The sequence below is a fragment of the Vicia villosa genome, linkage group LG7 (assembly GCF_029867415.1).
Source record: "Vicia villosa cultivar HV-30 ecotype Madison, WI linkage group LG7, Vvil1.0, whole genome shotgun sequence".
NCBI classification, from domain to species: Eukaryota; Viridiplantae; Streptophyta; class Magnoliopsida; order Fabales; family Fabaceae; genus Vicia; species Vicia villosa.
In genome coordinates, this window is record NC_081186.1 from 56,749,839 (window position 1) to 56,821,927 (window position 72,089).

A 72,089-nucleotide genomic window follows, 5' to 3' on the forward strand; every position below is an offset into this window, starting at 1 on the left:
TTAATTTATTTCAATTACTTTATTCAAATTATTTTATTCAAATTACTTTTTAATATTTAATTTTATATTTTGATTTGGTCTTAACAATATGCAAATCATATTTACACTTATTAATATATAAACTAGCCTATGATTTAAAATATTTTGACTTTTAGTAATTATAAGTATAATATATTTATTTTGGGAAAGATAATATATTTATTTTTAACGATGACAATTTGTTTTTATATTTAAAAAATTAGATCATTTAATATATGTTACCAAATCAAATAAATATAATCAGATACATTATATTTATTTATTATTTATAACATTGTACAATCCATGTGAATACACTGGTAGATGATTCCTCATGGTAGATTTATAACGATGGTGAATGATTCATGCGAACGTCTTGTGCTTGAAGGAATTTTTGGTTGTTGGTAATATATTTTTTAGCTTCTTCAAAAAAAATGATTCATGCGAACGCACAGGTAAATGACTGCTTAATTATTTTATTTATTTTTTCTACAGTATATATTTCTAAGTAGATTAAATTAATATTTATATGAAAATTATAATTTCAAATATTTTTTCTTTTTAATTTGCGTATCTTTTATATATATTTATTAACCATCGTTATATATTTATTTATTATTTATAAATTAAATTCATTGTCATAATCATTATGATTATTTTTAAAACATATCATTAAATATTTAATTAATATATGATCAAAAAATCATATAATATCAATAGAATCCATAAATTTACAATTAAGAAAAATTTAAAAATTATAGGCATGTCCGACGGGCCGAACCTATTTTTCTAACGGGCCGACAAAATATTGACTTAAATTGAACAAATATTATATATCATATGTTGTAACGGGCCGACAAAATATAGGTTTTTAATCCATATATTAATTTTTTTGAATTTTTTAAAATATTTAACTCAATTTGTTTATAATTAAAAATCAAAATTTTTTAAATAACTAACTTATAAAATAAAATACAAGAATATGAAATCAAAGTGAAATTTTTTTAAACACTTTAAAATTAATGTTATGTTTCTATGACATTTAGAATTTCAAATATTATATTTTTTTAACCATCAAAGCACTATATTTATTTAATATTTCTGACAATATTGTGCGACCTGTACGAACACACGTGTAGATGACTAATTAATTATTTTATTTATTTTTAAACTAAACTATACATTTTTTTACGGGTCGAGATTACTTAATTTATATATCTTTTATATACTTTCTTAACCATCACTATACTATATTTATTTATTATTTATAATGATATTGCGCGATCCGTATAAATGCATGGGTAGATGACTACAATGATTTCATTTATTTTTTCTACTAAAGTATATATTTCTAACTAAATTAAATTAATATTTATATAACAATTATAATTTCAAATTTTTTTTCTTTTTAATTTGTGTATCTTTTGTATATATTTATTAACTATCTTTATATATTTATTTATTATTTATATCGACTTTGCGTGACCCGTGCGAACGCACGGGTCTTTTACTAGTGTATATATATATATATATATATATATATATATATATATATATATATATATATATATATATATATATATATATATTAATTTTCATGTTTTTCAACTACTACACTGCCTATAATAAATAAGGGTATTTTAGTAAATGATACTAATTTTTTTCATTAAAACCAACACATTTAATCATTTTTTTAAGAACCGCACAAAACTCAAATAATACATTTATTATGAGACAGAGGGATTATATTTTTTTTTTGACAAGCAGAGGGATTATATTTTAATATTCTATTAATCTTTCTTTCACTCGCAAATACTTACTTTAAATGCAATAACTTTTTGTCTTAAAATGTAACCTCGAAATTCCCTTAAGTTTATATTGCACCACTTATCGCGAAAAAAAACTCATCATGACCACAAATTTAACAATTTTCTCTTTGAACTCTTTTCCACGTTTGTCTAAATAGTTTTTATTTTTTCCTAAATATGAAACAACTTTCAACCATATAAGAAGAATTTGATAAATTACATCAAAACCGCAATGCAAACACACATAAACTAGAGTGAATATATTGGCGGAGTTAGAAATTTTAGGGAGCCCGACAAAAATTTTATACCATGTTTTTACTAATTTTACATCTTGTTTCTACTAATTTTGTCTTTTATTTTGTCTAAAAAATTTGCCCTTGATTTTGTCCAAAAATTTCATACCATATTTTTAGAAAATTTCTTTACCCACCTCCCTATGGGTGGTCACCTCCTGCGAAAAACCAAAACTACCCCTGCTTCGGAAGTTCATTTCCGAAAGCGTGTTTTTTTAAAAAAATTGACTTACTTCGGAAGTTCATTTCCGAAACAATTATTTCGGAAGTTCACTTCCGAAATACTGCGATTTCTGCAGATTTATCAAAACACTCCCCCTCCCCCAATCATTTACCCTAAATCAAAACAAAAAGTGGCAGAGGCGAAAATTTGTGCAAACGGAATTCCAAAGCTGCATCAAGGCTCCAATCACACTGCTAAACAACATTCAAAAGCCCTCAATCCTAACACTTTGTAAGTTTTGAAATTTTTAGATCTATTATTCAAATGCATGTTATTTAGGGTTTTAATTACATAAATGATATATGGCTAGGTTGTTAGTAGTATTTAGGTTGTTTAGAAGCATTTTGATTTGGTTTGAAGGTTGATTTAGGGGTCTGGGATGGAAGTTGCAGAAAATTGCATCGCAGGGGTGTTTCGGAAGTTCATTTCCGAAAATACCTCCCTCCCAGTTTTCGGAAATGAACTTCCGAATTGTATCAGAAGTTCAAATTTTTTTGTTTTTTATTTTGTCTCGCATATTAATCGATTTCAACTGTTTACAGGAACATGTCAGACAACCAACAAGCACGCAGGACTGCGTCTTCTAAAGAGGGCGCTAAGGGAAGAAAGAGTTCTTCAAAGAAGGAGGTGAAGGAGGTGAAGGAGGTGAAGGAGAAGAAGAAGCTTTTGACTGGTTCTGCTTCTCGTCCCCTGGGAGTCCATGGCTCGGACGCGCAGGCTCAGCCTTCAGGCGTGATCAACGCTGATGGTTCTGATAATGAGTGGGATGAAGATTGGTATAATTATCTTCATTCGGAGGAGTTCGCTCGTCGGGAAGAATAACGTGTTTTTTTTGTTTGATGTGTATTTTGTAACGCTCGTCGGGCAGAATAACATGTTTTTGTTTTGTTTTGTTCTGATTTCGGATTGTATCGCACAGTGTATTTGTATTGGATTTATCATGTTAGTTTTTGGAAGTGGTAACCGGGGTCGGAACATATGACGGATGAGGTGGATGTCTGGAGGAAGTAGAACTGGAGACACGTCCACCACGAGACAAAGTAGTCAATCAATGTAAGCTATAGTTTATGATTATCATCTGGGGAGGTCATTTCTAAAAAATCAAGATTAAAAATAATTAGATTTTTTTTCCAATTTTTTGTAATGACGTCCCCTGATGATAATGATAAATTATAGCTTACATTGATTGGCTCCTTTGTCTCGCGGTGGACGTACCTCCGGGTCTTCTTCCTCCGGACATCCACCTACTCCGTCATATGTTTCGGCTCCGGTTACACCTCCTCCGTCATTTGTTACTTTCAGTTGTACGTATTTTTATTAAAATAATAAATAAACCTTTTGAAATTTGGAAGCCTTTTTTTCTCCCCACCACTCTCTCATCCCCACCTACCCGTGTTTAGCAATATGTAACTTTAATTTTATATAATATTATCGTTGTAATTTTCACCCGATTAAATAAAGCGAATTGTTCATTTTCTTCTGTCCAGACCTATTTTCGGAAGTGCATTTCCGAATTCCTCCAAGGGGGGTGCGCTCGGAGATGAACTTCCGAAACACCACATTTTCTGAAAAGTGACTTTATTTCGGAGATGCATCTCCGAAATCAATATTTTATATTAAAAAAAACACGTTTTCGGAAGTTCATTTCCGAAAACACCTTTTTTCCAAAAAAAAGTACCGTTTCGGAAATGAACTTCCGAAACAAGGGGTATTGTGGTAAATTCACCGGAGGTGGCCAAGAAGGTTGGGAGGTGGGTGAAGAAATTCTCTATTTTTATTAATTTTGTCTAAAAATTACTAATTTTGTCTCTGATGTTGTCTAAAATTCAACTATTAAGTGGGGAGTATACAATGAAATGAGGAGTTGAGCCCGGATGCGTGTCCGGGCTCGCGGACTGTAGATCAGCCCATGAGTGAGTATAATAAAAGAATTTGAAGAGATATTCTGACCATAAAAAATTCCAAATAATAAAAAAAGTGTGTCATCTATTGTGTACTAATGTGCATTCGAATAACTCAAAAGCCAACCAAATGTCTAGGTCGATAACCTAAATCTTACTCCCTCTGTCTCATAATAAGTGTGTTATTTAAATTTTACACGATTCTTAAGAAAATGATTAGATGTGTTGATTTTAATAATAAAATCAATATCATTTACTAAAGTATTCTTATTTGTTGAAAAACGTAAAAGTTAATATATATATATATATATATATATATATATATATATATATATATATATATATATATATATATATATATATATATATATATATATAAAAGGATATAGTAGTGGAAAATAATAATAAATGTTACATTTTTTTAATTAAGAGAAAATATATTAAAAAGGAGGAAAAACAAGAACACAAGGGGGGACCAAACCGAAACCCTTTAGGCAAGAAGTCTAAGCTTAGGAGTGTCATCCTTGTCAAGCAAGAATTCTCTAATAATATCCGGATAAACATGAGAAAACCAAGAAAAATTCTTAAGTCTAAAGCCTAAACTAGCCATGAAATCTGCACAAAAATTGGCTTCTCTATATATGTGTGTGATCATGAAATCCATATTAAGCGTGTAAGCACGACACTTGAGCCAACGAGACTTGATATTCCACGGCACCAAATTAGAGTTAGAGAACGCATTCACAACCGTAATACAATCAGATTCTAGCCAAAGCTTATTCCACCCAAACTCCGAAGCCTTCTCAATAGCTACCATGACGGCACTAAATTCCGCAAAATCCGCTTTCCCATCTCCCAAGAAAGCACCAAAGCTGCCACAATGATCACCCTTGTAATCTTTGAAAATACCCCCGCAAGAACTAATCGATGGACAACCTGTGGCCGCTCCATCAATATTCCCTTTAATCCATCCCAAAGGAGGCGGCGACCATAAAACATCCATGGAACGAATAGAGCGAGACGGATTAATATCAATGCCAAAACCCTTTAGAAGAGTGAAATTGGCCATGGAAGAATTAGAAGATTTCTTGGTGTTATTTCCCACAAGCTTGGCAAGAGCACTGATATGAACAGTGCAGGATCTCCAATGAGTAGATATATCTTCAAACCTGGAAAGATTTCTTGCCTTCCAAACTTGCACAAAAACATTTACAATACAAGCCGTAATGACGTCCGCTGCTTGAGGAGAACAGCAGCCAGTAGTCGCAGCATAACAGTCAGAGATGGAAAAGAAGATATATGGAATGTTCAGCATACCTTTCAGCCAAGACCAAATCTGACGGACAAAGCGGCACTCAAAAAAAATGTGTTGAGAGGTTTCTTGATGCGCAAAGCAGAGATTGCAAACTGATGGAAAAGAGAAACCACGCAACTTCAGATTCTCGTCAGTGGGAATCTTATTGTTAATCAATCTCCAAACCATCATAGAATTCGAAGGAGGAATAATAGGATTCCAATAGAAAATCTTCCAATGCGCCACCGCCGAGGACGGAGAAACAAATCTGTATGCCTCTTTGATACTCAAAATCCCATTATCTGTTCCTGTCCAAATCAAATCGTCCTCTGCCTCCACCAGAGGAAGAGATATCGCGGAAATTTTAGGCAGCAGACTCGGGAAAGCTGTTGTGACATTGTTATGAAACTTCCAGCTTGAATTTTCCACATGGTCACACAGTTTCGAGGTAAGCTTACCGTGGAATTGAGAAGGAATCTTAAAAAAGTTCACCAAAGAATCCCCGAGCCAATTGTCAAGCCAAAAGTAAACACTCTTGCCGTTTCCAATAACCCATTGCATATTGTCCTTAACAGTTTCAACAGTTTCCTTGATACTACTCCAAATAGAAGATTTTTTGGAATATTTCATGTAACAGTTAGCCCTTCGAACCCTGGCCGCTAACACTCTGGCCCAGTCTTAATATTCTAACAAAATGTTTATTTTGAGACATAGAAAAAATGCAAATGAGACACTTATTATGAGACGGATGGAGTATTATATTATCTTCCTAACAGGGAGCCTTAGGATAACAAATGTTCTCTCCCCATTTGTAAGGAACCTTGTATTCAAACTTTACATTTTTCAAACAAGATTGAACTTTTGTTATTTTTTAAGGAAGCTATTTCAAATATGACGTTTTTTATTTTACATGACACAAAACCAAAAATAAATATATCTATTTACATGTTTTTCATCTTCTTAAATCCCCAATAATTATAACTAGACTTTCTTTTTATAGGAATAAAGAAGAATAACGTTAACAATAAATATAAATAAATTAAATTTGATTATAATAGTATTTAAACTATATTTATTTTAAATTGTACTAAAAATTATAATTATTCTGTAGTAAATTATACAAGCAAAAGGTTAATAAAATAAAATATTTTAAAATTTTGGACTAATATATTTTTCTACAAACTACTTAGTTAGAGAGTGTAAAAACATTATAGGATAAAAAAACTGTTTTAGTTTATTGACATTTTTACACTGCGGTCTATTATTATAGCACTATAAATATATTAAAATTAAAAAAAATTAAAAGGTAGTAAATCTATTATGTCGACTTATTTAAATAAATAAATAAATAAATATATTTATTATTATTATTACATTTATTTTGTATTTAGTATTAAAATATAAAATAAACTTAGTTATGCTAAAAAATTATGAAAATAATTTTAAAAAACATAAATACCTAATGAACAATGTTTCTACAAACTACTTAGTGAGAGAGTGTAAAAACATTATAGGATAGAAAAACTGTTCTAATTGTATTGACATTTCTACACTGCGGTCTATTATTATTTATAGCACTATAAATATATTAAAATTAAAATAAATTAAAAGGTAATAAATCTATTAAATCGACTTATTTAAATAAATAAATATATTTATTATTATTATTATTATATTTATTTTGTACTTAGAATTAAAATATAGAAATAAACTTAGTTATGCTAAAAAAGTTATGAAAATAAGTTTAAAAAACCTAATAAACTATGTTACTATAAATTATAAAAATAAATTAAAAAAATTTAATAAACATGTTATACGAATGAAAGTATAATGGAAATATTTATAAAATGTAATACAATACATAAAAAAATTAAAACTACTAATTGCTCTAAATTTCTAACCAATACATTTGACTTTTGACATTGTTTTTGTTTATTTCTTTTGTTATTAATTAGAATAGTATTAACAGTTGTATTAATATTTTAATTTTAAATAACTTATTTAAAATATTAAAGATATACAAAGAAACTTATATTGATTTTTAAAAAAAAACTCTATTTTTAATATTCTTTAGTATAATCTCCTTAAATGAAAAGTTTTTTTTTAAAGAAAAAAATAATAGATATTCAAAGATAAAGGTTGAGAATGAATTAAACAACAAAAGACTCAAGAAAAAGAAGGAAAAAAAAAAAAGAAGAGAACAATAATACTAGAGCAACAACAAAATTGCAGTGGGAGAACAATCATCCCACAAAAAAAATCTAAAAATAAAAATCACTCAAGAAAGCACCACTTATTAAAATAAAAAACAGCAAACTTTACCAAAGCTCACACCAATCCATCATACATACTATCAAGAGAGGAGAAAAATACTTAACAAAATTTAAACCACTGAACATCTCTAAAATAGATTCAAACTCATGATCTATTATCGATCTCGACATATGATAAAATTTTGAAGCTAATCAAAGGAGTTTGAGCTTAATAAATATTTATTTAAAACCAATTCAAACAAAATGGTGATTTATCTGGAGGATAGATCTCTTTGAATGGGAGATGGAATTATTGCAACAGTTAATCGAAGAAATAGTTCAGACTCTTTCAGAACTGGGCGAAGGGACGACGCTGTTTGGCTCGTCGATCCTTCTGAGAACTATTCTGTTAAATTAGCCTACTCCACCCTATCAGATGCTAGTAACTCGGGAGACCAATCGCTTCATACCAAAGTGTGGAACAAGTTCGTTCCTCTTAAAGTGGCGGTGTTTATTTGGCAAATCACCCAGAATCGAATCCCGTCAAAAGAAAATCTATGTAAGAGAGGGATATTAAGTTCAGACAATTCATTTTGTGAAGGAGGATGTGGATCGGTAGAATCCACAAACCACATTTCTTCAATTGTCATTCCGTAACCAAAGTCTGGGCCGATATCGCTAGATGGTTAGGGGTGATTACTATATTTCATAACTCTACTGCTGTGAATTTTAATGCCTTTCCAGGAGTATTGCAGCGAAATAAAGGACAGGCTCGCGGAATTTCCACAATTTGGTTCGCCTGCATATGGAGCATTTAAAAAGCTAGAAACGCGAAGATCTTTCAAAACAAAGATATCTCTTTCTCGGTGATTGTCGAAGAAACTAACTCCTCTCATGGAACTGGCTGAGAGTTAATTCAAGAGCATTCACCTACTCCATTTATCAGTGGCTATCTTCTCCGATTGTATGCCTCAAAGCATTGAAATGACGGTGGAATTAACTTTGGTCTGTCCTTTATTGGTCTGGCGCTTAAATATCTTTCATGGGGCAGAATGTAGGCTTTCTTCTCCATAGAGTTCATGATCGTGATAACAATGGGCTTTGTGGAGGTGTTTCTTTTTATCTACTATGGTGTATTAGGGGGATTCTTAGTTTTAGATTGCTGTTCTTGACAAGCACTATTGGCTAGTGAGTATGGAGTATCTTCATGTATGTCTGTTAGAGTTGCTGTGTTAGAATTGGTGCAGTTAATTTATCAATCTGTATTGCCACTCTTTGAATTCTAGCATGTCTTGTGCTAGCTTGTTTAATAATAAAATTTTTGCCTTCTCAATAAAAAAAAATGGTAATGATTTTTTTTTATGGATTTTTCTAGAATTTATTCTATGATAACTATATAAAACTTTTTAGAAATAAATAAGTAAGAAAGGTAAGAAACTACGTAGGAGAATTAAGTATACAAAAACATTGTCCAAAAAACCTATAAAATCGACAACATACACAAGTCTTTTTCATTCTATTTGATTGGATGGTAATTAAAAAAAAAAAAACTCTTAAGTAATTTTTAATTCTTTAAATAAAAAGTACATTAGGTTTTTTTTTCTAATTATTGATTTTTCTTATAATAGGGTGTTTTTAGTTTTTTTTTTTTTTAAATTGAGTTATTTAAAAGTAAAAACTCCTACTATCATTGCTAACATTTTCCATTTATTATTAATTGAAAAAGAAACGAATCTTATTATAGGTGAAGATGATTGCATGGTCATACAATGAGTGGATGTCAAGCTCACGTCAGTCGCCAGTTCAATCTTTTTTCCGTACCATTTTTGTTTCTAAATCTCTTGAGTTGAGACCTCTTGAATAGAAGAAAAAAAAATATTTAAATAGAAAAAAAAATGAAGAGAAATCATTGATAATCATTCAAACAAGTTCCTTTACTTGACTTTTTTTTGCAAGTGGGTGCAAAGAAGCTACTAATACACTTTTTGATGATTTTATTGAATCTCATTTCCATGAATTTGTACCATCATTAGCGTTCGTAATACATTGGTCAAAATGTGTATCATGGAGTATCACCTTAATCATTGTTTCCTCTAACACGCATTCTCATGAAATTATAGCAATTGTTAATTGTATTTTTTTTTATAGATTTAATTATTAAGCAACTCTCTCAATTTTAAAATGAGTGTCGTTGTAAAGAAAAAAAATTGTTTCAAAATAAATGTTATTATCACTTTTCAATATAGAATTGATTATCATCAATTGTGTTTTTTACCTTATTTATAAATAAAGATTTTTTTTCGATTCATTTAATAATGAATATATATGACCAATTATTTTATATATATATATATATATATATATATATATATATATATATATATATATATATATATATATATATATATATATATATATATATATATATATATATATATTTCCAATCAATGCCATATATATAAGAAGATATTTTTTTCCCTCGCATCAATAATCAATGTCATATATATGTACATGTATTGTACACAAGATTTTTATTAAAATATTGTACACTTTCTCTTTTAATTTTTAATAAAAAATTCTCATTGTTTTTAAAAAAGATTTTCATCAAGATATTTTTTTTAAATTAAGAGATTCATATATTTACATGTATTGTACAAAATATTTTCAAGATATTTTTTTAGATTTTAAAAAAATTTCTCATTGTTTTTTTCAATTTTATTTAAATTAAATATTATTCTATTAATTAAAATTTAAGAAATAAAAATTGAAAATATGTATAAACAATAAATACAAAATAATTTAATTCAAAATAAAATTAATATATTTTTAAATAAAATGTGAAATAATATCCAAATCCATATAATTGATTAGATATATTATTTCATACACTTTATATAAAAAATAAATATGTTTTAATCAATTATATATATCTAATCAATTATATATATATATATTAACAAAATATTTTTTTCTCACATGAGTCATCAATTTCATGTATATTTATATCTATTTATGCATCTTAAATAAAATATTTTGATACTTCGTAGTCTTGCTTTATATAATTTTAACGTGCGAGAAGAAAATCGTTATCAAATATCTTGTTATTGTTTCTTTTTCACAAGTCTATTCATCAAGTAAGTTTTCTTTTTCTTATATTTGAATTGTCATTGACTACTTTTAGTTATAAGTTTTATGTTCTTATTAGAACATTTAAATATATAGTTTGTTTATATTATTATATTATTTTTTAGTTTTTGTTTTTTGTTATGTTCTTATTAGATCATTGAAAATAGTTGTAGTTTAGTTTTTTATTTTTGCAAATATATATATTTTTTAATTGAGATGAAAAAAATTGTATATTTACAGAGATCAAATGTGTATTTAAACTTTATTTGAATATTTTTTTATGGACAGAGTAAATTTTTTATATGATGGAAGAGACTATTTTGGATGATGAACTTTAATCAAATACTAACTTTTGTGAAGAGCCACAAATTAATATTGTTGCAGAAGAGAATATTGAGCCTTATGTAGGAATGAAATTTGATTCATTGGAAAAAGCTACAAATTGTTACAAATTATTTTCTAAAGCAAAAGGATTTGGAATTTGTACTCGATCAAGTAAGCCAAATTATTGCATTTTAGTATGTGTTAGAGAGGGTAAACTACCAGTGAAAAGTACGAATGATGATAACGTGGAAGTGAAGAAAAAATATTCAACCATGAGCATGGGATGTCAAGCATCACCTACTATATCAAAACAAAATAATAACCACATGTGGACTGTAAAATCACAGGACAATAATCACAATCATGTCATGGCTAGTCCCAAAGGTGTATCTTATTTGAGGTGTCATAAAAATATGAACAGTGCTGCAAAAAATCTTATTGAGAAGTTTAGTGAAGAAGGTTTTCCTACTGGAAAGGTTGCTTCAATGTTTAATGAAAGTGATTTAGCTTTTTCTAATAGAGACGGTTGGAATCACATGAGAAGTTATAAACTGAGACTGTTTAGCTTCAAATTAATACTGCTGATAGTGGACTTCATTTCTGGTTTGGTATGCCCCTAGAGTAGGTTTGTTTGTCACCAAACTGGGTCAACAATTATTGATGTCATTTATCTTTCTGTTTGGCATAAATTTGTGTATATACCTTGCTGATGTTTCTTGACAGATCACATGTCTCGACATCTCTCAATACATCTGGATCTATTGCACCAGAATTTCAAAAACGTTTCGTTTTAGTCCTTTTAGTCTAATTTGCGACGAATTTAGCGGCCGATTTTTGAGTTTTTCCGTCGCTAATTAGACCAAAAAGACTAAAACGGAATATTTTAAAGAGTTAAGGGACCAATATAAACATTTTTTAAGTTAATGGACTAAAATGAATCTTGGGATAAACTTACGGGAAAAAAAATATTTTGCCTTTTTGTTTTTACTATAAACACCATAATCTTTTTTACATATTTTTAAAAATGGTCAATAAGTTTAATAATATTAACATTTATCATATTTACTATTCCTTTACACAATAAGCCCAGTCAAAAATAAGAGAAAAACAAATTATTAATAAAGGAAGCATGTACATAGTATATCAATGGTTATAATGAAATTAGGTTTTCCATGTTTTGGAATATAGAAAGACCAAGTACGATTAGGGATGTGCAAAATATCTGATTATGATGTCCAAATCCATAACCAAATATAAACCACTTTTAAATATTCGGATATAATTGAATGGTTATTAACCGGTTTAGTTATTAATGGTTTAGTTATCCATTCATATATTCCGGACATAATTAAATGGTTATTAACCGGTTAAAATATTTTGGATTCGGTTATAATCCGGTTATTATCCAAATCCAAATATTTTAATTCTCAAAATATATTTGTTTTTTTTGAAGAAAAAAAAATTTCACATAAGCATTTATATTTTGAAAATTAGTCCTATTGAAAAGAAAAAAAAATGTAATGTAGAACTAAAAGTAATTGGAAGATACAAAGACAATGAAAATTGAAGGAAAAAAATGTAATATAGGACTAAAAGTAAAAATAAAATAAATGAAAGTAATTATGAAAATAGTTAAGATAAAAATTGAAATTAGAGTATGGAAAAATAGTTTAATTAGTCTTTATTAGTATTAGAATGCAATTATGGTGATAATTGATTTTTTATTTTAATTAATAAAATAAAATTAGTTAATATCTAATTATTACATATTAAATTACATTACACCTTTTCTACAAGCTCTTTGTCAGATACTATCTTTTGTGTTGACATTGCTTGAGATCACTTGAGGTTTTAGATAATTTCCACTTTGTTTGTCTTCTTCGGATAGTCAAGTTCATCAAAAACCATTATACTTAGGTTTGCATCTTTAATCCTTTAAGCGTTTTGCTTGACTTGTTATTAACTATCCTTAGTTGTCATCATCATCAAAAGTTGATGTTTTGATTAAAGGTCTATTACCTGTAAAACAAACCTCCACAAGAGAGACAAAGAAGTATACCACCGAGAATCTTATGGTGACTTCATCGTCTAGATCTTACACCACCGTCTTCTTTCAATCGAGATTGCAGTTGTGATTCGTGACTTTGGAATCAAAAGAATCTTATCTTGAAAATTCGTGAAAATAAGACATTGATTCCCACTAACGATGTCATTATTCCGTAGTGGAACAGTAAATAGGTGGAGATTGAATGAAATAAAGTTCTTATGCGACGGGGTGAGATTTCGGTACAGTTGAGCAGGGATGTACTTACAAGGTTAACACTACAACACACAAGTCAGTGAATGAATGAGAAAGTAGTTTGAGGGTGTGAAAGAGAGAATATCTGAAATGATACATATTCGTCTAGTTACATCTAACGACGATGTGCAACCATCAGGGGACGAGGATTGAGTGTGAATGTCATGATTTCTGGTACTCTTAATCCTTAGCATCTTGGTATAGCCTATTATGGTTGGACTTTTATGTCTTTGAGCTTATTGTCGGATTGGAACAAAATTATTTTTTTTTTGTAAAAGAAAAAAAGATATTATTATTAGCTTAATCTATAAGCATAAGTTATGCTACAGAAAGAGAATAACAATATTAAAAATGGAACAAACACACCATTTCAAAAGCATAGGCAATATAAGATGAAAAATGCCTCACATTCCCCCATACAAAGAACACCAGAACTAAATCTAGACCACCACAACTCAAGCCACGGGCTTGAAGACACCAAAATATTACCATAATAAAATTTAAGCAAGAAAAGTTCAAAAGTAAAAGCTCTATATTACACCAGCCACAACCCTAACTACAATTCTAATTGAGCTATAGTCATTTAAAGCACTCTACCCTGAAATTCTAGCAGCGGCTAAATCATAATGGCTAGGCTCCAAATCAGACAAATGCATACTAACCAACAACTCAGAATGATATAAAACCATCCTGATCAAAATACAACAGTTAAACAATGATTAAAAAATCCACCACTTCATAAATAACCAACTCTTAGGCGAACTCGAATCATTCCAAGAAATTAGGCAGAGAATCTGAAGAAAAAAAGCCTAGTTGAGAATCAGCCTTGGATTCTAAAACCATTATGATACGTTACACTTCATCGAGTTGTGTTTGATGCTCAACCTATTCCAAGATTGTCTCTGGACATTTTCAATCAATAGATCCACAGAGGTAATCTTTTTTTTTAAGATAGTGTTGTTTCTTGCTTTCCATATGCTCCAAATGGTTGAACCATATCACTCAGGCTCTGATAGCAAGGATTTTACTACTCTTCATAAGGCCTTCGAATTTCTCTAAATGCTCACATCTATCATTTGGTAGGAAAACTGATACGTAGAGCCACCTATTAATGTAACCCTAAATACCTACAAAAGGTGGACACTCAAAAAAGAGATGAGATACGAATACGTCCACTTCACACCCTTCAACATTGTGAGTATTGTCCTGTGAAATGGCTCCTCTTCTAATTTGATAGTCTTGGGTTGGAATTATCTTGTGTAATAATGTCCAAACTAGGCATGATACTTTTGAAGGAACTACATTGTGCCACACCGCAGACAAAGTTTTGCGACTCTCTAGTCTATTATTCGCACTCAGTTGTTGATAGCTCTCCTTAACTGAATACGAATATGTTTTTTCTCTAACTCCTATATCTATGTGATAAATATCTCGCCACCACAACGAGCTATTCCTATCGCAAATTATGTTAATCCCCTCGGAACTGCCATATCTATCCAACCACATTTTAAACCAAAGGCCAAATCTCTCTTTTCTTATTTTCCAAATCCCCTTACCTAGTAAGGAATTGTTAAACACGCGTAAGTTCTTTATATCCACCCTCCCTCTTTTATAGGTCTACAAACTTTATCTCATTTGATCCAATTTATCTTTCTTACATCCTCGTTACCTCCCTACAAGAAACTTTTAAATAAAGATTATAGTCTAGAGATAATACCTGACGGAGCTTTGAAGAAGGATAAGAAATAAACGGGGATTGCAGACAAGAAAAAATTTAACACTACCACCCTTCCTCCAAACAATAGATGTTTATGCTTCTAATTTGACAATCTTGATCTCACAATGTCCATCGTCGGTTGCGAAGTTTTCTTTCTTATTGGTTTAGCTCCAATAGGAATCTCAAGATAATTTAATGGGATTGATCCTACCTTACACTTTAGATTTTTGGATGCATCTTGGAGCCAGCATTTACAAATGTTACCCCCAAAGAGACAACTTTTCTAGAAGTTGACTTTCAGGCCCGACATCATCTCAAACTAGATCATATTTGCTTTTATGCTCTTAATATTGGCCCACTTCTTTTCTCCAATGATTATTGTATCTGTGTATTGAAGGAGTGAGAAAATGTTCCTTCCTTTCTCGAATCTGTACCCATTAAATTTTCTTGTCTCCACTTCTTTTTTCATTAGCATGTTGAAGCATTCAGTAACTAGTAAAAAGATAAAAAGGGATAAAGTGTCCCCTTGCCTCAATCCTCCACCAACCTTAAACTATTTTATGGGGCTTCCATTCACCAATATTGAGATCGTTGAATTTTTTAGGCATTCTAAGATCCATCCCCGCCATTTTTCTTGAAATCCCATCTACTACATCACCTCCTCTAAAAATTTCCACTCCACTGAATCGTAAGCCTTTTCGAATTCCACCTTGAACAAAATCACTTCCTTTTTCATCCGCTTTGTTTCATCACGACCTCATTCGCAATTAGTATACCGTCTAAAATTTGTCTCCCCGATATGAACGTCGATTGAGTTTGATATATGATCAAACCCACTACTCTTCTTAGTCAATTTGCTAACACCTTAGTAATTACCTCATAAATGCACTCAATCAATGATATTGGTTGGTAGTCTTCCAACTTTGTTGGGTTCTTCTTCTTCGGAGTTAATACGATATAAGACGTGTTTGCCCCCTAACCATCCTTCCATGCCAATAAAATTCTTCCATAACTCTTATGAAATCACCTTTGATATTAGTCCAAAATTCCTTCATAAACCCTAGATTTACTCCGTCAAGGCTGAGACTTTTTGAGTTGTCACAGTCCCACACAGCTTGGTAGATTTCTTCCTCCGAAAATTCTTTGACCATCTCATTTTCTCCGCTTCTAATATTTGTTAAAAGTCGAAATTTGTATTGATCAATCTACCTTTTGCTGTAAAATGTTGTTGGAAGTGCTTAAATATGACCTTACTTGTCCCTTCCACTTCCTCCACCCTTCTTCCGTTTACTTTGAGGTACAAAATTTTGCTATCCCTTCTCCTCTTATTGACGCATCCATGAAAGTATTTGGTGTTTGCGTCTCCTTCCTTTAACTATTTGATTATAGCCTTTTGTCATTGGATACTACAACTTAGGTTTGAAAACCTGGATAACTCAGCTACTTTAAATCTTTTGTCGATTATTTCCTTATTTGACAATCCGATAAATTCTTCTTTGATTTCGATTCTATTAAGGTCTTATTTGATTTACTTGGATAGGGTGGTAAGGCCTAGGGCTGGACAAAAGAAGTCGATCCGAGAAAATCCGACCGGTCCGAAGCTAAATATACTGTTCGGGTCGGGCCGCTTCGGGTTGCCGGGTCAATCGGGTGATTGCTTCGGCTTTTAATGGGCTATTTCGGTTCGGTTCGGTTGGAAATATTAGGCCCATCGGTGACCGAATCCGACCGAGCCCAATTATTACTTTACTATTTATTAACATTACTAGGGTTTTGAGTTCATTTTCCTTCTTCTTCGACATTCCGCCGCCCCCCTCCTCTCATCTGTTCAACTTCAACCTTTTAGAAAAATAGTACTTCCACCACAATATTCAACCTTTGATGTCTTCATCATCGCCACATTCATATCTCCTGCTCAATCTCTTCTCCTAATGTTACCCTTACTCACATATTAGTTTTCAAACCCAAACCCTAACCCCCAAATTCATAAAAGATCGCAATGAAACACTTGAAGAACATCTTCCTACTATTTGTCTAGAAGGTATAATATGTTGTGATTTATTAATTTCATAGATACTATTTTGTTACCGTTTGATTTGTTTCACTAACTTATGTTATGCTTTTTTATAGCTACGTCTTTTATTGAGGTGATTTATGTGTTGAATCAGAGCCTTCTTACTATAGGGGTGGTTAGTTTATTGTTCTTACTATAGAATGGTTTCTTTTAGATGTTTACAGTTAACTCTATTGTGAAGTTGAATGGAATGTCTTCTATTTCTTGTTTAGATTTATAGATCTGTGTAATCAATTGAAAATATAGTCAACTTAATGGTTTCTTGTTGTGAAAATACTGTGAACTACAACACTTTAGTAGATTGAAGTGGGGTTGAACAAAAATGAGTTTTGAAAATTTTATTCTAATTGTTTATTTTGAATTTTGATTCAGTTCCACTTTAAAATCATTTCTCTTGTTTCATAAACTCTGATTGGATTTATTACTTGTTTTGCTAATAATGTTATATTCAATATTTTCAGCTATAGGAGGGACATCACTGAATGAAGCAAGCTCTATATCTCATCAGATTCTCAAATTGGTATGATATGTTGTTATTTTTGTTGACAAACTTAGTGAATGAATCAAGCAATAATAATTCAAAGGTTAATGGTTTTAGCTTGTGTATTGACTTAATATGCAGTTGGTATGATATGCAGGTTAATATGCAATCTCACCTAATATAAACATGATGTAAAGGTGATGAGGGGTTAATATTGACTTAATATGCAATTTCTAATATCATTAAATTGTCTGACAATTTGATTTTTTTATTATTTCATCAGAGGGTATTCTTGGAAGGAAATCCTTACCTCCTAGGAATTACCATGATTGTTTCTCTTCAGTCAGTATTTGACTTTCTGGCTTTTAAGAGTGGTAAGTTATTTTGCTTATTTCCTGCCTAGGACAAGTCAATCTCCTTGTTGTGGTTGACTCAACTTGACTTGAATGTAGGTGAACATGGTGGCTAAATATAGATGCAAGTGAGAAACTGTGAGTTTGTTGTAGATTTGAAACTTGCTTCTTTGGCCATGGTGAATCTGTTGAAGATAAAAAATGGTGAGTATTCTTGTTGCTATGTTGCCATGATGCATTTTGGCTGTGTTGTAGATAATAAGTAGTTTTTATATCTAATCATGTGGTTTTTTTATGCTTCTAAGATGTGCTTGGAAAACATTCTGCTGCATAATTGTAAAGAACACTGCACTAATTGTAGAGCACTCATAATTGGTGAATGGCTTAGTAGTTATTTTACTTTGCTACAAATGTTATTCGTTATTAGTTTTAGTTCTAATTAGATTTCACTTTCATTTTGAGAGTTCTTTTGGTTGAGTGTTGCATGAAGATAAAAAGTAACTTCATTAGAGTTTGTGTGTTTATGAGTTTTCTAACTTCTATCTTGTTGGAGTCTAAGTTTTGTTAACTTGCAAACTTAAATATTTGGTGAAAGGTCAAAGTGAATTAACACCTTGAATGACAATTTTAATTTCAACAATAATATCACCTGCTTTTGCTATGACAGCTTGTAGTTAATTGCAATTGTCTTTCTATGTTGCAGCTTATTGGTTTTGTTAGTGTCTTTGGAGTTAGTTGAGTCTGGAAGTGGTGTTATCATATTAAAATTTAAGTTGTTAGAATTTATGATATTTTTTCATTCAAATGTCAAGCATCTTCAATACATTATCTTTCTTGTATGTGTATACATAAATTGTAGGAATGAAATAGCAAATGGAGAAAAAGTGTATGGAACTTGTTGAAGATATTATGAAGGTGCGTATCGAGGAAGACATTGAGAGCTTTTTCAGTGTTATATTTTATATTACCTTCATATTGAGCATGGCTGTTTTGTTTCAGGTGTGAAATAAAGAAGGCTGTTTTGTTTCAGGTGTGAAATAAAGATCCATGTTTAATCATGTCATTAATTTTTTAAAAGTCATTAATTTTTTTAAAGTTGGGTAATAGTATTGATTTTCTTTTAATTTCACTAAAGACTGACTTCAATGTCTTGTTTAAAGATGTTGCTGCAATGAAAAAATGGAGTAAATTTTAGAGAAAGAGCATTGTTAAGTTTTTTTTTTTTAAATTTTCTGATAAATTTTCTTCTCTAAGTTCTTTTAGTTCTTAGTTTTTTTTGTGTGCAGGTAGGAAGTTATTATTGGAGTTGGCTTATTTTTTTTGTCTAATAAACTACTGGTGTTAAGAGTTCATAATATGTATTGATTTTGATTTTGTATATTTTATTAAATTTGTAATTTATGTAGGGAAAGATTTAGTTTCCAATTTCATAGTAAATTTGTAATATTAAATTTGGTATTAGAAGAATAAATTTGTAATTTTGGATGATACAGTATCCAAATATTTTAAAATTATTCTATGTTTATTTATCCTTAGAAGGATGAATTAAAATGGCTCAAAGTAGTCCATTTGAACAAATAAGTAATTTTTATTTAAATATTCAATTGTTTTTTAAATAAAAATTAGTTTGTTTTTTATTTTTAAAATAAAAATCATATTTGAGTGGTGTAGTTATTAGTTTTAATAAGAATTTTAAAAGCAGAAAAAAATTGAGATGAAGTAATTATTTGGGCTGAATTTCATATTGGCCCAATTGCAAACTAATTCCGAAATAAACCGGTCTAGTTATCCGAACCCGGTTTAGTCCGAACCCGAATAAACCGATAGGAAATTTGGTCGGAATTGGGCTTATAATAGTCACCCGAGGGTTGGGCCGGATTGAGGTTTTGGGCCCGAACCCGAACCGGCCCGAACCAATGTCCACCCCTAGTAAGGCCTTACTAAAACATTCTATGGCCATCAAATAGTGACTAAAAAAGATGGAACAGTTAAAACAGATTTTTTTTTTTTGAATAACCATATTTTTAAAAAAAATTCCAAAAATAACTAGGTTTTCAAAAAAATTACACAAATGTCACTTTTCAGCAAAATATTACACGTTGTCGCCAGGGGGGTGGCGACAACAATGGGCTAGAGGTGTACTCGCCAGGCCCACTGGCGCCTATGTGTATTTTTTAGGTGTTGTCGCCACCCCCCCGGCGACAACACCCCCCCTTATTTTTTTTTTCTTTTTTTTTTTTGTAATTTTTTTTCTTTAACATAATTTCTCTTAAATTTTTTTCAGTATTTTTTTTTAATAACTACAATTTTTTAATATTATTTTTTAGTATTTTTTTTAGTATTTTTTTTAGTATTTTTTTTTTGAAAACAATTTTTCAATAATTTTTTTATATTGTTTTTTTTATCTATCTTGTTAAAATTATTTTTGGAAGTTGGTGGTGGATTCATTATTTTGAAAGTTGGACATTCGTTAAAATAATTATATATTAAAATACAATAACGATACATTGACGATACAAATACATTAAAATTAAAGACATTTCAAAATACATTAACGATACAAATACATTATAATTAAAAACATTACAAAATACATTCACGATACAAATAAAAATCTTATTGCGCGCCACGTGGACCATGGTACGATCCACATTGAGGTTGCCGAATGGGTCGTGTAGACGGGTCACGAGTTGGTAATGCCCCCTATTTCCGCGACGACACCCCCCTCTATTTGGTTCGTCTTGTGCCATAGTCGACGGTCCCTGAATGAAACCTGGGTCTTCAACATCTTGACCTATAGAATTCCCTCCATAGGATAGGCGGGTGCCCGCGGCGCTGTCGAAGTTGTGTCTAGGCGGGTTAAAATTTCTCCTAGTGGGTGCGGCCTGGAAGTTTTGGAAGTTGGTGGTGGATCCGGTTTGGTTAAAATACAATGGTCGTGGCGGTGTGTTGAGGTCAAATTGTTGGTTGGGGTACTGTGATGTGTGTTGGTCGAATGTGGTGTATTGCGGGTATTCTTCTTCTATGCCCATGTCGGGGGTCATTGGTGGTGATCTTGAAGAGCCCCCCGCATGGAATTCCTGGAAATGTGATCTAGAAGAGCTCCCTGCACGGAATTCTTGATTTTGTGGTTGAGTTTGGGATGGAAAAAACTGGTGGAGTTGTTGGGAATGTTGTTGGTAAAAAGGTGTTTGTGGTTGCATTGGTTGTTGGTGGTAACTTTGTTGTTGTTGTTGTTGGTGTTGTTGTGGGTAATGTTGTTGTTGGTAATTTGGTGGTGGTTGTTGTTGTTGTTGGTAATTTGGTGGCGGTGGTTGTTGTTGTTGTTGGTGGTAATTTGGTGGTGGTTGTTGTTGTCCTCCAAAATATGGAGGTTGTGCTCGCGGGTCAGCTAAATAGAAAGGGGCAGACACAATCATTTCAGGATTTGTGACGGATCTGTACCAGTTTACATAGTCAACAGTTGGCTTCATTTCTCCCGGCGCCACAGGAAATTCTAGAACCGTTTTTGATCGACGAGCCCATATTTTACGCTGATCTATGGCAAAGGACTTGTAATTTTTTACGTACCACTGTTCGCTAACCTTCGCAAGATGCCAACGTCCCAAACAGTCAGGCTCAGGTGGGTCAGGGATACCTTGATGCATGTCGAATTGGAGCTTCACACGGTCACTCGGGTGCATCTCCACAGTGGTGAACCGTATGATGGGTGATTTTGCTGTCCAAATAGCCGCCTCGTCAAGGTCGGGTACGTGGTCCAATTCCAAGTAAGGACGCCAAATAAACTGCAAAGCAAATAATATTAATTTCAAAATATAGAAGATAGTTATTTTTAAAAATATATTTAGAAAATGGACATTTTGCGTGGTATTACCTCTTGGGGTCCTAGTCGATCTAATATTTGGCGGTAGAAAATGATTTTGGATACAGGCGTTTTGGACCAATCCATTCCGAGTGCATTGAACCTAAACACATTAAAAGATATAAATCAATATAGTTACAAATAATAATAGAATAAAAAGCAATAATTAAAGTAAGATCCAACAGTTACCTTGAAGCGTAAGGGAAGGCGTAACTGTTTGGATTTGCAGGGGCCAATACCGGCATCCTCCACCATGCCCATGCTTGTAGCAAGAATGCACATCCACTAAATGTACAACTATCCTTTTATGCACATTTGCACAAGGAACTATATAGGTATGCCAACACAGCCGAACCCCAACTATATGTCTTTATTGCATCAATGTCCCCAAGTAAACACAAGTACATAAAATTAACACTATTTCCCGTGCCTTCGGGAAATAGAAACTTACCAAACAACAACAAAATATACATCCTAGTTTTCTGCATTATAGTTTCTTCGTCAGAAAACTGATCCAATTGAAGCCCATCATAAGCTAGGTGAAGGCCAGCAAGCTTTATACCTTGGCCCCTACCCCTTTGTTGCCCCTCACCCTCTATTAAATCCACACCCAACAATTCGACGCATAGGGCGTTTGGTTGTTGGACATTTCCATACACTGCCTTTCCATTTGTTTTGAGACCCAACAACATGTACACGTCCTCTAGAGTGACGGTACATTCACCCATTGGAAGGTGAAAAGTATGAGTCTCAGGCCTCCAACGCTCACACAATGCTAATATTAACTTCATATCAACTGAGGTATGTGTTAAGTTCATTACCTCACCAAATCCCGCACGTTTAACGTAGTCCTCAATCAAAGGGTCAGGAGCATTCATCTTACCAGCACGGGTCCTAAATCTCGTGACATCCTATAAAAAAAACATTACCCATAAGTATTTGAAATTAGTAAATTTAAGTAAAAAAAATTAAGTGTTTACTCAAACTTACATAAGTGGCAATGTTTGCAATGGTGCCTCGATGCTCTTGACCCATAGTTAGGAGAGACATGTTTGTTGATGATGAAACACAAAGTTGCTCTGATGATAAGTTGCTCTGATGAAAGTATAAGAGGTGATGAAGAAAATGAACAAGTTTGGGAACATATTTATAGCCAAAATGCATAGGTTATTACGAGATTCCCTGCAGTGTCTTGTCCCGTCAAGTCTGTGGTGGGGACGAGATTCCTTGCAGTGTCTTGTCCCGTCATGTCTGTGGTGGGGACGAGATTCCCTGCAGTGTCTTGTCCCGTCAAGTCTGTGGTGGGGACGAGATTCCCTGCAGTGTCTTGTCCCGTCATGTCTGTGGTGGGGACGAGATTCCCTGCATTGTCTTGTCCCGTCATGTCTGTGGTGGGGACGAGATTCCCTGCAGTGTCTTGCCTTGTCATGTCTGTGGTGGGGGGACTAGATTGCTATAGAGGCATGCATTCTTGTCATGCTAAATTATGTTAAACCATTGCATGCACCGATTTATCATATACTTTTATTTTTTATTTAGATGTTTTTATTTTTATTTTAATTCATTTAACACATATACTTATTTGAATCTTGTGCAGAATTATTGCTTCATTTCTTGCATGCATTAGCCTTGTGTAAGAGGTGGGGACGAGAATCTTTTATGTCATGCATTAGTCATGTCATATTTGAATCTTGTGCAGAATTATTGCTTCATTTCTTGCATGCATTAGCCTTGTGTAAGAGGTGGGGACGAGAATCTTTTGTGACATGCATTAGTCTGGTCTTGTCATGTTTATGTTAGATTTTGAGAATTTTATATTATAATAGATTTTAATTCATTATCATAATTTGTGACATGCATTATCATAATTTTTAATTCATTTAAAACATACAATTATAATAGATTTTGAGACTTTTATATTAAACTAGCGCAGATATATATATTATGGAAAACATTAATTCATTCATTAATTAAAAAGGTACATTGACAATAACCAACACAGAAACTAAAACATCTAAGAAAATAACACATAACAACTTGTAGTACACGCTCGATCATTGCAACAAACACAACAACACTTAATCTAAACTACTCGAGTATCATTGCAAGAACAAGTGGATTTTCAACGCCTCGGTTAACCTCTCCACTGTGTGTCCAAAACATTAGATCCACGTCCACATCGTCTTTCACACGGTCCCAATAATACATGTAGGTGCCTTCTGGATTATTATCCGTCAACGTAATGTATGGACAACGGTAATCTATCTGTTTAACTTTTCTGGTCGGACCATCTAGTTGACGAAACCCAGTGTTGATGGCTCTAACAATTCTCTGGAAATTCCAATGGGGGTTAAGGCAGACACGCATGTGACTACCTTCCTCAAAAAAAACGACAGCCCAAACTGAGTTCATTTTTAGTGTTTGCAGTAAGAATGAAGAAAGAGTTGGTACTTCAACTCCACACACACACACCTTTATTTATAGTGGGTGAAATACCGCGGAAAATAATTTTGCTAATTATTAATAACTTAAATACTAATTGGAAACTTTGTAATGTTAAAAAAACATTTCATTAATATATGCTCAGAGCATTTAATTGGACGGTACAGAAGTAGCTGAAATGATAAAGAAACTGCAACATCTAGGATATTACAACGGTTAGGACAATGTCTTCTCTGTCCTCCATCATTCGAGTGCATTGAATGTCGTCCTCCATTGTCTCCCACCAACGCTGTCTTTCAAGAAAAGCACCTCCCCTTGTTCTAAGTCTCTTGATAGATCTGATTTGTTCGCCTTGACTCCACTCTCCCTCCAAAAACCTGAGAAGGGTTCTCTTAAGCTGGTCCATGGATTGAATGTTCCAAAACATTACCTGCATGGGAGGTTTGACGGCAGAGAAAATAACGTATCCGTTCCTTCGAACAATGGGAGGTTGATAGTCCAAACGCCTTACAGGTGGTGGAGGCTCAGTAGTCCGGTGCGTGCTATCTGGCCTTATTCGAGATCTCATTTTTTCGTGTGTGTACTGATGCACACAAGAAACCCTAATTTATAGAGGGACAATTAGGGTTTCATTTACAAGGGAAAAACATAAACAATAATTTTGAAGAATAAAAATTAGGGCCCCACATGGTCCCCATCTGTTTTCTGTCCTTCGCATGCGTCCGAAACGAGTTCCTGTACCCTAGCATGCGCCTGTAATGATTCCTGAAGCGATTCCTGATAGATTCCTGCAACGATTCCCCCTATCTTCATGCATGCAGCCCTATCTTTTGTGGCATGCATTAGTCATGTCAAAGTTACTATCTTGTGCAGAATTATTGCTTCATTTCTTGCATGCATTACCCTTGTGTAAGAGGTGGGGACGAGATTCTCTTGTGGCATGCATTAGTCATGTCAAAGTTACTATCTTGTGCAGAATTATTGCTTCATTTCTTGCATGCATTACCCTTGTGTAAGATTTCTTGCATGATATATAGGAACTACTTCACATACTATTTTTTACAACCATCACAACTCTCCCAAACATTTCTTCCTTTTACAACACAACACAATTCTCACATTTCTTCTTTCACAAACACATATCAAAATTATGGCATCCACCTCGCAGTTCAAAGTTCGTGTTCATATGAATGGTGAGACATACCACTGCGACACAAACGGTTTTCTATTTAGAAACACAAACTCAACACGTTTTGCTCTAAATAGACAATCAGATTTCTCTTATCTAAAAAGGAAAATCGAATCCAAAATAAGAGAACAAGTGTCTCAGATATTTTACCGACAACCCCTTCTTCAACCTAACAACTCAGTCATATTTTGTCAATCACAGATAACAACTGACTTAGAGGTTCAAAACATGTTCCTCACCCATGAGCATTTTGGTTATGATTATCTGGAACTGTACATAGTGGTTGAACAAAATGCTCCTTCGCAAAATATTCAGTCACAAGTTATTGATCCTGTTGTTGATGACGAACAACAACCCGAGCATGTCATTGACGAAGAAACTGATATAGAAGATGTTGTTGATGAGTTGGTGAATCATGAATCCGAAGATGAAGGTGACGAAGAAGTTCCAGTACCGGATCGAGTACCGGATACACATGCATATTCACCTCCGGCACATTTCACAACGCTTAATTTAGGAGAGGACGAGCCATCGTCCGATATGTTCTACAATCCATATATGAGGTCAAGCGAGGAGTTAAAAGAGGGTGACACGTTTCGTTCGAAGGATGATTGTCTGTTGGCTATAAAAAATTGGCACTTAGCAAATTGTGTTGATTTTAAAGCCGATCGATCAAATCCAGAGAGAGTCACTATTGCATGCAAAAACCCGGAATGTGGATACATGCTGAAGGCATCATTCAGAAAGAAGTTTAACGCGTGGGTGATACGTTCGATATCTCAAGCCCACACCTGCGTCACCACTAACATGGCGCAAGATCATCGAAAACTCAGTCATGACATGATATGTCATACCATCATTCCTCTGGTCGAAACTGACCCATCCCTGAAGGTGAAGACAATTATTTCTCATTGCGTTTCTGTGTTCAAATACAGACCTTCGTACAGAAAGGCTTGGTTGGCGAAACAGAAAGCAATTGAAAGAGTCTACGGCAACTGAGAGGAATCGTACCAACAACTTCCTCGCTACCTGGCTGCACTGCAATTGTATTCACCTGGGACTGTTAGTATATTGGAGACACTGCCGGCACAGTCCCAGGACGGAACCCCTCTCGAAGATAATGGAATCTTCCATAGACTATTCTGGGCGTTTCGACCATGCATCGTCGGTTTTGGTTTTTGCAAGCCGATTATTCAAATTGATGGAACGTGGCTTTATGGGAAATACAAGGGAACTTTGTTGATGGCGGTCGCGCAGGATGGAAATAGCAACATTTTTCCAATAGCCTTTGCTTTGGTAGAAGGGGAAACAGCTGATGCTTGGGGTTTCTTTCTGAAGAATCTCCGAGCTAGAGTCGCTCCACAACCTAATCTTTGTTTGATTTCTGACAGGCACGCTTCTATTGACAGCGCATACAACAATCCGGCAAATGGTTGGCACAACCCTCCGTCTAAGCATGTCTACTGTATTAGGCATATAGCACAGAATTTTATGAGAGAGATCAAGGATAAATTTTTGAAGAACCACTTGGTGAACGCGGGGTATGCCTTAAACCAACCTGGATTTCAATACTACCGCCGAGAAATAGCGTTGACAAATCCAGATGCAGGGAGGTGGATTGACAGCATTGATAGAGCAAGATGGACTAGGTCATACGACGATGGGGCTAGGTGGGGCCACATGACTACAAATCTTGTGGAATCAATGAACGGGGTTTTCAAAGGCATACGAAACCTACCTGTAACTGCCATTGTTAGTGCTACGTATTTTCGGATGGCAACTTTGTTCGCCACACGAGGTAAGAGGTGGAATTCAGTGTTACAAACACAACAGGTATATAGCGATGTCTGCATGAAATATATACAACAGGAATCTGCCAAGGGTAACACTCATCGAGTGACCGAGTTCGACCGTCATGGCCACACCTTCAGTGTCAAAGAAACAATTGACCATAACCAGGGGCTTCCACGACAAGAGTATCGCGTCAATATCCCAGGTCGTTGGTGCGACTGTGGCCAATTTCAAGCATATCGCATGCCTTGCTCCCATGTCCTTGCGGCATGTTCACATACTCACTTTGATGCATTATCTTTGGTATCAGAAATTTATAAAGTATCAACGTTGCTCAACGTATACGACAACTACTTTCCGGTGGTAGCAATGGAGGCATATTGGCCTGTGTACGAGGGGGAAACAGTTTGGCATAACGATTTAATGCGTCGGAATAAAAGCGGTCGACCAAACAGCAGGCGTATTAGAACCGAGATGGACGTAACTGAAAAAATGCAGAGGAAGTGTAGTATATGTCGTGAGGTAAGACATAATAGGACCAAATGTCCCAATCGTGGATCTAGTTCCACAACATAGTTATTAGTTTCGATGATGTTTGTAATTTACTTTTTCAATGAAATGAACTTTTTTTTATAAATTTTATGGGTTACAACACAAAAAAAATTACCAAATAAATAATGGATTCATGATACATATTGAAAGGAATTACCAAATATTACCATGGAAAAAATATTTGGAACCAATAAAATTTACAAACATTTAAGAGAAAATAGTACCGAAAACATTAATATTGAAAGTAATTAAAGCAAAAGGGGTCCACCATCTTGGACTGGGTCTGCATGCATCCTGACTGGGTCACTATGCACATCTGGTCTTTTCATAAACACTGTAAAACTCAGTCCTGAACATAACTAAAGAATGCAGACTTTTTTCATTGGCTCTCTTAATTGAGTTGAATTCTTAAATAAAAAATTAATTCTTGCACTACTCTATCTGTATTCCCAACTACATTTTGTCCTCTAACATTCAAAGCAAGCAAAATAAAAACGAAAAATAAATACAACCTCTCTGCATTCTCAATCCCCATTCAAAACGAAACCCTCCCTCACTCTTTCTATCGCCGGCCATTCAGATATGTCTCTACATTTTTGTATTCACTTCCTACTGGTATGTTTTTTTCCACTGCAATTTGTTATTGTTTTCTTCTTATTGCTTCTATTTTTTTAATCATTTTCTGCTGCTTCATATTATTTCCAATGATTTTATCCCTTAATTGTATTTTTTTTACTTGCAAACTAGGAGTTTGAAAATAACTTTTCAGCCCAACGTGAATATAGTTTGAAAATACATATTTGAGAATTAGATTAATATTTTTGGAGATCTTAATTTAAGTAGAAATGATTGAGGTTAGTCGGTCACTACAAATTATCAAGAAAAAAATTAAAATTAAAATTAAATATCAAATATCAATCTTCAAATATCAACAAAATATTACCATGGAAAAAATATTTGGAACCAATAAAATTTACAAACATTTAAGAGAAAATAGTACCGAAAACATTAATATTGAAAGTAAAAAATTACCGAAAATATAATACCATGGAAAAAAAATTATTTAAAAAATCCATGTTGAAATAATATTTGAAAAATATAACATAAAAAAAATTTAGAATAAATTATGTTAAAGAAAAAAAATTTCAAAAAAAAAAAAGAAAAAAAAATAAGGGGGGGTGTTGTCGCCAGGGGGGGTGGCGACAACACCTAAAAAATACACGTAGGCGTCAGGCCCACTGGCGAACACTCTTCTGGCCCATTGTTGTCGCCACCCCCCCTGGCGACAACGTGTATTTTTTTGCTGAAAAGTGACATTTGTGTAATTTTTTTGAAAATCTAGTTATTTTTGGATTTTTTTTTAAAAATATGGTTATTCAAAAAAAAATTCGTTAAAACACATTTGATACACATTATTATCATGGGACCCAAGATAAAAATAATTTTCTTCTCCAACATCTGTTTCTTGGATGGGGTAGTAAGGCCTACTCAATCAATTGCACGAATATTTTTATTTGTTTATTGCGTCACATTCATTGATAATATATGTCACTTCTAGTCTGGATTATATTTTGAAATAAATATATTCAAATGCATTGACTAGACTATAACGGTGGAAGCATCTTTGCTTTTCTGAGTCCCAAAACCACATAATGGAATCACTTAAACGTTTTTTTTAATGGAATCACTTGAGTTGTTTATGGCCACACCTTCACACCTTCTCCATCTATGGTTCTAATCCTTACTAGTTTATTATTTTGAAGAGATTGGAGTTAGTTCTTTATTAAAACACACATTTACATAATAGAAAAAAAATTAAAAATAAACAAATATTTTGATATTTTAATCAAAGACGTTTTGAGTTTGAATTCAATCTTAAACACACAACAATTTGAAGGAGAATTTTGTCGTCTATTGTAGTCCTCATCGATTTCATCGATTTGAAAGATTAGAGAAATTTTTTTACCGTCTATTATGATTCTCTCCGACTTAAGAAATTAATCTCTATTAAAAAATTTTTACTGCATATTATAATTATGGGTCATGCTAACGAGTGCCCCAGGGCACTCTTTAAGCATTCTAAATAAAGAAAATATTCTTTCAAAAGTTCACCATTTCAATTTTCGATGCATTAATTACGCATATTTCCAAGAAAAACTTACTTTTTAAAGCTATTAAAGAGTGCCCCTGGGGCACTTGTTAGCATTTCCCTATAATTATTGTGACTCAAAAGAACTAATCTCGTGCACTCAAAGAAATAATCTCAAACATAATACATTAATTACTGACTTTAAAAAACACAAAACTTACTGATAATTCTTCAATATATACTAATTTTTTTCACTTTTCTAAATTTGTACTACTCTCTATGTTTTAACTTCATTTCTCTCTTCTTTGTTTCCAATAAAAACAATGAAAATGGCATATTATCAATCATCCTTTCCCCTAGGAAGGAAACACCCATCATTTCCCTCAACAATCTTTTTCAACCTTAGAAACCTATGAGAATTTCTAACATATTCCCTCTCTTCCAATATTCTCTTTCCACTTTTTTCCTTCTCTTTCTATTTCCTCTCTAAAATAAAATATAAAAAAATTAAAAAAATCACATTCCACCCTCTCTCTCTCCCCTATTTAAATATCTCCCTCCTTTCCTTTTCCATTCCCTTCCCACACACAAAATGAACCCTTTTCCTTCTTCCACAAACTCAGTCAACAGTTTCTACACATTCTTAAGCAGAGGAATTGATGATTTAGAAAGAGCTTTTCTTTCAAACAACTTAATGTCAATTCAATTCCTTCAAAGGGTACTCTCTATACTTAGATCCTTTCACTCCCAACTAGTCCTTTTGGTTCAAAAACTTCATCTCCCTGTTGGTGATAAATGGCTTGATGAATACATGGATGAAAGCTCCAAACTTTGGGAAACATGTCACCTCCTCAAGTCTGGTGTTTCTAGCTTTGAAAATTACTACTCAACTGGCATTAATATCACTTCGATTTTCGACTCTCACTCGCATCTCTCTCCACAACTCCGCCGTCAGGTTAATTAACTAATATACTAACATTTGACTATAACAATCCAAACTCACGTCCTCTCCAGTAATATCAGTCTAGCTTGATTTTGATCGTTGTTCATCTGAGACTTTTGATAATTACAACGATCAAAATTAGACTAGACTGAACTGGAGAGAGAGGATATAACAGCTAGAATTGTATGGAACATTTTGAAAAACTCACACGTTAAAGTTTCATTCTTTTTTTATTTGCTCTGCACCCTTTTGGAAACTATTTAAAGTTTTGAAGTTTCTTTTAATTTTCAGGCTTTAAGGGGAATATCAGGGTGTAGAACAGAAGCTATGGGAATGGAAGAAGAAAACCGTGCATTGATGGAAACAAGAGTCCAACTACTTTCTCTATGTTTCGACGAACGAGTATCGGTTGAATCAAAGCTAAACGGTTTCAACGGTTTCAGGGGAGTTTTATACGCAATGAGAAACATTAGTTCAATGCTGCTCACAATCCTGTTACACGGTCTGGTGTACCATTGTCCCGAGACATTGAGCACAGTCACAGGGTTCGACGGTCGGTTGTTTCTTGGGTCGGGGCTAATGATATCTGCTGCGAGGTTGCAGCAGAGAGTGGCAGCGGAGATGAGCGAGGTTGTGCCAGGGATGTTGTTGTATGAGTTTAGAAGGACGAGGGCGGCGGTGGAGGAGCTGAGAGGAGAATTGGAGATGATCGCGTCGTCGCAGGTTGTTCAATGGGAAATGGAAGATGGTTTGAGGGAGAGAGTGGAGAGTGTTAGAATGTGTTTTGGTGTGCTTAAATCTGGTGCTGATAATATTGTTTGTCAACTTGATGATTTCTTTGATGAAATTGTGGATGGTAGGAAGAAGCTTTTGGATTTTTGTAGTCATAGGTAATTTAAGTACTACTAAGGTTTGAAATTATAATCGCGGTATTATTTATGGTATGCGATTACGCAATCATCCACTAAAAAAAATACAATCGAGTGATGGTGATGTAATATTTAGCTTATTATTTGACAAAATTGAACGTAACAACAGTTAAATCTCAGTGGATCATAGCAGTTGATTCGATCTATGATCGCATAGCAGTTGAATTGTCTGCAGTCTAATTTTCCCGCATTCACGAAGTTATAATATTTAATACCGATCGATTGAGATCAAACTATCATAAATCCGTGACAAGGTGAATGTGTGTTTTCTCTAACTGCATTGAGTCGCACTCCCTAAAAAAGAGTACAATTATGAATTCATTTTCTTTGATAGTGACTAGTTTTGGTCATTGAAAGAGTGCTCTCTTATTTAATTATGGCTAATGATTAATCCTTCTACTTCTGAAACAATAGAAAACGAAAGTTTAGTACTATAGGGAACATAGGAACACTCTTTAAGATTCCTAAACCACTTTAACCTCAAAAGAAAACTTCTTTTACTCTTGGAAAAGCTTTTGTCTGTTCTAGTTTGGTTCATATGGAAAGCAATGGAATGATGATGAAAAGTATAACAAAATCAAAAGTTTATTTTACTTTTTTTTATTACTATTTCAAAAGTTTTCAGTGGTCACTTTCTCATCTCTCGTTTGTAAACGTATCTCATGCTTTTTACCTTGCGGAAATTCATGCCTTGCCTCCTTACAAGGGTTCATATGAGTGCTGCTTTCAAACCCAACAACAAAATAATCCTAAAGGAACAATACATACAGAAAAAACCAAAATCTAACATGCTGGATGCCACACATTGTGTTCTAGGGAGCCACCCTATAGTAAAAGCAATGACTGCATGAGGTGAAAAAGCATTTACCACTAAAAAGTATCATGCTAAGTCTACAACTAATGACGACGGCTTGTTGTAGGTAAAATTGAAATGAGCAACGAGAGAAAACAATATTCAAGTAAAAATCAAAACAAAATCGAATACAATATATGAAGCATTGACACTGAACACAACACAGGTCGACGTTGTTAATAATATGAGGAAACACAATAATCCAATGTAACCACCATATGCTTTAATGTCAAGCAGCAAGACACTTTCAATGTGAGGTATCACGGCTACATAGGTTACAATGGTAAGCTGAGTTGTGTATACGCAATAGATGTATGAAGGGCAGGTAAGCCAAGTTATATATACGTGATAGATGTATGAAGGGCCGACGGGGTTTCAAGAATCAAATATTGAACCCTGGCATTTCAAATTGGGCAGGCAAGTATCTCAACTCGATTTGTAAGCATAATATCCTTATTCCAAGAACATTGAGAAAATATTTGTATGATTTCCTATGTTCTCTCGGTATAATGCATGTTATCTGAGCTTCCATCAAAAGGAAATATGCTATTTTCTCAAAATCGTCTTATGAACAGCCTCGCTGCTGTCACGGCATTAGTTCCTGAATACAGATACAGATGATAAGGGGGCTTGAGTATATAATTAATGTGTTCAAAATCAGAAGACTCAATCGCAATTTGTAAAATAGATACAATTTATAAACAACAATGCAATAGGTTTGGATTACAAAAACTAATGCTATTAAGAATACTTTATATTATATGCTCACACACATGAAAATATTTCATGTAGGCAGTGCACAAGACAGCGATTCAATCTGACTGTTGCAGATTTTAGACAAGGCCTAACTAAGAATGTGGAAGTTAATACATTAAAAGAAAGAAGCAGTTTAGAGAAACTCCTATAGTTTCAATTGATTGACTGAGTTTGGAGATTTATAACAAAGATTTTCTGCAAGAGAATAATCATAAACTCAATATGTTCTTAAATCACATAATTTGATTTATACCAGAATTTCAGATGTATATAAAAGACAAGGTTGTCAATAGTGGCAATTCGCGGGCAGTAATCAATTCTAAAAAGCGTAATCAATTCTACTCGAGAACAACCAAACATATCAAAATCAATTATTCACGTAAAGAATCAATTCTGCGCGCTTCAAAAGTGAAACCAAACCTATGCTTAGTTTACTTCATATAAATAACTGAATTACAAGACGATTACTCAGTAGAATAAATGATATATAGAATTAAATTTTCAGTCACAAAATAAATTTGACAAAAATTGAAGAAGTAAAGAACAAAGAAGACCTTAACCGAAATTAGAATCAAGAAGCTGGAACGCGCGTTTGCAGAAAAGCAATTGGAGTTGGTTATTTATGGGTAAGAGTAGAAACAACAGAAGCAGCGACAGCAGCGTCTGAAGCAGGAACAGCGGAAAGAGCGGAACATTGTGCGTGGTGGAGGAACGGTGTTTGGTGCCGAAGCTGAAGTTTCCATGAGGATGACGGTGACCAATGAAATGCTGTTGACTGCGGCAACAAAAGAGTGTCAGTATTTTCTTTCTTTTGATTATTTGGTGATTAATTATTTTTTGGAATGAATTCCATATTTTATTTTTAAAGTGATAAATTTATTTTTTTTCTTCTATAATTAATTAAGAGAATATCTCAATGCATCCCTTGATACTCTTAACTATCGGGTGAAATTTCAATTATATTTTTTGATTCCGTAGATACACTTTCGGAAGTATCTTTTTATTTAAAAAATATGGTTTTTTCCGTAGGTAGATCTACAGAAGCGTTAAAAAACATAGTATCTACAGAACGTGTTAAAAATAGAGTGTTTCGTAGATGTATCTACGGAACCTTCTGTTATATTTTAAATCAGTGTTATTTCCCTCCAAAACTCCAATATTTTTAACAAAAATATAACATCAAATTATAGTACATCAAAGTAGTATAACTTAAAGACAATGGAATATAGTACAACAAAATAATGCATCGTATATATCATCTAAATAGTGCCAAATACATAATTAAAATAAAGTGCAAAAATATAATCAAAATACAGACATCAATAAAACCATAAGCATCACTACTGTGTATGCCGGACAACATCCTCCTCCTCCAACCTGCCTCTGGCCCCGCCTCCGCGTCCAACACATCGTCTGCTTGCTACTCTGCCTCTACCGTCAAGTGCCCCACCGGTCCTGGCACGATGTCGATGGTACAAAAATGCCCCATCTGGCACCCTAATGATACCATACAGTATATGCATATGATTAGACCCCTCAGAAAAGAAACCATCGGCAATGCCTGCCTGCGCCATGTCAAGTATCTCACGACAGCGAGGAAGAACATCGTTATTGTGGTCCAACTGAGACTGATGAGTCTGCAAGATCTCCTAGGGGGTTGGCCTAGGCGGTGATCCTGCTGCAGTGGGGATCATGTAAAGGTGTGACACAGTGAAGTACCAAGTGATGTACCCGTCGGCGCAGCTCCAATCTCTCTCTAAGCCTCGTCAGGAACCATGTGATGCTCAAAGTCTGCAAAGACCTCATCTATCCGCTGACGGTTAATGACGATATGAAGGAGATGAAAGAGTGGCGGGATATCGTTTGACAGTAGCTGAACTACCGCATGACGCGCTCCGGAAGATAACAAACATCGATGGTTGAACTGGCAGCCAACCATCCAGAATATAGTGCAACGTCATCCCACGCAACTGTCTCACGGTGAGTAGCATAGCGGTTGTATCGAATGTCCTCTGCAGCCATACAATCAAAAGAGTGCTTGTAAGGATCCGACACCTGGTTCCCACTAAAGAGGATGTAGACTCTAGCACACGGCATGGCCTTAGTGTAGCCAGGAACCTCTCCCCAGCCAATTATCATGGGAAAGTGTTGTAATATCCAACCTTAAAATGAAAATAAAAAACATGGGGATTAAACATTATCACGAATATAGAACGAACAACTTTGAGAAAAAGTAGAAGGAAATAACATTGTTACCACTAAGAGTGAACAACTGCATGTCGCAGTCTTTGCCTTCCACAGACATCCCTCTCCGAATCTATAGTAGTTGTTCGCAAGTGTAGCCGCTCCCCAGTTGTACTCATGGAAATGTGTGATATCCGATAAGTACCTCATGTAAACGACATAAGTGTACGAGGAGCTGGTGTCCACAAACAGTTGAGTCCCTAACAAAAATAGGAAATAGCATCTCAGCACTCACTGCCTGTGTATGTCCTCCTCTACTGGGTCACTAGTAGCCTGCTGTGCCGCAAGGGGCTCAGCCTCGTACTATTGTGTCAAGAAAGAAAACCTCGCATACACGCTGCGGGTCCTCTCCACCTCCTCAAGCGCGTCCTCAGGACCAGCCCCGAGCTCAACAATCAGAGCCTCCCTCGCTTCCTTCTTCGTTAGTCTATCGTGACCAAGAAAGGTTCCCTTAATAGGTATATGCAGGAGGCATGCGACGTCGTCAAGCGTGATGGTAATCTCACCATGTGGCAGATGGAATGATGACGTCTCTGGGTGCCACCTCTCTGCAAATGCCATCAGCATCCCATTATGTATCGTGTGATACCCAATCTCACACAGGTCTTTCAACCAGTTGCGAGGACATCCTAGAACTATGGCTCGGTAGGCTACACTGTAACGCCCCGATTATTTAATTAGTTATTTAATTAAATATTATTATTTCATTTTTGGAAATTATCGGTTGAAAAGTATATTTTGGTGAATAAGTAGATATGTCGGCAAATGGATTATAATATTGACGAAATATTATTAAAAGTGATATATTGGTCATTTTGAGTTATTAGACTTATTGGGCCTAAATTGGTTTGTGTGGAATAATAAGAGGGAGTGTTAACTAAGCCCAATTTGAAATGATAAAATTAGGGTTTTAGAGATATGAAGAGTGTGTTATCATTTGAAGAGAATGAGGCAAATCTTGGAAAGGAGGAATAAGCTTAAATATTTCCATCCATCCATGATGCCAAATAGGAAGTGTGAATCGGAGACCCATCAAGTTGCTCCAAGTGGAATAAGGTAATCTTCCTATAATGGGGCTTATGAATAATTGTATGTGGGAAATTAGATGTGTAGATTTATTGCTATTACTTGTGTTAATCGTTGCTGGAAATAGAGAATATACCATGAATAATATGTAGTTGGAATACTGCTTCTTTAATTGTTGTTATTGTGGTTGTTCGAGTGAAGGAAATTAGAGATGTAGGTTATAGTTTTCTGATGTATTAAATTGTTACCGGAAAATTGAAAACATGAGTCTGCCGTTGCTGTTTGTGTTGATGAACCTTATGCTAATGCTGTACGAAATAAGGAAATAAGGAAATGAGGGTCTGTGCGAGCCATGACGGACGGCTGATAGGCGGGGACGGTCGGCATCCTTGCCTTTGACGGTCGGCATAGCTTGAGTGTGAAGGGGCTGCCGATCGGCAGCTTGTCCCTAGCTTGTTTTCTTCTTTCCTTTGAGACCTTTGAAGGCGGGTGCCTCATGTAATGGAGGTGGGCGCCCCATGTAGCCATGATGTTGGGGTTGGACGCCTCCCTTGTATGCTTAGGCTACTGTTCCACTTGTTTTTTTTTTTGTTTTATGGCAATTGGTATGTAGCGTAGCTCCCTTGCCCTATTTCATTAAATTTTGTTTTGTTACTTGTAGTGTTTTGGACATGTGCTACAGTATAAGGGTAATTGGTAAAGCAACTATATAACTTAGCATTAATAAATAGAAAACAGTATTATTGAATGTTGTAGGAATGGTAAAATATGGTAGTAGCAGAAGTAGAAAATATGATGCAGTAGCAGTCATTAATTAACAGGAAATTTTCAGATTATCCGATGAGTGTGTAACCGGAAATTAATTGAATTGCGTTCGAATTAACCCGGTTTGAATTGTGCTTTTAGTGACTTGAGAGTATAACCCGAAAATTTGTAAAGTCGTGAATATTAAGGATTTAAGCGGAAATTAGATAACCGGTAGTGACGCAGGATAGATCTGATTAATTAGAGAATATTAGGTGAATAATTTTGAATGAACGATAGTGATTTAGTGAGTTAAATAAAAGACTAATTTATAAAGAATGATGAGACTAATGTGAATTGACTTAATGTGTTGATTTGTTGTGATATACCAAAGCATGATGACGATGTGATGATTTTGTTAATATGTGTATATGTTTGTCGTGATATACCGAACCATGATGATATCGTGATGATTTTGTTAATATGTGAAGTTATATATTGGCGATGATGTGTCGAGAAATGATGATATCGTGATGATTTTGTTTCTATGTGAAGATGAAACATTAATTGTGACGTCGAATTACCCCAAATAATTGGTAATTAAAAGTGATATAGGCGTATATCTCGTGACGATGTGTGATTGTGATGAGTATGTTGTGTATGTCAATTAGCAGGATAAATCATTGGGAGAAGCAGTGAAGTGTGGGAGAGATAGTAGGAGGAAGAAGAAGATGAATGTGGCTATTGTAAATGGTTGTTTTTTGAGACAGAGAGCCATTTTAGAACTTTGAATTATTATAGACATTATGATAGTGTCACTAAAAATATGGTTTTCTTTTTGAGAGGCTAATAAGAGTTATGAGATGTTTTGATTATTTATAGTTAAAAATGACAAGTAAAAATTGTTTACTAATTCTTACACTTAATTCTTGCAATAAATATGTGAAGATTAAAGTGAGTAAAAAAGGAAATGGAGTGAGGTATAATGTAAATGATATGGTACAACTTAAAGTAGTTCATCATTGTAGGACAATTTTGGAAGAATTCGTTATAGTGGTGTGAACTCAAGAAAAATGAGGTAAAAACCAAAATTTTGATTTTAGTATATGTTATTCTATTTCTATGAGTTTGATTTAAATAGTAAACTTTGGTTTATTTTTAGTAACACATGAAATTACTCATTGAATTTTTATGATCAAAACTTTGAGACGAAAAGAGTTACAGAGATCGTAGCAAGAAGGTAGCAAGACCGTAGCTAATCATTCGCAGGTGGAAAGATGAAGAAGAGTGTGAGGAAGATGATACGTGGAACGATCTTGGTGGCTGGTCAAACGTTCCAATCTCTCTCCTCACGCGTGGCGTTCCATAACTTGTTGGTCAACACTGATTGCCCCTCTCTCTCGCTCTCATTGGCTCACGCTTGAAAGTGTGGGGCCCGAGTCTGATCCATTAATCATGTGTTTTCATATTTAATCTTTTGATCCCATTGTACTAATGACAACAAACGAGCAGCAGTAGTGGCAAGGGGGAGAAATTGATAAAGTGTAGGTCCTGGTTTTGAGTCTGGCCCAGGACATCTATTTTTTACTTTGCTTTGTTTTTCGATCTGATGCAAGCGCTAACACACCTATAGGATGCACCCTCAGTTGGCCACCGTCAGATCTCTCCAGCGCCAAACCTGACGTTCCCAGGGATGCTATTCCACCGTGGACCCTCAAGAGTCTCCCACATGTGATCCAACGCCCAACCAATGTTCATTCTTCTGGTTTTCCTTTTTTCCTTTAGCTTCTTTCTTGTTTTTTTTTTTAGTTTATTATTTTATTTTTAACTAATTAACCTAGCAAATTTTTGATTAACCACTAATACACCATTAGTTAAAACTAACCAATTAGAATGTAGGATTTCACTAAGTTTTTTTAATTAATTTAATTTAGTAATTTAATTAGGATTAGTATTTTAACTTAATAATTATAAATTAATTAATTAATTAGATAATTAATTTAGATTTAAGTTAAAATTAGGATTAGTTTAATAATTAAATTAATTTAGGTTTTTATTTAATGTTTTTAAACCTATTTTCGTATCGCGACCTTCTTTTCTCATCCTATACTCTGTGATTGGCGCGTGATTTATTTATTTAGTTTTGTTATTTATTTAAATTCTAGAGAATATGTATAGGTTTGCAAAAGGTTTTTTTTGATGTAATAGTAATTAGGACTTTTAATTTCCGCCTTTACTTTCCGCATCCCTAGTTTTTGGTTTTGTACCCCTTTAATCCCGAAGCCCTGTAATAGCGTAGGATTTACTTTCCGCCTTTACTTTCTGCACACTATAAACTGTTGATAACTGCTTAGATGTATGGCTAATAGGATTGCATAGAAAGATTAAAAATCAACCGTTAGATCACTAACATCAAAGATAATTTATCTAAACATAACACACGTGATTGCTTCTCACACACACACACCTTTAGGATAATCCCTCTTATGTTGCCTTTCGAATAATAGTTAAGTCCCTTCGAGCGTAGGGATACCTTAGCCTGTTGCCTTCGATTCAAATCATCATAGTCCCTCCGATAAAAGATCATACTCCCTTCGAGTTGTCTACGATAAAAATGATCTCGTCCCTCGATGTTGCCTCGATAAATGATGATCATCCCTTTGATTGCTAAGGTATCCTTACTTGCCTACAAATGACTATTAACATCCTTTTCTAAAGACTTCCTGCTCCTCTTATGGTATGGATAGACTTATGGAAAACGATGATCCTCGATGACCCGATACATCCAATGAAAGGACTACCTACCCTCCTTATGGTATGGATAGCCCTTTCAAACAAAATACTTAAAGAACAAGAAAGACAAACTTAGGGTAGGTGGCTCTTAACTGCTTGCTCACATTCAAATCAAACTTTCAAATGCTTTTCACACCTCTTTTCAAAACGATTTCCAAAAGGCTACACTTATTTACAAGTTAAAGTCCTTATTCAAAATATTTTCTAAACACACTACACTTTTTAAACAAACAAACAAGTGAGCTAAGCAATTAAGAGCCCATGGATAACCATGGATACAAAGGATGCTTACACCTTCCCTTTGTATAACCTACCCCCCAAACTCAAAATCTTTAAAAAGGTCTTTCCGGTTCTTTTTGCCTTTCCAATTGGATAAAATAAAAGTCGATGGTGACTCTTGCTATCCGCATATTTTAAAAAAGTCAGTTCTCCCACCGTATTACAATATCCTCATATTATTCACAAGGTCATTAATTCACTATTCACATACTTTCGTCATATAACAAGTCACAAACATACAATCACCATATAGTCACAAACGTCACACTATGAATCAGATAAAATGTATGGGACATGACTCATGTATATGCATGCGGTACCAATCGGAGCTTCAGCCTCCGTCACCAATTGCCCAATTCAGAGGCACAAGGCATAAGCCTTCGTCACTAATTAGTCAATCCAGGCCGTCACAATATATATGCAAATGTGTGCGACTCAATGAACCAAAAATCACACAACATCATCATCATCATTTACTTCACAAAATATTTGTCACAAGGCACACGCCCATATCACAATTATTACCTATTATTAAAGGTAATAGCACTTCACACATAATTAAACAACTTCATATAATTACGGAACAATTCCGACAATTCATCAAATTAACGATCAATACCATTAGAAAAAGAATCACAAAGATATTCACAACAATCACAATTACGGTCAAATTCTCAAGATACCGTAATTTACCGATAAACCGAATAGTTAATCTAAGTTCAAGTTTATTCCAATCAAATAGGCTTATTAAAAATTAATTCAACTATTAATTTAATCGACCGATTAATATCACAATTTCGACAAAATAAAACCACCACGTTAATATACTAATTAAACTTAACTACCTCGCCAATTTTCATCAAATTCTGGACAACTAATTATACCGCTTAATTCAGCTATTTCGATCAAACGGGACTGTTTTGCATTTTATTATAACTGCTATTGTTTGTTTCTGTTTTCTATTAATTACCACTAGGTTACATAATTATTAAATGTCACTTATACTATCCCAATCATAAGGATACACAAGTTAACAAAAGAGACAAATGAGGGAGGCAGGGATGGCCATGATTATGATTTTGATTTAATAAAAAAAACTGATAACAAGATATAAGGGGTGGCGCCCCCAATTTAATCTCTCTCACATTTTTTTTTGCTTTTAACCACACTAACTTGATGTACCAAACACACATAAAGGACAAATGTATTTTCTTCACTAATGTAACATAGATTAATTAAAGAAAATCTAATTGTAAACCTGAATGAAACTTAGAACTTAGTTAGTGTGTTGCACATTCTACTGTGATTTGAAAAGAAATGTGTACCAATAAAATTGAAATAAGAAACAGGACTCTCATCTCTCTCTACGATGACACTCTTCCAACCACAACACGTTCCCATTTTTCCTTATACAACCTATTTCCAAAAATAACATTTTCAATCAAAACAATAGAAATAAAATGAACAACCAGTCATAAACCAACGTTCAAGCATGGTAAAAGGCTTTAAGTATGTTACTGTATGAGTAGGTCTCTAGCCGAAAGCAAAACAAGACAGAGCAAAATACAGAAGGCAGCATTTCATAGATTTTCAATTTCCAGCAACAATTTAACACAGCAAATGTAATAACCTAATTCCTTAATCCCCAACATACAAGGTTTCATAAGCCCCATTATAGGAAGAGAACCCCACCCTTACCTTGTTTGGATTGAAGAAAACTCTACAAATCCTAACACTTGGGTTGAAATCTCTCTAAGTTTGTTTCTTCTCTTCAAGACCTAGCCTCCACTCTTCCCAAATGGTTTCTATTTTCTGGTTTCTCTACACTTCCTTAAACCCCTTTCTGGTTTCTTTTTTTATTATAACATTGGGCTTAATAAATAACACCACATTTCTATTCTTCACTTAATCAAAATAGGCCCAATTTAATTTCTACACTAAAAGTAAAAATAATACTTACACTTATATTCCATTGAAATAAAAAAAAATCCGATCATTTAATATACCGATTTATTACTCAATACTTCATATTTCCGGTCTAATCCTAATTACTCGGAAAATTCCCAAAAACGCTAAATATTAGCTCATTAATATTTCTAATACTAAAAATATTAAAATTTCTGATTAAATATCGATCCGCTATCCCGAACTAATTCCGACTAAATCGCCCCAAAACGCGAAAAATTTCAATAAACATCACAAATATCTAAATCAAGCAAATAATTATTTTTCCGAGCGTTACAGTTAACCTCTCCTACATAAGCCTTCACGAATCTAGCACTCTCTTCCTCTTTAGGCAAAAAATGCAAATGAATGTCGGGTTTGACCATTCTTCTTGAAGCCACTTTCGCGTTCGAAGCCACTTTCGCGTACGAATGCCCCGGCCGCCTTCCATGAAATCCTCCACTGTCGATCCTTTTCTCTGGAAACTTATTAACATCCTCACACCCTCCTCTATCCCCACCTCCACCATCCACCTTGAAAGGTTGGACAACTCCCCTCTTAAACTTGGGTAGATTCGCGAAAATCTTTTTCCCATCCAAATAAATGTTGTCCATCTTAGTTGCCAGCAATCTCTCATCCTTCACATTGTAAAAACGAGCAAAGCCATACTTCTGTCAATAATTCTTGGCTTGATACTTTTCTCATTATTATTTCTCGTATATATAAAGGTTACAGGGCTATATCGGTAATTACACTAAATAATTACATTTAAACTAATTCCTATTCACATCCCCCCTCAAATTGATGCTGCTTGTCAATGAGCATCAATTTGCTAACAAGAAACTGATGACGTGGACGCGGAACAGCCTTGGTAAGAATATCTGCAATCTGCAACTGAGTACTGACATGAGGAAGTGATATTATTTTGTCATCATAAGCGTCACGGATTGAGTAACAATCAACTTCAATATGTTTGGTGCGTTCATGAAAAACAGGATTCGCAACAATTTGGATGGCACTTGTATTGTCAGCATAAAGTGAAGTTGGCTCTATTTGAGGAAATCCAAGTTCAGCCAAAAGACCACGAAGCCAAATTATTTCAGAACAAGCAGCAGACATGGCACGATACTCAGATTCAGTAGAAGATTTAGAGACTCTCGCTTGTTTCTTACTTTTCCATGAGATTAATGAAGAGCCAAGAAACATGCACCAACCAGTGACAGATCGTCGAGTATCAGGGCACCCTGCCCAATCGGCATCACTATAAGCACTCAATTTAGGAGGAACTCCAGTAGGAAAGAATAAACCACGATGAGAGCTTCCCCTCAAGTAACGAATTATACGACGAACTGCTGCCAAGTGAAGGTGGCGAGGAGAGTGCATGAATTGACTTACTTGTTGAACAGCAAATGATATGTCAGGGCGAGTAATAGTCAAGTAATTAAGGCTACCCACGAGTTGACTATACAATAAGGGATCATGCAACAGATCACCATCATCACGATGATATTTAACATTAACCTCAAGAGGAGTATCCACTGGATTAGCCGATTGCAGACCAGCCATAGAAATTATATCTGTGGCATACTTGTGTTGATGGAGGAATATGCCCTTGGATGTAGAATGAACCTCAAGACCAAGAAAATAATGCAAATTACCAAGATCTTTCATATGAAACGCTGCTTGTAACTGCTGTTTAAGGCTTTGAATGGAAGCATGATCAGAACCAGTAATAATCATATCATCAACATACAGAAGAAGTAGGACAATTCCAGTAGATGTTCTATGAATAAATAGAGAAGAATCGTACTGACTCTGAGTAAAGGAAAACCCAAGTAGAGTGGAGCGAAATTTTTCATACCATGCTCTAGGCGCTTGTTTCAAACCATATAAGGAGCGTTTGAGCTTGCACACACCCTTAGATGACGGAAATAAACCTTGAGGAGGAGTCATATAAATATCTTCCGTCAGGTCACCATGAAGAAAAGCATTTTTCACATCTAATTGATGAAGAGCCCACCCGTTAGAAGCAGCAATAGAGAGTACCGTACGAACAAATGTCATTTTGGCAACCGGTGCAAATGTCTCATCACAATCAATTCCATATTCCTGCTTGTTTCCTAAGGCAACCAAGCGAGCCTTGAAACGGTTGAGGGACCCATCAGAATTCAATTTCACAGAATACACCCATTTGCAGCCAATGGGTTTAACATCAGGAGGACAAGAGACAATATCCCATGTGAAATTCTCTTGAAGAGCTTGAAGTTCCTCATTCATTGCTTTTATCCAACGTACATCTTTAACAGCCTGTGAATAGCAAGTAGGAATAGATATGCTAGAGAGTGTGGCAGTCAAAGAAGTATGTGAGGAATCATACCTGTCTGGTGAATATCTATCTGGTGCTCGAGATATTCGACCAGAACGTCGTGGTTCAACCGTTACAGGAGCAGGTGGCGGTTCAGCGTCGGGAAGGGGTGTGGGAACCTGCTGTTTGTGTTTTCTGACATATACATGACCTGGTTTATAGCGTTCTATAGATTGAGGCATAATAGAAAACTTAGGAAGAGTAACAATATCATTCATGACAGGAGAAACACATGGAAACATAAACTGATTATCAAAAAATGTCACATTCCTAGAAATGCGAAAACGATGGTTAGTGACATCATAACACACAAATCCCTTATGAGAGTGACTATACCCCATAAACGCACATTGAACAGACTGCGCTCCAAGCTTATGCCTTTCAAATGGAGGTAAGTGAACAAAACAAACACATCCAAAAGTATGTAAATCATTATAATTAGGCTGAATTTTAAAAAGACGAAAAAAAGGAGAATCGAGATCAATAACCGTAGAAGGAAGACGATTGATCAAGAAGACAGCTGTGGAAAGAGCCTCCACCCAAAATCGGGGTGGTACAGAAGCTTGAAGAAGTAAAGTGCGGGTCACATCAAGCAAATGACGATTCTTGCATTCTGCCATCCCATTTTGTTGGGGGGTATTGGGACAAGATTGTTGAGACAAAATGCCTTTTTGTTGAATAAATTCTTGAAACTCACGAGACATGTACTCACCACCAGAATCAGAGCGAAATTTTTTAACATTTTCATGAAATTGAGTTTCAACATATGTCAGAAATTTCTTAAACATAGAAAACACTTCAAATTTAGACCGAAGAAAATATATCCAAGTAAAACGACTATAATCATCAATAAATGTGACAAAATATTTATAGCGAGCATGAGAAACTACAGGAGACATACCCCATACATCACTATGAATCATTTCAAAACAAGAGGAAGCCCGATAAGCACCAGACGGAAAAGGAAGTGTTTTACTTTTAGCTAATTTGCAAACAGAACATGAAAGAGAGGCATTAGAAACAACATTTTTATTTCCCAATAAACCAGTTTTAAATAAATGAGATAAAACAGCAGAGTTAGGATGACCCAATTTTCTATGCCAATCCTCATAAGAATTCAAGACATTATTACAAACAAGAGATAAATGACTAGAAATAAACTGAAGTGGAAACAGTCTTCCCACTTTAGGCCCACCACCTTCCCCGACACCTGTTCCTGCACAAGGCAACCATCACGAGAAAAATTTACATTACAATTATTATCAACCAATTGACCAACAGATAATAAATTGAAAGCAAGTCCAGGTGCTACAAACACATCTCGAAAATCAGAGTTGAGGTCACCAACATTCGTGATAGAGAGAGCATTACCATCCGCAATTTGAATTTTCTGACTACCATGGTAAGAATGTAAATTGTGCAAGTATTCAGAAGAGGCTGTCATGTGATTGGATGCACCAGAATCAAGAAACCACGGGCAGGAAACATTCGAAGACTTACCCTGAATTCCCAAGGTTGAAAGAGCGGAAAGTACCATCTGTTGGATTATTTCAGGTTGGAGAGCACCACCATTAGATGGATTGGTGATGGAAGGACCAACTGCAGAGCTTGTACTAGCAGGAAATGCTTGCACCGAACGTTGTGCTGATCGTGGAGGACGGGTGGGACAATCAGAGATAATATGGCCCCGCTGCTTGCAATAATTACAAAACTTCTTACTGCAACTCTGAGCAAAATGTCCAAATTGTTTGCAAGAGAAACATTGGACATGTCGAATATCACGACCTTTACCTCTACTCTGAGGAGCATATGCAAACATAGCAGACTCAGAAATGACAACATCGTGAGACATGGATCCTTGAGTAGCAAGACGTTGTTCCTCTCTGAGAAGTTCACCAACACATGTATCTAAAGAAGGAACAGGATTCCTATTCAGCAAAGCACCTCTGACAACCTCAAATTCTGCACGAAGCTTCATGAGAAATTGATCTCGCCTACTAGTATTGTAGACCTATTGGACATCCGCGAGAGAACTCTTGGGAACATCAACATGTATAATCGCAGAGTGTTCTGTCCACAAATTCAAAAAACCAGAATAATATTCTTGAACAGATAGATTGCCGTCAAAACCCTAATTCAGAATACTTGCCGACACCGATACGATAACACGATCAAAGCAAACACGATTTGTAAGCACCCGAGATTAGAATCGCAATCTTGGAAGAGATTACCGAGAACCGAGATGATTTCAATTACCGAGAAACGAGATCTAGCGAGACGATTTCAAGAGCCACCCAGTGGGGTGACGCTGAATAAAGCCAAGATTAACCTAAAACTCACAGGTTTGATCGAAAACCTACTGATACCATGTCAATAATTCTTGGTTTGATACTTTTCTCATTATTATTTCTCGTATATATAAAGGTTACAGGGCTATATCGGTAATTACACTAAATAATTACATTTAAACTAATTCATATTCACAACTTCATCCCCTTTCGATTTCTCTTAGGGGGAAAATAGACTTCATCAAGATCCCCCAAATCCTTAAACTCAAAGAACAAATCATTAGCTTTCCACTATTTCGCAGACTCCATGAAAAAGATCGTTGTTGTTGAGACCCTTCGTCTTCTATCTCCTTGATACGCCTCATCCCACTTCCCCCTCTTCATTTCCCCATCTTTTTTGCTGAAACTTTGATCCATCCTCCGTCATCCTTGCATGTAGCATTTAGGTGAGCCATATCCAACCTAAAAAGGTAGAAAGTTAGAAAGAAGTTGGACACTCTCTCTCTATAATTCAACTTTGGATTTCTTCGTTCCCTCATCTATTTTTCTCTAATAAACCCTCTCGTTATGGGCTTGGAATACAGATTCAATCATATTGCATACACCCCATAAAGGTATCTAACAGAAATTCAGTAGACTACATATTGGACAATAACATTTAATAAAATCCTCATATTATTGCTTTCCATGCGTAAAAATGTACAAGTATAGAACAAATTGATGCCTTTGAGTGAATGGTATTGTAGATTTAACAACTACAAAAATTATGACAAAAAATTAAATCAATGTATAAAAGTAAATATTCTAAATTATAGATAAGCATCAGCTATTAAATAAAACTAATAATAAAATTATTTATAAGACTATATTCATTATAAATATTAAAAAAAAAAACAATATCTATAATAAATATAAAATGGTCAAACTTTAGAAAACTATCTTTGTTATATAATTGCAATAGCAATACCTCTTACAAACTTGATGGATGCATGTGATGCTTTGCTACCATCATGTTTTTATAAACAGTCAACAACAGAGAAGGATAGTAGAAATACAACTCACTTATCTTCATCTCAATAAACAAAATAGATATAATAATTTGCAGGAAAAGAAATAAAGATTAATTGTGGTGATCACTGCATCCATGCTTATTTTGATCTCTTGGAAAACCCAATGCATCAATCATTCTTCTAATTTTTGTTTCTTCTGTAAAATATAGACACAATGTATGTTGCAAATCAGACCGAAGTAAATGCAAAAGAAGTTAGGCATATAATCATCAATCTGTCGGGCTAAAAAAGAGTTATAATAAATACTGAGTTATAACAAGGGAGAATAAGGGAAACAAAACCAAAGAAGAAGGCGAAAGACAAATTAAACAATTGTATTTACCTGACAATTCTATGATGATTCTCTTTGCTGATGGTGCATTTTGAAGCAAAAAGTCTCCCATTCCATTTGGTATTGATGAAAGTTTATGCGTTTCTATTTTCAGTAACTTCATGTTAAGTAAGTTAGGGAAATCAATCTTCAATGAATCCGGAATTAAGTTGAGAATCTAAGCAATATGAAATGAAGGTGAGTTAAGATCAACTTATGAAGGTGAAATCACTTAAATTTTACACAAACCAAATTAAAATACCTTAAGAGTCTTTGAAGAGATTGTCAATGATTCCATGAGAGCAAGCTCAACGAGCCAATTGAATAGAATCGAAGGAATATTTTCGACTCGTATCCAGTTCGGTAAAACAATATGTACATGTTTAATAGAAGAGAGATTGCTATAGCTATTGCGCCCACTGAGTTTCTGAAATGGCTGACCCACAAAATAAAAGCTGCAAAGATTTGGGGTAGATAACTCAAATTTGTAAGGGGTGTGATAGGACAATTGTATTGTTAAATTAACAAGTGAGACACTTGATATGGAGAGGTTCTTATCATCAAGAACTTGACAATATTGAATGATCAAAGTATTCAAACTTTTAAATGCCGAAAAGGGGTCGGCATAGCCATCATCGCCGCCACCGCAGGAAAAGGCAAAGAAGTTTAGAGACAAATTGGTTAATGCAGGAAGTTTAAGAGAATTAGGAAATATTGGCCTCCTACTAAAATTTTTAAAATATGCAGCAAGGTTAAGAGAGGTTAAAGTGTGAGATGAAAAGTTTGAAAGTGAAAATTGTTCAATATTACATGCCATGGACATGTGTAATAGTTCGAGATCGGGTGAAAATGCGTAATTTAGGATTGTTTTGAGGAGGTGAGGCTCTATGTTACCCAAGCGGGACTGAAATTTGAGAGCTTGGAGAGAGGCTTTGTGGTTGCGTAGAGAGAAAATTTGAGAGACGAAATTAGTGAAAGTTTGGAAGGTTTTAAAGTAAGAAGAATCTAAAACAAGAACATGAAGATCCTTCCAGATAATTTTCCATGTTGTGGAGAGAATGCATGTTTGAACAGCTTGCTTGACATTCAAATGAGACAATATTTGAAATAAAAGACAATGGGGTAAAACACTCAATCTGTCTTTATCGTAATTTCGTCTCCGTGTTCTCATTGTGGAGAAATTTTGCTGCAACTCAAAAACAACAAAAGTGATAAATAAATAAATTAATAAATATACAGCTTTGAGAAAACCCTAGGGTAGTTATCAGGTGACTACTAAATAGCAAGAGACTCGGTGGGTATGGTTTTACTTCTTTACGGTATAGTTATGACGTGTCTTTGGAGCTTATGTGCTTTTTTATCTAATAACCTATATTTTTTGAAATAAATAAATAGTAGTACACACCATTGATCGACGTAATGAAATTAGCCTGGTTACTCTGCCTTTTCCCCGTATGATATCAACTATCATAATCATAAATGTATAAAAATTAAATATTTTAACAAATTCTATGCATCAATCTTTCTTGATAACAGTAAAATTTTCTATAATGCTTTTTAATATAGAGATTAATAAATAAATAAATAAATAAATATACAGCTTTGAGAAAACCCTAGGGTAGTTATCAGGTGACTACTAAATAGCAAGAGACTCGGTGGGTATGGTTTTACTTCTTTACGGTATACTTATGACGTGTCTTTGGAGGTTATGTGCTTTTTGTATCTAACCTATATTTTTTGAAATAAATAAATAGTAGTACACACCATTGATCGACGTAATGAAATTAGCCTGGTTACTCTGCCTTTCCCCGTCTCTCTTGCATATGATATAAACATTCAACTATCATAATTATAAATGTATAAAAATTAAATATTTTAAAAAATTCTATGCATCAATCTTTCTTGATAACAGTAAAATTTTCTATAATGCTTTTCAATATAGAGATTAATAATAAATTAATATGTTTTTTTAGAAAATAAAAAATATTAATAAATATGACGTAAACCATGATACCAAGTTGGAGTCAGAATAACACATCAAATCTTTGATACCAAGTTCCCAAGCCATACGCAAACCATGATATAGAGTCATCAGCTCAGCACGAAAGATATTGGAATAACCAATATTATCCAAAAAATTATGAACCCGAGCAACATCAGCATTTCGAATCAATTCACCAAAATCCGAGATGTTGGAATTACCGAGGATACTGCCATCAACATTCAAATTCATATTACTACCTTTGTGTGCATTCCATGTGATTGTTCTCGTTGGATGAGACATAATATGCTTGAGAAAACATTTAGTTAAAAGATTAACATGATTCAGTAAGATGAGTTTCAAAGTATAGGAGGATACCACTTCATTCGCAAGACACAGTTTGTTTCTAGCGTGCCAAAACCACCAGGAAGCAGGCAAAAAGATAGAGTCATCATTTATATCATGTCTAATCCAATCATATAAACTATCCCTTTGAAAGAATAATGGGTCCAAGAAGCCAATAGATTTTTAAAAGCAAGTAGCGAATTTATAATCTCGCAAATACTGTAGAGTCATCTCAACGTCTCGATTCCATCTAAGACAGAGATTCGTTTGGAGCATACCTGAATGGCACAAAATTGATCTTGTAGTAAGGGACTTATGTAAAGTCGTCCAAATGAAGAATTCTACCTTCTCAGGAGCAAGAATATGCCACACCCATTTCCAAGAGTTATTGTCTATTGTATTTTGAACAAATTCAAGTCTGTTGAGCCAAGTGTAAGCATTTTGAGAAGTATAGATATCGTCTAAATTGTCTTTCCATGTTAACTGATCATGTTGCACCCTAATTTTTACCCCTAAAATTTCTCATCATTTGCACCCATGCATTTCACTAACCACTAATCAAAATTCAAAAAAATACTTCTTGTTTGTTTTGTTTATTTTTATAAGATAGAGCTTTAAATCACAAAGTTTAGGTGGTTGTTCCTTAATTAGGGTTGCGAGATGGGCAAATCAAATACTAATTCTCAAATGCCTATTTTCCAGGGTTGTGACTTATAATCTTAGGTCACATTGTTCTCAAGCTTTAGTTGGCGACTTCACTTGAGACAGATTGACCAATGGTTGGTTCATCCTGAGTGTCAGTCCTAGCTCTTGTTTGTCTTTGTTTTTGGGTGTTTAATTTCTTTATGCTTTATCTGTATATATGTTTGCATTTCTTTATTTTGTTGTTATATCCTGATTTTCTGCTGTCTTGTTTACCTGTATATATGTTGTGCTGGATTTTTTGGTTTTTCAGGTGGGGTGGGATGTTACTATGACGTAAAAGGCCCATTACTCAGGCTAGAGATGTCATTTAGAAAACTTAGGAATAGAGTGGAGTCATGACGGATATTCAGGTGTAGATCTATTTAATGTGGTCATGTAAGCCACGCGCAGACGAGGTTTCGTTGTGGGATACTATCGTTATGCACACTCTGTTGCTACGATGATAGTAGGTTCACACTGGCCGCTAGTTTTGACCTTACCCAAACTAATATTAAACATGTGAGATAGGGTGGGAATTTTTTAACAGGTACATGTTGTTGACCGTCACGGTGTTTGGTTTCTTTGTGCTCTGCTGATGCCGAGTCTCTTGCTAATTAATGGAGGATGGAGGTAGAAGGTTATTTTATGAAGATGATGATGCTATTGTTATTGTTAATGATTTAATGGTGACGGAGAGTACGGCTTATATTGTTGGGAGTGATTTGTGAAGGTGAAGTATAAAGGATGAGTGATTTGAATGGTGATTTTTGTTTTGTGAAGGAGTTTATGGAGGTTTAGTTTTGTGGAGTGATAAAGTGTTTACGGTTTATTGATGAAATGAGGTTGAATATGAATTTTGTTTGAAAGTGAAGATGATAAGAAATATACGAAGGTGATGAAAGAAGTTGTTTATTGTGGAAAATGGAGGAGAATGAAAGCTTAAAGTGTGATGGTTTGAAGAAAAAAAATGAAGGCTTATGATATATAATGGAAGAAGTTTGAGAAGATCAATGGAGTAATTTTAGAGTGGGATTTGTGAGGAATGGAGAATATGGTGAGGTTTTGTTAAGTTAAAGAAGGTTGAAGATTTTTCATGTGATGGAAGAATGGAGAGAATTCATTGTGTTTTTTTTGACTTTCTTCTTCTTTTTTTCTTTCTATATGCTGATTTTAAAGTGGCTATGTAGAATAGGGTGTTCAAAAATATGGTTAACTAAATTGGATACATAAATTGATTTGTATTGCGTTATAAAAAATTTGAATCACTTTAAACAACTCAATTTCAATTTAAAACCGGTTCAGAACCAGTTTTCTTGTATAAACTGATTTAATTATATAAATTAGTTTTTCAGAAAAAAATTTGAAATTTTATTTTTTAAAAATATTTTTTTCCTGAAAGTATAAAAAAATCAGAAAATAATATTTTCCTGAAAATTGAAAAAAAAAAAAGATTAGGAATTCTTTTTACTGAAAATTAATTAAAAAAAAAAACCCTTTTGCAACTGAAAGTCATTATTTCAATTATGCATGGGTAGAACAGAAAATAATGTTTTCACAACTAATCGCAGATGAAGAAATTTTTTTTTGGTAAATCGCAGATGAAATTTTGCAACTGAAAGTCATTATTTCAATTATGCCAAGTAATTGATGACAGTAAAACAATCCCTTTTGTTTCATAATTCTGAACAATATCTTTTGCTTTCTACCATCAACATCAATCCAAGACATTGTTTGGTAATTAATTTAATCTTTTTAAATTTAATTTTAGACAAATTCAAGAGTTTTTATGAGAGGAGTATATATCAAAATATAATTTTAAAACAAATCAATTCTAAAACTAGTTCATAAAATACAACCCATTGTAAATCCATCATATGGTATACCAATTTATAAAAGTAAATTGGTTTTAAATCAATTATAAACTGAATTGAAACTGGTTTAATAATTAATTAAATTTTTATTAAAATGGTTTTTGAAAACTGAACCAAATCATTATTGTGGTTCAGTGTAATTCAGTTCATAATCCATGAACGCCCATAATGTAGAGGTATATGATAGTAAGAAACTTTGTCCTTTCTGTATTTTCAGATCCACTATTTGTGGGATTTTGGTAAATGGAGAGTGTAGTAAATTGAGAGGTTTTGTGTGAGTGTGGTAAGACGCTTAGGGAGCAAGATTCTTTTGTACTTGAGAAAGAAAATAAATGAGAGAAATATGTGAGATATTTTGCTCATTCTTTTGTCTTCTTGTGCCAAAAGGACTAATTATTAATTCAAGTAAAATAACAAAATTAAATAGTCAATCACAATAAAACAATATAACTTTTACATGATTAATTATATTTTGATTTTAACTATTTGAATTAAAAAAATCAAATAAAAAAGACCAAAACGAGTAAACGCGGACGCGCGCAAAATGCGAAAAACAATAAAATGAGCGCGCTAAAATAACCCAAGTATATCGTAGTTCAGTAAAGCATTATGAGTTAGATCAAAATTACAATTAAAAATACCCTAATAAAAAGGTTTAGAGTGATCAAAATGTGAACGCACACGGATGTGAAAAATAAAATGAGCATACCAAACTGACATACGCGTAGCATAGTTTAGTAAAATAGTTCGCTGTAGGTCTAGACTCAAAAAAAATTTCCCGCTAAATTTTCCCACGATTGAAAATTGCTTTTTTGATTTGTTCGTAAAACTGAAATTTTATTATGGGCGAAATATCATAAAGCTCATTAATTAAAAAATTAAGATGTTTGGACAAAATTAGGATACAACACTAAAGTGCTCATACCAAGCTCTAGGAGTTTGTTTGTGACCATAGAGAGCTTTTTGTGTTTTAAAACATGGTCGGGCTTTTCCTATTCCTCAAAATTCAAAGTTTGACAGTTGCACACCTCTTTTATTTGTAAAGACATTTAGGATTACACACTTAATGTTGATATGATATAACTTACAACAACTGAATGTCAAAAGAAAACTAATAGCTTCAAGAAAATAATTCTCATCTTATGACTTACAACAACTGAATGTCAAAAGAAAACTAATAGCTTCAAGAAAATAATTCTCATCTTATGACTTACAACAACTGAATGTCAAAAGAAAACTAATAGCTTCAAGAAAATAATTCTCATCTTAGACTATTCCTTCAACATGATTATATCCTTTTTCCACGGGCCTTGATTTATTTATAGTATTTATTCCATTTTCATAGAGTTTATTCCAAAAACCCCATTTTTGTTTAAGCATGGAATTAAATCACATATATCATTCCTTTTAAATTGATTTAGATCTTTTTGCATAGCAAGGAGCCAACCTTCATCATACAAGGAATCAAAGATACATTTATGTTCAATATTAGAGATGAAAGCTTAATAGTTACATAATTACTCACTTGAGAATGAGTACATACTCCTTTTTAATGTCTCAAAGAATATTATCTATCGGGTGATCTTTTGTGATGATCAAATCTTGTGGTAGTCATTTTGAGCCATTTTTATTTTCCTATTATTTAATTTCCTCGTCATTTGTTATTGTCACTTACAATAGGATCTACTTCTAGAGTGTCATCTTTGACTAAATCTTCTGTGAAATTCTTGAGACCTCAAAAACCAATAAACCACCTTTCCTTGTATCTTGGAGTCTGGATTCATCAAATGATACATGAACATATTTTTTAACATTTGAGGTTCTATTATTTAAAACACTATATGCTTTACTAGATGAAGAATAGCTAATTAATATTCCTTCATCGAATTTAGCATCAAACTTTCCTAACTTGTCCTTACAACTATTTAAGATGAATCACTTGCAACTAAAAATGCATAGATAAAAAATATTTGGTTTTCTACCTTTAAGTAACTCATATGGGGTCTTCATAGGATAGGTTTAATGACCTCCTTGTTTAAAACGTGGAATATAGTATTAATTGCATTTGCTTGAAAGTATATGGGTAGTCTTGTATTGGAACGCCCCAATATACTTTCAAGATTATCGACTGACCCCATAAACCAACACATGTCTTTTCAGCATGATTTGTCCTCACTCACTCTTTTTTCGAGAAACCTTCCATAAGGTATCTCATCCAAATACTAATCCACGTCAAGCACACTTAAATAGGAACTTCTTATTTGTCAGCCTATCAAAAAGAATGTGCATATGGTTGGTATAGGTAGTACCAATCAATTCTTATAAGCCTTCCTTCAACAATACAATGACATACCTGCACATCCCGAGGATCCCTCTCATTTCAATGTGAATTTGTTTTTTCCCTAGAAGCTTCTAGGAGCCGCTCATTGTGATGCCTCTGTGTACCGACAACCACTCCCCGTCCTCGTCGGCCTCGGGTGTTACATGCCCACGAGCTTCTTCTTGGTTCGTTCTCGAATCACATCATACAAGAAGAGGTCTACTCTGATACCATTTGTAACATACCAACTGATTTTAGGAATATCGAATGACCCCACAAACCAACATGGGACTTTTTATCATGCTTTGTCCTCACTCACACGATTTCTGAGAAACTTCCAAGAAGGTCATCCATCCAAATACTACTCTAACTCAAACACGCTTAAATATGAAGTTCTTAATTATTAGGCTATCGAAAATAGGATGAATCTTCTTTTTTGGTAGCCTAACAAATAAGTACTCCATAGTTAAAGAGTCTTGACTTGGAGTAGTATTTGGATGGGTGACCTTTTGGAAATTTTTTCAGAAAGCATTTGAGTGAGGACAAAGCATGCTGAAAAGACTTGTGGAAGTGTTTGGGGTCAGTCTTAAAGCAGTCTGGAGCGTTACACATATCACTTATCATATTTCATGCTAGGTCTTATGAAACATAATTTCTACCCTCTAAAACACAATTTTATTATTGAATGTGTGGACATGAAAAGTTGAGGTTGTACCATTTTCATCGCAAGATTTCCTAAAGTGATGGTTTACAAATTCATCACCATGATCTCTTCTTAAAGTGGTTATTTTCAAAATAATTGGTTTTGGACAAGTTTAGTAAGCATAACGAAAGCTTTAAAAGTTTATTCCTTATGTGCTAAGAATAGTTTCCAAGTATACCTAGTAAAATCGTCTACTATTACGAAACCATAGAAGTTTCCTCCTAGACTTTTAGTCTTGGATGGAACAAAGAGGTCTTAATGGGGAAGCTCAAGATGTTTTGTTGTTGAAACACATTTTTTTGATTTAGAAGACACTCATGTTTGTTTCCCGTTTGGCATGCATCATATTTTTTTTCTTTAGAAAATTTTATTTTAGGTAATTCGATGATTAGATTCTTGGATACTATCTTATTGATTATATCAAAATGAACGCGCCCAAAATGATATGCCCACTGTCCTAAAATCATATCTAGTTGGCATTCCTAAGACACTCCCATATAGAATTTTAATGAATTAGTTTAGATGCCCAAATTGTGTTAGGTATTTAGGTGTTAGCTCTAAGACATTTAGGCAACCATGTCACAAGCCCATAAAGAGCTTTTACATTCTTAATTTGGTAGTGAAGCCTGATATGTCCAATCTCACTATAATAGGATCTTTAGGCAGCCATATCACAACTCACAAGCCCATTCAGAACTTTTCCTAATTTGGAAGTGAAGCCTGATATATCCAATCTCACTATAACATGATATTTAAGCAACCATGTCACAAGTCCAGCTGGAGCTTTTATATTCCTATATTGGAAGAGAAATTTTTTATCTTCTTTCTAGTGATGCAAACATACTTCTTATATAGTCTTCTAAGCAAAAATCTTTCATCACTAGGACTCATAGTAAAAATGATGGGTTTTTAAGAGTGTTTTGGTATTTCTCCTTTTAAATTATTAATTTCAATAAAATTGGACTAGTCTCAAACTCACTTGATTCCAACTTTTCTTCTAAACTAAGAGCATACAAAAATGGTTGCTTACTAGAGATGCATAGTTCTCTTTTAGAGTTTCTAGAGCACCCTAGAGTTTTAAGATTTCACCCTCAAATTTTGAAATTGTCTTCTTTTGGAGGGGTATTTTCTTAAATGAATTCAAAGCCTTTTCATGCATTCCTTAGAATGCATTTCATAGTTCATTGTAAGAAGGTATAAAGTGTGAAATCTGAGCCACTTACCACCACCATCTATTTGTTTTGGCGTCGCACCACTAAACACAAATGAGTGATCTCATCCACATTGACGTTGTTTTCTGAAGATGATGAGTCTTTACTATACTTCCAAGACACATATCTTTATAATCTTTGGCAGTTTTTCCTTTCATCTTGTAGAACACTTGCTTTTATGTTTCACTAGACTTGAACAATCGGTTTTAATATGCTAAGGTTTACAATACTCATAACACATGATGTATTTATCTTCCTTATTCTTGTCATCCAAATTTATTTATGGATTTAAATTTCTAAGCAATTCTAAGATTTTTTTAATTGTTTGAGACCATTCTTTTTCATGTACCGAATATAGTGTCTAACAAACAATCCCATCGATTGCGGCATGGTTTTCTACTTTGGTCGGATGGTGGGGGTGTACATACAAAAACTCTAATACTCAAGTCACTAATGGTCATAAGTGTGAGATTTTTAAATTAGAAGTGAATGTAAATGAGATTGATTTATATTGTCCATTTTTTTTTGAAAGGCCCCTAGGGTTTTTAGCCCTAAAGCCTTCTTCGATGGACACGTATCTTAGAGGGATTTGTAATATATATCACATGGATTTCTTATGGACCAGTGACCTAGGATATTTTAGTTTCCTGAATCCAATGTGCCTCTAGGGCTAGGCGCCTAGGCACTAGGATGATAAGAACATGTATATTCATTTTTCTCTTAAAAAAATATGCACTGACATTGATTTTTGGAATTGCTTTCGTTCACAATATTATTCCATCTCCATTATCACCTAACTAAGATATTACAACTAACTAAGATATTGTTTCATTCTCCTCACATTTTTCTCTTTTATAAGTGAGTCAGATCAAATCTTTATATTACCACTAACTAAGATATTGTTTCATTCAATTCATTATTTGATTTCTTTCAAACCTCATATTAGTTGTTTCTATTTTTGTTCATAATTTTTAATCATAACTCTTGTGCCAAGTAGATGTCAATGTCTCCAATATTAATCAAAGATTTGCAAGAAGGGAACCAAGTATGGGATGAATTTTGGATACAGTTGTGGTGGAAAGGGTGTGGTTTCGTGTACATAGTTAGGCTCCAACCAATAGTTAGGCTCCAACCAACAACATTGTTCTTTTAAATATATAATTGCTATAATTATGTTACAATATCCCTTAACTTTTCATGTAATGTCTCTCTTCTTTATGTCTATCACCCTAAACTAGACTATTGAGACATGCATTTGAATTCTACACAATTTTTATAAGATAAAGTACGTCTTTTAAGTAACACAATACTAGGTACTAATTGTGAAAGTACGTCTCTTATGTTGTGAAATGTTGGGAGGAACACCTCAATGAGATATTGACATCACTGAATTTAGGCACAAATTCTTAAAAGTGGTGGAAAAGTTAAATTAATTGGCCAAAGATAATTTTAACAAATAGATTTAAATTTGACATTTTTTGTTTATAGGTACATTTAAATAGTTAAATATTATATATATATATATATATATATATATATATATATATATATATATATATATATATATATATATATATATATATATATATATATATATATATTGTATAAATGAAGGTTAATATTCTTATGTATGTTTCATTAAAATTTATCATTGAAATGCCTTATATTTTACCTATATTGTTATGTTTGAAGCTACTGTAAAATCATGTTCTACAGAATATTAGACTCATTAATAATATACCTCTAAAAATCTATAAAGAATAGTAATATTTTTAGGAATTTGGTGAAACAAGGACAATAACCAATTTTTAAGGAAAGTGATAACAATTTTTTATAGAGATATCTGGATTATTATCATTGTTCTCCCAAAGAGAACAACAACAACTTCTCCTTGCATGCATGTCATACAAATGACTAAAAGTGTTTCATTTTATTTTGATGATTTCTCCATTTAAATTTATACTCTAATGTTACCACATACTTGAATTTATACTCCAACGTGTCTCCACTTGGCGTAAGGTTTGGTTCTTACAAATATAGATGATTTTTAAAATGTTTTTGCTATATTTGACAGTTTTGGCAATTGAGTTTTTTTCCAAGTTCATTTCTAAGATAATCACGATCACACTTTTGATTGGAGTTATCTCGACTCTCCTTTGTGCAAGTCCCGTAAGTAGAAATTTTTTTACAAATAAATAAATTATTTCAAATTTTATATTTATATCTAAAACTTTGCATTTGTTAAAAAAATTCTATGATTATTTAATCATAGATATATTTTATGTCCTTTTATTATTTAATACAGTAAAATTTATATGATTATTATTTATATATAATGAAATCATTCATTTCAAGTTTACATTTGTCTAAATAAATTTCAACCTCATTCATTCAAATTTAGTTAAACTTTTAATTTCACGGGTCACTAACACTATAATACTTAATTTTTTAAGTGATCAAGCCTTATCAAATGAAAGATATGAACGAATTTTTCAGTGCGTCTCATGGGTCACTATCACCATAATACTTATTTTTTTGAAGCGATCAAACCTTATCAAATTATCTAAGATATAAATGACGGCACCCGTGCGGACGCACGGGTCTTCTACTAGTTGTAATATATATCACATGGATTTCTTATGGACCAGTGACCTAGGATATTTTAGTTTCCTGAATCCAATGTGCCTCTAGGGCTAGGCGCCTAGGCACTATGATGATAAGAACATGTATATTCATTTTTCTCTTAAAAAAATATGCACTGACATTGATTTTTGGAATTGCTTTCGTTCACAATATTATTCCATCTCCATTATCACCTGTTTTTTATTCATTAAAGATTGGGTCTGTTTGTTTTCACTTTTTTTTTTTAAATGATTTTTAAAAGGTTAAATAATTTTGGGTAAAAAAAATTTATAAAAAAATTTTCCATAAAAGTTTCAAATTAAAATTTGGTTTAAATAATTATTTTTAAAATATTAATTTAGGTATTTCATCTTTTTATTGAAACTTTTTTTATATTAAAATTTTAAAAAATCACTTAATTTTGAAGCTATTTCAAATAAATTTTTATAAGAATCATTTTTGAAATACTATTTTTTTAAAAATTGCGATTTTGACTATGCTCTGATCTTCAATAATGTTTGTTTATGTTATAGGATGTCAAAAGTAATGTTTCAATTTAGAAAAAACGAATATAAAAAAACTTTTAATATTTTAAAAAAACAGTTTTATAAAATCTATTTTAAAAATTATAAAGAAAAAATTTTAAAAGCTGACCTGCAGTTTTTTAAAAAGTTGAGAAGTCAATAAAAATAATAAATTATAATGAATATCAGTGTTTTTTATGTTACCCCTTCACTAAGCGAGTATCACAGACAAAACACAACTAATTGATCTACTGAAGAGACATTTTCTAAGTGTATAAATGAGACAATTATAAAGTGATAATCATAATATATTTGTTACTTGAAAAAAATATGACTAAAACTTTAATGGTTTTTTTCCATATAATTTTACTAATTTCTCTATATTTGGTTGTAAAACAGGTTGACGGTGAGCCAATACTCGTGAAAGATTATATTAAATGTGAATTTGACGATGATTGTCCAAAAGTATTTCTTATAAGAGTTTTCAGGTGCATGGAGAAGCTATGTAGACTAGTTAGAGTGATTCCTGATTGAGTATCAAACCTATAAAGTGTGAAAGCGTCATGCCCTAAAGAATAAGTTCATGAACATAAAAAATATCTATGCAATTTTATTTTAATTTTGCATGCACTTAATAATTATAATTTTATTTGCTTTTTTGTTTTGTAAATTTATGGATCATGCAATTATAAATTTGTATTATAAAATGTAAGCAATTATATGAAATAAGACAATAAACAATATTATAGTTAGACTCTTTTGAGTTTGGATGTATCAACGTGACCTTCAATTTAGATATATTACTAGCGAATTTTAGCTCTTTTGTTGTAAAAAGTCAATTCAAGATTTCTCCAACACACATAAAAATCTAAAGTAAATTCAATATGGCCTTTTTTATGGAAAGTTTGATAATTGCAGACTAGGTGATCTGCTTTTGTAATGTATTTGGTTATATAGCCCATTTTGTGCTTCTAAAAAAATATGCATTTTGTTAGTAGATAAATACTAGTGCATGCCATTATGCCATATAAGAAAATAATAAATAAAAAACTATGTTATGATAATTCTAATTTCACATTTATCACAAATTAATGTATAACGATTTCTACTAATTTAACCCTCAATCTTAAATAATTATTTAAAATATTAAAAAGAGACTGAATCAATCAAATAAATATGTTTAGAAAATCTTAGAGTATTTATTTTAAGATAATGGTTTTTATTTTAAGACTTAAGATTCCAATCAATACAGTTTAATCAAACAACAGGAATTGGTGCAGACACCGGGCTGAATGTTTTCTAGTCAGGTCTAATATTCAAATGATTATTTAAAATATCAAATGAAGTCAGAATCAAGTAAATGAATTTTTTTGAAAATATTACAGTGTCTATTTTAAGACTATGATTTTTATTTTAGGACATAAGATCTCGATCAGTACACTTTAATCAAATAATACGGACTGGTGCATTTTTTACGTATATAGACTTCATTTTTGTTTAGGTATCATTTACAAAAATATTTAGATCAATAGTAAATTTCGTACATAAAAATATTTAGATCAATAGTAGATTTTTTCCCGTATATCATTTTTGAATAAAAAATATTTGAATCATAAATACCATTTTTCGTAAATAATAGATTTTTTCCGTATACAAATATTATTTTTATTTAGGTATCATTTACAAAAATATTTGGATCAATAGTAAATTTCGTATAGAAAAATATTTAGATCATTGGTAGATTATTTTCCCGTATACCATTTTGGAATAAAAATATTTGGATCATAAATACCATTTTTCGTAAATAATAGATTTTTTTCTGTATACAAATATTATTTTTGTTCAGGTATCATTTACAAAAATATTTGAATCAATATTAAATTTTCGTATAAAAAATATTTAGATCAATAATAATTTTTTTTCCTGTATACCATTTTTGGATCAAAAATATTTGATCATAAATACCATTTCTCGTATATAAAAATATTTAGATCAATAATAGTTTTTTTCTCGTATACAGACCTCATTTTTGTTTATGCATCATTTACAAAAATATTTGGATCAATAGTAAATTTTGTATATAAAAATATTTAGATCAATGGTAGATTATTTTCCCGTATACCATTTTGGAATAAAAATATTTGGATCATAAATACCATTTTTCATAAATAATAGATCAAATAAATTTTTTGGCCTATTCCATTTTTGAATAAAAAATATTTGGATCATAAATAACATTTTTCGTATAGAAAAATATTTAGATCAATAATAGATTTTTTCACGTATACAAACTTCATTCTTGTTTAGGTATCATTTACAAAAATATTTGGATCAATAGTAAATTTCGTATATAAAAATATTTAGATCAATAGTAGATTTTTTTCTCGTATATCATTTTGAATAAAAAATATTTGAATTATAAATACCATTTTTCGTAAATAATAGATTTTTTTCGTATAAAAATATTATTTTTATTTAGGTATCATTTACAAAAATATTTGGATCAATATTAAATTTTCGTATATAAAAATATTTAGATCAATAATAGATTTTTTGAATAAATTTTTCTTGTATATCATTTTTGACTAAAAAATATTTCGATCATAAATATTATTTTTCGTACATAAAAAAATATTTTTAGGAGAAAAAAGTGGGAAAATGATGAAAGAGAAAAAAAATAGAGAATGAAGAGAGATTTGATAAATTTGATAAAATATAAGAGTTGTATTATTTTAATAATAAAATTAAGAACTTTAGGGTGCAAAGACCAAAAAACCGCAATTTTAATGTGTTGGCAAAAAATCAAATAAGAATATTTTTTACTTTTCCATAATCATTAATTTTCTTATATTATAGATAATTACAAAATTTTCAATTTCTACTATTTTATTCACTGAGAGGCCAAAATGAATGAAATCTGTGTTTTTTTTTTTTTACAGAGATGTTTTTGGAATTAACTCTATATAGCAGAGGCAAAATAACGTTTAACTCATCTAAATAATCACCATGCTTATCCTTCACCTATAAATAAAGCTTTTGTTGCATTTCAAGCTTTTAAAAAAGAAACAATCATGTTAAATTTTTCAAAAATAGCAAAACAATGCACGTGTACTTACTCCTTAGTAGGGGTGTTCGCGGTGCTGTTTGGGCGGTTTTGACGAAAATAATCATTCGAACCGCAAGATAAAAAATGATGCGGTTTGGTTTGGTTCGGTTGGTTTTTAAAAAAAATCCGAACCAAACCAAACCAAACTAATGCGGTTTGTTTCGGTTCGGTTGGTTCGGTTTTTTACAAATATTTTATTGAGTCTTACATACACATATAAAGGACAACATAATTTTGTATCTAGACATTCATACACTATCAAATAACAACAAAACTCATCATATTTTGACAACAATTTTCTATTTAATATGTAAAAATTAAATTAGAAAAAAGTGGAATATGAAATATAAAATAATAACATAAAACAATATAAAAATTATTATAATGAAAAAAATAGAAGAGACGAGAGATTACTGAAGGTGAAAAAGAAAAAAAAGTTGAGAGATTAGAGAAAAAGATGTGCGATAAAAACGAAACTGAAATACGGAACATTTACATAAAAATGAGAAGGTGAAAAAGAAAGAATATAAGAGAGTAGAGATTATAGAAGAAGAGAGAAGATGTATGTGGCAAAGAAGGTGCGATAATGTTATTAGAGATTTGAGAAGATCGGAATGAAATTATATGTGTAAGGATAATTGTAATGATAAGGCTAAGGTATAATAGGTTTAAGTTTGAGTTGGATGTGAGTTAAGTAAAAGTTAGGTTGTAACATAATGCGGTTTGATTCGGTTTGGTTCGGTTTACAAAATACAAACCGCAAACTGAATCGAACCATGCGGTTTTGTTAAAAAATGACCCAAACTAATCCGAACCAAATGCGGTTTTTTGCGGTTTCGGTTTGGTTTGGTTTAGTTTGCGATTTTCTATTGGGTTGGTTTGGTTTTGAACACCCCTACTCTTTAAGTCTTTTAGGAAATATGTTATATAAGGGAAAGATTGGTCAACACTAATCAATTCAATTGAAAGTCCTTTAGGAAATAAGTTATTTAAGGAAAGAAAAATATATCTTGACAATAAAAATGACACTCTATCGGACGTGAACGGTATTTTTCATATTATTTTAACTTTTTAATGTTTTTTTTTTCTAAAACTACTTTGCTTAATAAAATATTAGAACTTGGTTAATACTTGATTAATATTTATTCTGTGATAAAAATTTAATATATATACTATTCAGATTTTGGTTAATATTATAATAAAATTGGTTAATTCAGTTCATAACTTGGTTAACGAATTCTCAAACATAAAAAATATTAAATAGTAAAATAAATTTGGTTAATGAAATCTAAAAGTTGGTTAATACATTTATAATTTAGTGTCAGAACATAGTTAATAATATGTATTTAATTGATAAATAAAGTAGTGAAAGTGGTTAATGCATTATAAGTAAAATAATTGGTTAATGACGTACATATTTGTGATTAATACAATTGTGAAATTGATTAATGACACCATCTTATTTTGTATTATAAAATAAATATTTTTTATAAAAATAATATTATTTTATTGAAAAAACATTATTCACGGTGTAAATATGGTGAAGTAAATATTGGCTTAGAATTTTGGTGTTAAGATAGTAAACTTTAATTATTAAGGAAAAGAATAGTCAATACTAATCCATTGTTTTTTTTTGTTTTTGACAGAACTAATCCATTGTTTTTAATAAAAACAATTGAATCTAGAATCGCAGGTTCAAGTGAATGGTTGGTTTACCTTTAAAGCTATAAACCAAACGCAGGTTCATTCTTTATCCATACTGAACCGTTACTACAAACCACAAGCATGTCCAACCAGAAAACTCACATCCTTGTTTTCCCATACCCAGCACAAGGCCACATGCTTGCCCTCCTTGACCTCACTCACCAACTAGCTCTTCAAAACACATTCACTATAACCATCATCATAACTCCCAAAAATCTATCAATCCTAAACCCACTCTTATCAACTCACCCTAACACCATCCAAACCCTCATTCTCCCCTTCCCAAAACACCCCAAAATACCCCCCGGTGCAGAAAACATCCGCGATGTCGGTAACACCGGAAACTACCCTTTCATCAACGCTCTTTCCAATCTCCAAGACCCAATTATCCAATGGTTTAACGCCCATCCTAATCCCCCTGTTGCTCTCATCTCCGATTTCTTTCTTGGCTGGACTCAACAACTCGCCACGAAACTCAGTATTCCGAGAGTCGTTTTTTACTCTAGTACCTCGTTCTTGGGTCCTGTTATCGACTCTTGTTGGAGTAACCCACTGCTCTTACAGTCTGAGGTTGTTCAGTTTCATGATTTACCCGGAACGCCGTCGTTTAAGAATGAACATCTTCCTAGCTTGGTCCTCCACTGCGTTGCATAGGTACTGGTACGTACCCAGTACCCGGTACGGGTACTGGTACGTGGTACGGTATTTTTAGAAAAACTAAGGTACGGGTACGCTAGTATAATGCTTTAAAAATACAATTATAAAAATAACAAAACAATTATATTATTTAAATTACGATAAAATAATAAAATTAAAAAATATTTTGCTTAAATAAATCACACTTAAAAGTATTAAATTATTAATAAATCATAAAATTGTGGTTGAATATCAATATTTTCTTCTCCAATGAATGTAGTTTCTAGTTCACGTTCATTAAGAGAAAGAGTAGCAACTTCAAGAATAACAGCTCCATCAAATAGATCCAATTCATCTCCACCAATATCCCATATTTTTGTTACTCCTTCATTATAAATCTTACTCTTTCTTGAAAGAAGACGAAGATTTGTATGAACAAAAACTAAATACTTAGCTCTTTTTGGATTGAGCCTATTCCTTTTCAACGAGTGAATAAATCCATATGTGCTCCAATTTTTTTTCAATGAGCCTATTTCTTAACTTTTCTTTCAGTTTTTTATTTATAAATAGAATAAATAAATAACCTAATTTTTACTTAAGACCAAATTATGTTATCCAAAAAAATTTAAAACAAAAAAAAATAAAAAAATTTGGGTACGTGTACCGGTTGGTGTACCAAAGTAAAAATAAAAAATAAAAAAATTGGTACGGCTTCGGTGCGTATCGTACGAGTACCGTACGCGTACTGGTACCCGGTACGTACCCGGTACCGGTACTTTACCTAAAACGGAGTACCCGTGCTTCACAGGTCCTCCATTACAGAGAATCAGACCCCGAATCGGAGTTTGTAAGGGAGAGTTTTATTTCCAATGCTGCAAGCTGGGGATTTGTTCTGAATACTTGTGAAGCTTTGGATGGTCGTTATTTGGATTATTTTAGGGCCCGGTTTGGTGATAGTGGAGTTTATGCTGTTGGGCCATTGGGTTCTATTCGGGTTGATGCGAATCTAGATGGTGGTTCTGACGTGTTACGCTGGCTTGATCGGTTGGAGGAGGAAGGTTCGGTGGTTTACGTATGTTTTGGGAGTCAGAAGCTTTTGAAAAGAGAACAAATGGAGGCGTTGGCACTCGGGTTGGAGAGATCCGGGACGCGGTTCGTTTGGGTTGTAAAGGCGCCGTGGACGGCGGAGCAAATAGAGGAAGGTTATGGGATGGTGCCTGAAGGATTTGAGGAACGGGTTTCGGGTCGGGGGATTGTGGTGAGGGGTTGGGCTCCGCAGATGGCTATATTGGATCATCGGGTTGTGGGCGGGTTCTTGAGTCATTGTGGATGGAATTCGGTGTTGGAAGCGGTGGTGACGGGGGTTGGGATTCTTGGGTGGCCAATGGAGGCTGATCAGTTTGTGAATGCAAAGCTGTTGGTGGAGGATATGGGAGTGGCAGTGAGAGTTTGTGAGGGGGCGGATTCGGTGCCCGACCCGGATGAATTGGGTCGGGTGATAGCAAGGGTTATGAGTGGGGATAGTCGTCAAAAGAGAAGAGCTAAGTTGATGAAAGAGGGTGTAGTTGGTGCTGTGAGAAAGGATGGTGTTTCATCTAATGAGTTGGATGAATTTGTCAAAGCCTTGAAGCAGCTTGGTCTTAAACGAAGATCATAATGATCGTAATCCACATGTGTCTTGTAAAATTTATGCAAAAGGGAACAATCTATGTTATCATAAATATCATGAAATATTGAGGAAAGAATAATAGTTTGTAATGTATGACCTAAAAGATCAAATTCAAATGAACAACATCAATAAACAAACTTATTTGTTAAAACTTCTCATTTGATCAAGTGCTCAAATTTTATAACTTTTTTTAGATCAATTATGTAATTTAAGTGTGCGACTCTTCAAGTATTAAAACTATATCACACACTCACAAAACAATTTTCAAAATCTTCATCTATTTTATTTTGTTTTTGAAAAATTCTTTTGAGTAGCCAAACTTCTTTTTAAGGAATCATAATTGATTAGGAACTATTTGTAATCGATTATGAAGCGAAACTCAACCTATAAGCAATTATAAGGCGGAATGTATTATGGTCGTAGCGTAATCGATTATGGACCAAATCGACCTTTTCCAAAGTTCCCAAAATATTTTAATTGTTCTACTATAAAACGAGGTCTTGTGTTCATTCGAAAAAGAAAAAAATACAAGATTTATGAATAATCTCTTCTCTTCTTGAAGAGGAGGTGCAGGCCTTTCTGATGCGATTATGTAGGGTGAAGCTTCATTGTTATCACTCCATCGCCTAAATTAATGAATAAATGAAGAAAGATAGAGTGAATCATAGATAGAAGCATACCTTTTTACTACACATGCGGTGGTTTATGTATCACAGGTGATAATTGGGCTTACTTGATATTGGGCTTGTGGCCGGTCCAGAATAACTGCCCTCATAACTTACCGTAGCGTGATAAATAGAAAGTCTTTCGAGGACTGTTTGGTAAGATAAAAAAAAAGAGCTTTTAGCTTTTAGCTTTTCAGCTCGTATTAATAAAAAAACTCTGTTTGGTAACTCCATTTTAGCTTTTAGCTTGTAGCTTTTTTACTAGCTTTTAGCTTTTTTTTCAAAAGCTATTTGAAGTAGCTTTTGAGCTTGTAGCTTTTAGCTTGTGAGTTTTTCTTTCATTAATACCCTTATTATTTTAACTAAAATATATTATTACCCTCATTAATTAAAATGCCATTAATGACATTTTGTATCTATCAGCTAATGAAACAGCTAATTTACCAAACACTCACATTAGCTTATCAACTATCAGCTACCAGCTATCAGCTACCAGCTAAAAGCTACCAGCTACCAGCTAAAAGCTACCAGCTATCAGCTAGTTTTACCAAACAGAGCCTAAGTAAGATATCCTTAGTTGGGAACTAAGTCGAGGAGATGTGAGAACAACTTCGTTAAATATTATTACGTTTCACATAGCAAAATCTATAGGGATGGTGAAAAAGATTGAGGCAGTAATGCTGATATGATTGGGATCTGTTGAGAAACTGAACTGAGTTTATAACTCACCTCAAAGATCATGAATATGCAGCAAGAAACTTCATGAATGGAGCTTGAAAAGCAAGATGGAAGAAGAAAAGTATAGAGAAGAATGAAGCACTATATTCACTTGATAATTGCTTGGCCATTCATTACAAGGGAGTGTCTTATATATAGCTAATCAAAAGTGGTTGCATCTAAAAAAACTCTCTAACCACTTACCAGCTATATAAGGAAAGGTGAAATTGTGATAAAGCTAAAACAAGTATTTTAACATGATCAATAATGTTGTTTATTGGAAAATAAAATGGCAGTGATGCTTTTATTAGGTCAGTTGCAGCAAATAATGTTTAGTGGCATGGTGCTAGTAGTACTAGTAGCAATGTTCTGTTGGTGAAGATGATGGATGTAGAAATGGACTCGTGGTGGTATGATTTGGTTATAGTAATGTGGTGGGAGAGAAAAGCGATTCTTTGTCTTTACCTATCTCGCTAATTCATCTTAACTTATACATATGTTTCATATAAAAACTTTCAGAAAATTATATGAAAATTATTAACTTTAGTTTTCATATACTCTTCAATGATTTTAAATTTGAATAGAGTCTACATAACTCTGTTTTCATTAACTTAAAGGTTTTATAATTGGTGATCTATTTATTGGTAGTTCAGAACTCGTTCGGTTCAACAAGTTTCTCTCATATAAGTGGATCTTATATACCTGTAGTTTTTATGAACTAGTGAATATTTAATAGTGAAGCATGTTGTTTTTCAACAAGTACCTGAAATATATATTTGTGTATTAATTCAGTTTTGAAGTGTATGCTTTCATGAAGTGTATATCAGGATGTGTTTAGTGTAACATATCAACAAAAAAAAAGGAATGTGTTTGGAGTTTATGCTATGGACTATCTATAATATAAGAAAATTAATGGTTGTTGAAAAGTCAAAAATATCCTTATTTGATTTTTTGCCACCACATTAAAATTGTGGTTTTTTTGGTCTTTGCACCATAAAGTTCTTAATTTTATTATTAAAATAATACAATTCTTATACTTTATCAAACTTATCAAATCTCTCTCAATTCTCTATTTTTTTTTCTCTATCATCACTTTCTCACTTCTTTCTTCAAAAAAAAAAATCTATTATTGATATATATTTTTTATATATGAAAAATGGTATTTATGATCGAAATATTTTTTAGTCAAAAATGATATACGGAAAAAATTTATTCAAAAAATCTATTATTGATCTAAATATTTTTATATACGAAAATTTAATATTGATCCAAATATTTTTGTAAATGATACCTAAATAAAAATAATATTTGTATAAGGAAAAACTCTATTATTTACGAAAAATGGTATTTATGATACAAATTTTTTTATTCAAAAAATGATATACGGGAAAATTTTTACTATTGATCTAAATATTTTTATATACGAAATTTACTATTGATCCAAATATTTTTGTAAATGATACCTAAACAAAAATGAAATTTGTATACGGAAAAAAATCTATTATTGATCTAAATATTTTTATATACGAAAAATGTTATTTATGATCCAATTATTTTTTATTCAAAAATGGAATACAAAAAATATATTATTGATCTAAATATTTTTATATACGAAAATTGATATTGATCCAAATATTTTTGTAAATGACACCTAAACAAAAAGAATATTTGTATATGGAAATAATCTATTATTTACGAACAATTGTATTTATGATCCAAATATTCTTATTCCAAAATGGTATACGGGAAAATAATCTACTATTGATCTAAATATTTTTATATACGAAATTTACTATTGATCCAAATATTTTTGTAAATGATACCTAAATAAAAATGAGGTCTGTATATGGGAAAAAAATCTATTATTTATCTAAATATTTTTATACACGAGAAATGGTATTTATTATTAAATATTTTTGATCCAAAAATGGTATAAGGGAAAAAATTTATTATAGATCTAAATATTTTTTTAAACGAAAATTTAATATTGATCCAAATATTTTTGTAAATGATACCTAAATAAAAATAATATTAGTATTATTATTTCCGAAAAATGTTATTTATGATTCAAATATTTTTTATTCAAAAATAGTGTACGGGAAAAAATATACTATTAATGTACATATTTTTATATACGAAATTTACTATTGATACAAATATTTTTGTAAATGATACCAAAACAAAAATGAAATTTGTAAACGGAAAAAAATCTATTATTGATCTAAATATTTTTATATACGAAAAATGTTATTTATGATCCAATTATTTTTTATTTAAAAATGGAATAGGCCAAAAAATATATTGTTGATCTAAATATTTTTATATACGAAAATTGATATTGATCCAAATATTTTTGTAAATGACACCTAAACAAAAAGAATATTTGTATATGGAAATAATCTATTATTTACGAACAATTGTATTTATGATCCAAATATTCTTATTCCAAAATGGTATACGGGAAAATAATCTACTATTGATCAAAATATTTTTATATACGGAATTTACTATTGATCCAAATATTTTTGTAAATGATACCTAAACAAAAATGAGGTCTGTATATGGGAAAAAAATCTATTATTTATCTAAATATTTTTATACACGAGAAATGGTATTTATTATTAAATATTTTTGATCCAAAAATGATATACGGGAAAAAATTTATTATAGATCTAAATATTTTTTTAAACGAAAATTTA

General features: G+C 32.9%; 5 protein-coding genes and 1 long non-coding RNA gene across 9 annotated transcripts; 4 read left to right on the forward strand and 2 right to left on the reverse strand.

Moving 5' to 3' along the window:
* Window positions 1–2,247: 2,247 nt before the first annotated feature.
* On the forward strand, window positions 2,248–3,339 carry LOC131617241 (uncharacterized). Its single transcript, XM_058888575.1, has 2 exons — window positions 2,248–2,573; window positions 2,885–3,339. Exons 1-2 carry the CDS (start codon window positions 2,263–2,265, stop codon window positions 3,162–3,164), a joined length of 591 nt encoding a protein of 196 aa, XP_058744558.1. The 5' UTR covers window positions 2,248–2,262; the 3' UTR covers window positions 3,165–3,339.
* Window positions 3,340–17,015: 13,676 nt separating this feature from the next.
* On the forward strand, window positions 17,016–19,424 carry LOC131617242 (uncharacterized). 4 transcript variants are annotated; one of them, XR_009288503.1, is made up of 7 exons: window positions 17,016–17,296; window positions 17,386–17,402; window positions 17,791–17,849; window positions 17,968–18,007; window positions 18,094–18,184; window positions 18,263–18,342; window positions 19,023–19,424. It is a non-coding gene; the product is annotated as an uncharacterized LOC131617242 (long non-coding RNA). The 4 variants fall into 4 exon arrangements; XR_009288501.1 differs by lacking the exon at window positions 17,386–17,402 and having other exon boundaries at window positions 19,023–19,078; window positions 19,163–19,423; XR_009288502.1 differs by lacking the exon at window positions 17,386–17,402 and having other exon boundaries at window positions 18,263–18,367; window positions 19,023–19,422.
* An 11,242-nt stretch (window positions 19,425–30,666) lies between these two features.
* Window positions 30,667–32,145, forward strand: LOC131617243 (uncharacterized). Its single transcript, XM_058888577.1, has 2 exons — window positions 30,667–31,043; window positions 31,323–32,145. The coding sequence occupies exons 1-2, from the start codon at window positions 30,681–30,683 to the stop codon at window positions 31,923–31,925; spliced, it is 966 nt and encodes a 321-aa protein (XP_058744560.1). The 5' UTR covers window positions 30,667–30,680; the 3' UTR covers window positions 31,926–32,145.
* Window positions 32,146–35,447: 3,302 nt separating this feature from the next.
* Window positions 35,448–36,374, reverse strand: LOC131619111 (protein MAIN-LIKE 1-like). The gene is made up of 3 exons (XM_058890251.1): window positions 36,139–36,374; window positions 35,873–35,988; window positions 35,448–35,731 (listed from the first exon to the last, which is right to left on the reverse strand). The coding sequence occupies exons 1-3, from the start codon at window positions 36,372–36,374 to the stop codon at window positions 35,448–35,450; spliced, it is 636 nt and encodes a 211-aa protein (XP_058746234.1).
* Window positions 36,375–48,434: 12,060 nt separating this feature from the next.
* LOC131619112 (putative F-box/FBD/LRR-repeat protein At5g22610) lies at window positions 48,435–50,865 on the reverse strand. Its single transcript, XM_058890252.1, has 4 exons — window positions 50,647–50,865; window positions 48,895–49,818; window positions 48,645–48,810; window positions 48,435–48,544 (listed from the first exon to the last, which is right to left on the reverse strand). The coding sequence occupies exons 1-4, from the start codon at window positions 50,863–50,865 to the stop codon at window positions 48,435–48,437; spliced, it is 1,419 nt and encodes a 472-aa protein (XP_058746235.1).
* A 14,828-nt stretch (window positions 50,866–65,693) lies between these two features.
* LOC131617244 (UDP-glycosyltransferase 89A2-like) lies at window positions 65,694–68,123 on the forward strand. The gene is made up of 2 exons (XM_058888578.1): window positions 65,694–66,336; window positions 67,148–68,123. Exons 1-2 carry the CDS (start codon window positions 65,785–65,787, stop codon window positions 67,994–67,996), a joined length of 1,401 nt encoding a protein of 466 aa, XP_058744561.1. The 5' UTR covers window positions 65,694–65,784; the 3' UTR covers window positions 67,997–68,123.
* The last annotated feature ends 3,966 nt before the right edge of the window (window positions 68,124–72,089 follow it).

What these genes read in the sequence shown, in the direction of transcription:
- LOC131617244 (XM_058888578.1), top strand. Translation starts at nt 65,785, where the DNA reads ATGTCCAACCAGAAAACTCACATCCTTGTTTTCCCATACCCAGCACAA. An exon ending in ATGAACATCTTCCTAGCTTG is followed by an intron (nt 66,337 to 67,147) that starts GTCCTCCACTGC and finishes CGTGCTTCACAG; the next exon opens with GTCCTCCATTACAGAGAATC.
- LOC131619112 (XM_058890252.1), bottom strand. Translation starts at nt 50,865, where the DNA reads ATGAATTTGAATGTTGATGGCAGTATCCTCGGTAATTCCAACATCTCG. An exon ending in TCTCTTCAAAGACTCTTAAG is followed by an intron (nt 48,811 to 48,894) that starts GTATTTTAATTT and finishes CATATTGCTTAG; the next exon opens with ATTCTCAACTTAATTCCGGA. An exon ending in AATCATCATAGAATTGTCAG is followed by an intron (nt 48,545 to 48,644) that starts GTAAATACAATT and finishes ACTCTTTTTTAG; the next exon opens with CCCGACAGATTGATGATTAT.
- LOC131619111 (XM_058890251.1), bottom strand. Translation starts at nt 36,374, where the DNA reads ATGGCATTTGCAGAGAGGTGGCACCCAGAGACGTCATCATTCCATCTG. An exon ending in ACCCGCAGCGTGTATGCGAG is followed by an intron (nt 35,989 to 36,138) that starts GTTTTCTTTCTT and finishes TGTGGACACCAG; the next exon opens with CTCCTCGTACACTTATGTCG. An exon ending in CTATAGATTCGGAGAGGGAT is followed by an intron (nt 35,732 to 35,872) that starts GTCTGTGGAAGG and finishes TTTCATTTTAAG; the next exon opens with GTTGGATATTACAACACTTT.
- LOC131617243 (XM_058888577.1), top strand. Translation starts at nt 30,681, where the DNA reads ATGAACCCTTTTCCTTCTTCCACAAACTCAGTCAACAGTTTCTACACA. An exon ending in CTCCACAACTCCGCCGTCAG is followed by an intron (nt 31,044 to 31,322) that starts GTTAATTAACTA and finishes TTTAATTTTCAG; the next exon opens with GCTTTAAGGGGAATATCAGG.
- LOC131617241 (XM_058888575.1), top strand. Translation starts at nt 2,263, where the DNA reads ATGGGTGGTCACCTCCTGCGAAAAACCAAAACTACCCCTGCTTCGGAA. An exon ending in GCCCTCAATCCTAACACTTT is followed by an intron (nt 2,574 to 2,884) that starts GTAAGTTTTGAA and finishes AACTGTTTACAG; the next exon opens with GAACATGTCAGACAACCAAC.